This window comes from Tursiops truncatus, chromosome 2, assembly GCF_011762595.2.
Source record: "Tursiops truncatus isolate mTurTru1 chromosome 2, mTurTru1.mat.Y, whole genome shotgun sequence".
Classification (NCBI taxonomy): domain Eukaryota; kingdom Metazoa; phylum Chordata; class Mammalia; order Artiodactyla; family Delphinidae; genus Tursiops; species Tursiops truncatus.
Genome location: NC_047035.1, coordinates 57,112,147 through 57,184,235, shown reverse-complemented (window position 1 = coordinate 57,184,235; position 72,089 = coordinate 57,112,147). Strand labels below are relative to the sequence as shown.

General features: G+C 34.3%; 1 long non-coding RNA gene across 1 annotated transcript; it reads left to right on the top strand.

Annotated features, from left to right (window-relative positions):
* The first annotated feature begins 32,200 nt into the window (after positions 1–32,200).
* Positions 32,201–63,771, top strand: LOC141277837 (uncharacterized). Its single transcript, XR_012329695.1, has 3 exons — positions 32,201–32,277; positions 63,486–63,551; positions 63,635–63,771. It is a non-coding gene; the product is annotated as an uncharacterized lncRNA (long non-coding RNA).
* Positions 63,772–72,089: the final 8,318 nt, after the last annotated feature.

Sequence of the window (72,089 nt, the reverse complement as noted above, 5' to 3'; positions counted from 1 at the left end):
ATCTTTTATTTGGAGTAAAGAACACCTGTCACAAGTATATTTAGTGGCATGACATCAGCCATAAATACATAAAAAGTCAAATGAATGTGACTCATAGTTACCTATAGACCTGTGTCCAAGGAAGACTACACTAGAGATTTTTATATCAGCATATATTTGTAGCTGTAAAAAATAGAGAAAACTCCCGGGCTTCCCTGGTGGCACAGTGGTTGAGAGTCTGTCTGTCAATGCAGGGGACACGGGTTCGTGCCCTGGTCCGGGAAGATCCCACATGCCGCAGAGCGGCTGGGCCTGTGAGCCATGGCCACTGAGCCTGCACATCCGGAGCCTGTGCTCCGCAACGGGAGAGGCCACAACAGTGAGAGCCCTGCATACCACAAAAAAAAAAAAAAAAAAATAGAGAAAACTGACATATGATCACTAAATCTTAGGTCAATTTGAAAGTCATAGATTTGTATCAAAATTCATCAAAAGTACTACTCAAATATGAATAAATAAGAAATATTTTTATTCTTAAAAATCCACTCCTTAAAAAACCCTGAGGTTTGTTTCTGTTAAGTAGGGAGGAAATTAGCTTCAATTTAATGTTATTATTTGGTAATATTACCAGTACAGAAATTTTAAACTAATGTACTTATTAAAATTTCATTTGGCAACTACTCAGTGAAATGTATCCTTCTCTTATACTCTTATCTTTCACACTTCTAAGTGTTTTCTATTTTCCTGATTCCTCCTGACCCTTAACCCCCAAATGGATTCTTTCAATGAGGATAATAAAACAGTAAAAGAAACTTCTTAAGTACATGATGGCTCATGAGTAGAATAAGGATCTTGCATGGCTTTTCAAGGCCATTACTTTGCTTCTCCAACTGCTGGGGTGGTTACCTACCGTTTCCATGCTGATGATAATGGCTACAGAGATACATATCTTATCTTCTCTGTATATACTTAACATTGCTTTCTCAGGTGACTGCCTGGCAAGCCCTAAAACTCTTCCTTCTTGGCTAATGTCTTGTTCCCTGCCATTGAACTACCAGGAATTGTTTCTAATTTCTCTCTCTGAGCCATGGGGGACCAGAATGGTGGTGTTCCTTCAAACTTAGCAAGCCTCTTACATTCTGAAATATCTATAGGAAGAATGAGCAAGTGCTTGTTCATTACTCCTAAATTCCAGGGATATTTCTGTGAATCACTATTCTTATCACCAGACAGAAAAACACATTCAAGGAGAAACTATTTAAAAAACCCCAAAACTCTAATACCCAGAAATTTTACTGTATCTATTGTGATGGATAGCTTCAGAGGTGGTTCCCAAAATTCCTACCTCCTGGTGTTCATGTTCTTGTGAAATTCCCTAACCTTGAGCATCAAGAGGACCTGTGAATGGCTTTTAATAGAATACAGCAAAGGAGAGGGAATGTATGTGATGATGTGTACTTGATTACAGTACATGAAGTTGTCACCCATCTTACAAGGAAACTCCTTCTATCTCACCAGCTTTGAAGAAGCAAACTAACCTGCTGTCAGCATCCATATGGAGAAGGTCATATGGCAATAAACTGAGGGTAGCCTGTGACCAACAGCCAGGAAGAAAGAAAGATCTTTGCCCAGCAAGGAGTGGCTCTTTCCAAAATCATACCTCAGATGAGACTCTAGCCCTGGTGGACATGTTGATTGCAAGTTTGTGAGATCTTGAGGCAAAGGACTGAGGTAAGCAGTGCCCAGAATCCTGAACCACAGAAACTGATATAATAAATGTGAGTGTTTTTAAGCACCTAAACTTGTGACAATATTGTTACAAAGCAGTATATAACCAATATCTTGAGGAAAGATTAATCTCTTTTCTCTAGCAAGCTTTCCTTTTTTATTTTCTGGTGAATGAGAAATATAAATGGGGAAAAACTAGTTCTCTTGGTTTGTATTGACCTTGTTTATCTCACAGTGACAAGTTCTGCCCTGAGCCTTACCAAGAGTGATGAAGGTGGGTGGGGAAAGGAAGTAGAAATGATCCTGAGGGATGGAGAGAAATAAAAGGTGACTATGCTGCAGTTAGATGGAATAAAAGAGAGAGAAAGTTTCCATTTGAAACAGTAATATAGGAGGAAGTGTGGGAAAAAGGAAGAGAAAATGAAATGAAAAAATGCCTATTAACAGTGAAAGAATTAGTAAAATAAAAGTCATAAAAATAATTGTATGCTATAAAAAGTATGTCTTTTGTTGATCCATCAAAATAAATAATGAAGGAAAGGGCAAGAAAATGGGAAACCACAAGACATCAAATAAGATTTTTTAAATAGAGTTATGAGGAACAGAGGTTAGCCTGATGTTACTAGAGAAAAATTAAGGTCAGAAATTAATCAATTTTAGTTAGAAATAAGTTTCCTAAACATAGCTAAGCATTGAACGAGGAAAAATTTTTTTAAAGTTTACTCTTACAGTAAAACAAACCAGATTCAAGGGAGCTTTGAAAGATAAGCATGTCAAAATCAGTCCAGAAATTGGCAAATCCCATTAAATGTGTGTTTCTTAATTCAATCAGTGAAAATGGGAGGAAGCAGAGAATTAAAGTATGGAGAATTTTGTGGACATGATATGACTTCCTCCTATGTTATAACACTCACAGTTCTGAAAGCAATAATAAATCCTCAGGAAATAGAGAATGTTTTAAAAAGTTCCAAGGAAGAGGGAACTCTTCATTAAATTTAATATTTTTCTAGCTGTTTATGGTAATCATTGGCAAGTGTTTACAGTGTGATTGGAGAAAGGGAAAATCAAAATATAGGTGGAAACATTTGACAACTCTAAGCCACATAAAAATGCAAAACATTATTTTAAAAAGAAAAAGAGAAGGTACAAAATTTGAAGCTTTAAAAAATTAAACCTGTCAATTATATTTCAATTAAAAAAACTAAACTCAAAATCTCAGATATTTGCAGGAATTTACTGGAGTTTTGTTATTTCTGACAGAGTGATATATTTGATCTAAAATAAAAAGTAAGAAAACATCACAGAATGCTTCATTAATTTATGAGAAATAACTGTGTTTGGAGACAGAAGAAAATAGAGTACTTATGTCTGATTTCAGAGCAGCTATCTGACAATATATCTGGTATTATGTTTCACAAAATATCGTGTTACTAGTTTTCATCAAATTTGGTATTGAGCTAGATATTAGCAAATGGAATAGAAAAGAGAAAAAATAAATTTGTAAATACACAAGAATTTGTCTGTTACCTAAAGATTTTGATTCAGCTTTTAACCCTGAATATATACAATGTATAAAGGAAAGGAAAGCAGCAGGTTGAACCCAGTGCTAGTCTACAAGGATATGCTTTTGTATGGTGGTAGTTGTGAAGAAAATACGTTATGATTTCCAAATTTTCAGTCTGTGCATGGTCAGAGAGAGAGGATGATCAGGAAAAATAGATCATGAAGGCACTGTATATGCTGCTATCCTCTATTGTTGCATTTTAAAAAGTATGTGAAAGCCCAAAAGATAACAGGAAAAAATTAGTGAACAGCTTCCTTTGTAAGTGGAAGGTGGAGGGAATGATGCCTGAACTAGAATTTGGAGATAAACAAAAACCAATAGGTAGAGAAAAGAAGGGCATTCTAGAAAGCGAAACAACATATGCAAAGGAATGTTAATAGGAAATCGAAGTAGTTTCTTGTTGCTGATTTTGTCTGCTAATGAGAGGCAGGAAGAAGAATGATACAGTTTGGAGACTGAGACAAAACACAAATTAAAAAATGGTCTGAGCGATAGTTAAGTATCAAGAGAACTTGGTGACTAATTAAATATGGGTGTGAAAGAAAGAATGGAGTAGAGGATACTTAAACTTACAGATAAGGACAGCCAGGTAGATAATGGTGTCACCAACAGAGACAGCAGGTACAGGAAAGATCAGTTTTACAGTAGTGAGTGCAAATAGATGACAGAAATAACAAGAGAAGTTTAAGATAACTTGACTTTGGAGGATAGAAATGGGGATGCCATTTAAGTCACTTGATATAATGGTCTGAAATTAATTTATAATGTGAGTGATTTATAAATTTAAAAATGTTTTAAAATATCTTACATTTTTTTATTGAAGTAAAACTACCTGCAGAACAGTGCACCAATCTTAAATATTTATTTAGCTCAGTGAATTATCATAAACAAACACACATGTGTGAACATGCACACTCTTGTTAACGCCAGACAGATTGTGAAATGGAATAAAAAGACCACCTCAGAAGACCCCTTCATACTATTCCAAAGCACCATCCACTCTGCATCCTCAAAGTTCACCACTATGTGCATTTTTAATATCATGGGTTTGTTTTGCCTGGTTTTGAACTTTATATAATGGAATCATGAAGCATATTATTTTGTATATGACTTATTTTCCTCAACATTATGATTTTTAAATATCTTCACCTACACCTGCTATTGTCTAGCTTTTCACTGAGAAAGAGAATTTTTTAACTTATTTTTCTTTTCACTGCTTTTTCTCCTCTTGGTCACCTACATTACTGACTTAAACGACAACTTTTTTTTCACCCTTATAACTCTTTTATTTGTCGAAATCATTCTCTCTGCCCTCATCTAAATATGCAGCCACTATTTTCAGAATTTTATATATGCACATTTATTTAATTCTTATGACAATCTATTAGATAGATATTATTACTATTACCTGTATTATATATAAGTTACATGCATCATTATATTATTCCTATTATAACATATTTTATAATGTAATATTATAAAATAAGCTATGACTAATATAATATTATTGTACATAATAGTGGAATATGAGATGCAAAATGTTTAAATGACTTTCTTATTAACTAACTAATAAGTGGCATAGCCAGGATTTGAACTTATAAATGACTTGAATTTTTAAATTTTATTTAACATTAACATAATAGAAAAACCCACATGAGAGTTCTGTCCAGATACCTGAGAATCTAAAATTGTAGTCTCCAGAAAAGGAGCATCAGCATCAACTGGGAAATATTTAGGAAAGCACATTCTCAGGTTGTACCTAGATTCATTGAATCTGAAACTGTGGGCCTGGGGCTCCAATCTGTATTAACAAATATATCCTTATGCGTGCTAAAAATTTCAGAACCACTGCTCCAAAATATTCTTTGCTGTAAACTTTGTGTGAGGCTGAACTAAAATGAACTGATTTTATTAAGGGCAAAAGCCCTTAATAAATTATTACTTGGGCTTCCCTGGTGGTGCAGTGGTTGAGAGTCTGCCTGCCGATGCAGGAGACACGGGTTCGTGCCCCGGTCTGGGAAGATCCCACATGCCGCGGAGAGGCTGGGCCCATGAGCCATGGCCACTGAGCCTGCACGTCCGGAGCCTGTGCTCCACAATGGGAGAGGCCCACATACCACAAAAAATATATATATATATATTATTTTATTAATATTTGTTAATGGCTAAGTAATTTAAAAATATCTTCAGGAATATTAATGCAATGTTGTGTAAGAATAGAATATATAGAGACATGTTTAAAATATAAAAGGCTTCATTTAAATTTTAGTTAGTAAGGCAGGTAGAATAAAAATGATATTTCAGGGGATAGCTTCAAGATGGTGGAGGAGTAAGATGTGGAGATCACCTTCCTCCTCAAAAATACATCTATATGTGGAACAGCTCCTACAGAACACCTACTGAACGCTGGCAGAAGACCTCAGATTTCCCAAAAGGCAAGAAACTCCCCACATACCTGGGCAGGGCAAAAGAAAAAAGAAAAATGAAGAGACAAAAGGATAGAGATGAGACCTGCACCTCTGGGAGGGAGCTGTGAAGGAGGAAAGGTTTCCACACACTAGGAGCCCCTTTGCAGGAGGAGACTGAGGGTGGCAGAGGGGGGAAGCTTCAAAGCCACAGAGGAGACCACAGAAACAGGTGTGCAGAGGGCAAAGCGGAGAGATTCCCACAGAGAGGATCGGTGCCCACTGGCACTCACCAGCCCGAGAAGCTTGTCTGCTCACCTGCCAGGGCAGGTGGGGGCTGGGAGCTGATGCCCAGGCTTTGGAGGTAAGATCCCAGGGAGAGGACTGGGGTTGGCTGCGTGAACACAGACTGAAGGGGGCTAGTGTGCCAAGCAAACTTGGAGGGAGTCCAGGAAAAGGTCTGGAACTGCCTAAGAGTCAAGAGACCATTGTTTCGAGGTGCACAAGGAGAGGAGATTCAGAGCACCACCTAAATGAGCTTCAGAGATGAGCGTGTGCTGGAGCTGTCAGCACGGACACCAGAGACTGGCATGAAATGCTAAGGCTGCTGCTACAGCCACCAAGAATCCTGTGTGCAAGCACAGGTAACTATCAACACCTCTCTTCCCAGGAGCCTGTGCAGTCCACCACTGCCAGGGTCCCGTGATCCAGGGACAACTTCCCCGGGAGAACACATGGCATGCCTCAGGCTGTGGCAAAGTCATGCTGGCCTCTGCCGGCGCAGGAGCACCCCGCATTCCATATCCCTCCCTCCTCCCGGCCTGAGTGAGCCAGAGATTCCTAATCAGCTACTCCTTTAACACACTCCTGTCTGGGCAAAGAACAGATGCCATAGGGCGACCTACATGCCGAGGCCAGGCCAAATCCAAAGTTGAACCCCAGGAGCTGTGCAAACAAAGAAGAGAAAGGAACATTTCTCCATGCAACTTCAAGAGAAGTGGAGTAAATCTCCACAATCAACTTGATGTATGCTGCATGTGTGGAATACCTGAATAAACAAAGAATAATCCCAAAACTGAGGCAGTGGACTTTGGGAGCAACTGTAAACTTTGGGGTTTACTTTCTGCATCTAATTTGTTTCTAGTTTTATGTTTATCTTAGTATAGTATTTAGAGCATATTATCATTGTAGATTTGTTTATTGATTTGGTTGCTCTCTTTTAAAAATCTGTGTATATATGTTTTCCTTGTCCTTTTTTTGTGAGTGTGTATTTGTATGCTTCTTTGTGTGATTTTGTCTGTATAGGTTTGCTTTTGCCATTTGTCCTAGGGTTCTGTCTTTCCTTATTTTTTCTTAGTATAGTTTTTACTGCTTGTTATCACTGGTGAATTTGTTTATTGGTTTTGTTGCTCTCTTTTTTTTTTTGAATTACTTTATTTTTTTATTTTAATAACTTTATTTTACTATTATTTTCCTTCCTTTCTTTTTTGTTTTCTTTTCCTCTTCTTCTGAGCCATGTGGCTGACAAGGTCTTGGTGCACCATCCAGATGTCAGGCCTTGGCCTCTGAAGTGGCAGAGCTGAGTTCAGGACATTGGTCCACCAGAGACCTCCCAGCCCCTCATATTATCAGTCGGTGAGAGCTCCCCCAGAGATCTCTGTCTCAATGCTAAGACCCAGCTCCAGTGAATGACCAGCAACGTCGAGTGCTGGACACCCCATGCCAAAGCACTAGCAAGACAGGAACACAACCCCGTCCATTTGCAGAGACGCTGACTAAAATAATAGTAAGTTCACAGACACCCCAAAACACACCACCAGACATGGTCCTACCCACCAGCAAGACAAGATCCAGCCTCATCCACCAGAACACAGGCACCTGTCCTCTCCAACAGGAAGCCTACACAACCCACTAAACCAACCTTAACCAAGGGTGGCAGACACCAAAAACCATAGGAACTACGAACCTGCAGCCTGTGAAAAAGAGACCCCAAACACAGTTAGTTAAGCAAAATGAGAAGACAGAAAAATACACAGCAGAAGAAGTAGCAAGGTAAAAACCCACCAGACTAAACAAATGAAGAGGAAATAGACAATCTACATGAAAGACAATTCAGAGTAATGATAGTAAGGATGATTCAAAATCTTGGAAATAGAATGGAGAAAATACAAGAAACGTTTAACAAGGACCTAGAAGAACTAAAGAGTAAACAAACAATGCTGACCAACACAATAAATGAAGTAAAAAATTCTCTAGAAGGAATCAATAGCAGAATAACTGAGGCAGGAGAACAGATAAGTGACCTGGAAGATAAAATAGTGGAAATAACTACCACTGAGCAGAATAAAGCAAAAAGAATGAAAGGAATTGAGGACAGACTCAGAGACATCTGGGACAACATTAAACACACCAACATTCAACTTACAGTGGTCCCAGAAGAAGAAGAGAAAAATGAAAGGCATTGAGAAAATATTTGAAGAAATTATAGTTGAAAACTTCCCTAATATGGGAAAGGAAATAGTCAATCAACTCCAGGAAGCACAGAGAGTCACATACAGGATAAATCCAAGGAGAAAAGTGCCAAGACACATATTAATCAAACTATCAAAAATTAAATAAAAAGAAAACTATTAAAAGCAGCAAGGGAAAAGCAACAAATAACATACAAGGGAATCCCCATAAGGTTAACAGCTGATCTTGCAGCTGAAACTCTGCGAGCCAGAAGATTGTAGCAGGACATTTATAAAGTGATGAAAGGGAAAAACCTACAACCAAGATTACTCTACCCAGCCAGATTTGATGAAGAAATTAAAACCTTTACAGACAAGAAAAACTAAGAAAATTCAGCAACACCAAATCAGCTTTACAACAAATGCTAAAGAAACTTCTCTACACAGGAAGCACAAGAGAAGGAAAAGACCTACAAAAACAAACCCAAAACAAATAAGAAAATGGTAATAGGAACAAACATATTGATAAGTACCTAAATGTAAATGGATTAAATGCTCCAACCAAAAGACATAGACTGGCTGAATGGATTCAAATACAAGACCCGTACATATATGCAGTCTACCTGAGAACAACTTCAAACCTAGGGACACACACAGACTGAAAGTGAGGGGATTATTCCATGCAAATGGAAATCAAAAGAAAGCTGCGTATCAGACAAAATAGACTTTAAAATGAAGACCATAACAAGAGACAAAGAAGGACACTACATAATGATCAATGGATCAATCCAAGAAGAAGATATAACAATTGTAAATATTTATGCACCCAGCATAGGAGCACCTCAATATATAAGACAAATGCTAACAGCCATAAAAGGGGAAATCGACAGTAACACAATCTTAGTAGGGGACTTTAACACACCACTTTCACCAATGGACAGATCATCCAAAATGAAAATAAATAAGGAAACACAAGCTTTAAATGCCACATTAAACAAAATGGACTTAATTGATATTTATAGGACATTCCATCCAAAAACAACAGAATACACTTTCTTCTCAAGTGCTCATGGAACATTCTCCAGGCTAGGTCACATCTTGGGTCACAAATCAAGCCTGGTAAATTTAAGAAAACTGAAATTGTATCAGGTATCTTTTCCATCACAACTCTATAAGATCAATTACAGGAAAAGAACTGTAAAAAATACAAACACAAGAAGGCTAAACAATACACTACTAAATAACCAAGAGATCACTGAAGAAGTCAAAGAGGAAATCAAAAACTACCTAGAAACAAATGACAATGAAAACACGATGGCCCAAAACCTATGGGATGCAGCAAAAGCAGTTCTAAGAGGGAAGTTTATAGCAATACAATCCTACCTCAAGAAACAAGAAACATCTCAAATAAACAACCTAACCTTACACTTAAAGCAATTGGTGAAAGAAGATCAACAAAACCCCAAAGTTAGCAAAAGGAAAGAAATCATAAAGATCAGATTAGTAATAAATGAAAAAGAAATGAAGGAAACAATAGCAATGATCAGTAAAACTAAAAGCTGGTTCTTTGAAAAGATAAACATAATTGATAAACCATTAGCCAGATTCATCAAGAAAAAAAGGGAAAAGACTCAAATCAACAGAATTAGAAATGAAAAAGGAGAAGTAACAACTGACACTGCAGAAATACAAATGATCATGAGAGATTACTACAAGCAACTATATGACAAAAAAATGGACAACCTGGAAGAAATGGACAAATTCTTAGAAAAGCACAGCCTTCCTAGACTGAGCCAGGAAGAAATATAAACAGAGAAATCACAATCACTGAAATTGAAAGTCTGATTTTAAATCTTCCAACAAACAAAGGCCCAGGACAAGATGGCTTCAGAGGCAAATTCTGTCAAACATTTAAAGAAGATCTAACACCTATCCTTCTCAAACTCTTCCAAAATACAGCAGAGGGAGGAACACTACCAAACTCATTCTAGAACCAAAACCAGGCAAAGATGTCACAGAAAAAGCAAACCTCAACATAATAAAGGCCATATATGAGAAACCCACAGCCAACATCGTTCTCAATGGTATAAAACGGAAACCACTTCCACTAAGATCAGGAAAAAGACAAGGTTGTCCACTCTCACCACTATTATTAAACATAGTTTTGGAAGTTTTAGCCACAGCAATCAGAGAAGAAAAAGAAATAAAAGGAATCCAAATCAGAAAAGAAGAAGTAAACTGTCACTGTTTGCAGATGACATGATACTATACATAGAGAACCTTAGATATGCTACCAGTAAAGTACTAGAGCTAATCAATGAATTTGGTAAAGTAGCAGGATACAAAATTACTGCACATGGCAGCTTCCCTGGTGGCACAGTGGTTGAGAGTCCGCCTGCCGATGCAGGGGACATGGGTTCATGCCCCAGTCCGGGAAGATCCCACATCCTGCAGAGCAGCTGGGCCCATGAGCCATGGCCACTGAGCCTGCGCATCTGGAGCCTGTGCTCCACAATGGGAGAGGCCACAACAGTGAGAGACCCGCGTACCAAAAAACAAAAAAAATTATTGCACAGAAATCTGTTGCATTCCAATACACTGATGATGAAAAATCTGAAAGAGAAAGTAAGGAAACACTCTCAAAAAGAATAAAATAACTAGGAATAAACCTACCTAAGGAGACAAAAGACCTGTATGCAGAAAACTATAAGACACTGATGAAAGAAATTAAAGTTGATACAAACAGATGGAGAGATATACCATCTTCTTTTATTGGAAGAATCAACATTGTGAAAATGGCCATACTACCCAAAGCAGTCTATAGATTCAGTGCAATCTCTATCAGTCTACCAATGGCATTTTTCGCAGAACTAGAACAAAACATTTCACAATTTGTTTGGAAACACAAAAGACCCCGAATAGCCATAGCAATCTTGAGAAAGAAAAATGGAGCTGGAGGAATCAGACTCCCAGACTTCAGACTATACTACAAAGCTACAGCAATAAAGACAGTATGGTACTGGCCCCAAAACAGAAATATAGATCAATGGAACAGGATAGAAGCCCAGAGATAAATCCAAGCACATATGGTCACCTTTTCTTTGATAAAGGAGGCAAGCATATACAATGGAGAAAAGACAGCCTCTTCAATAAGTCTGCTGGGAGAAACTGGACCGCTACATGTAGAAGAATGAAATTAGAACACTTCCTAACACAGTATACAAAAATAAACTCAAAATGGATTAAAGACCTAAATGTAAGGCTAGACACTATAAAAGTCTTATAGGAAAACATAGGCAGAACACTCTATGACATAAATCACAGCAAGATCCTTTTTTCCCTACCTCCTAGAAAAATGGAAATAAAAACAAAAATAAACAAATGGGACTTAAGGAAACTTCAAAGCTTTTGCACAGCAAAGGAAACCATAAGCAAGACCAAAAGAGAACCCTCAGAATGGGAGAAAATATTTACAAATGAACCACCTGACAAAGGATTAATCTCCAATATATACAAGCAGCTCCTGCAGCTCAATATCAAAAAAACAAACAACCCAGTCCAAAAATGGGCAGAAGACCTAAATAGACCTTTCTCCAAAGAAGATATATGGATTGCCAACAAACACATGAAATGATGCTCAACATCATTAATCATTAGAGAAATGCAAATCAAAACTACATTGAGGCATCAGAATGGCCATCATCAAAAAATCTACAAACAATAATTGCTGGAGAGGGTGTGGAGAAAAGGGAACCCTCCTGCACTTTTGTGGGAATGTAAATTGATACCGCCACTATGGGAACAGTATGGAGGTTCCTTAAAAAATTAAAAATAGAATTACCATATGACCCAGCAATCCCACTACTGGACATATACCCTGGGAAAACCATAATTCAAAAAGAGTCATGTACCAAAATGTTCATTGCAGCATTATTTACAATAGCCAGGACATGGAAGCCACCTAAGTGTCCATTGATAGATGAATGGATACAGAAGATGTGGCACATATATACAATGGGATATTACTCAGCCATAAAAAGAAACGAAACTGAGTTATTTGTAGTGAGGTGGATGGACCTAGAGTCTGTCATACAGAGTGAAGTAAGTCAGAAAGAGATAAACAAATACCGTATGCTAACACATATATATGGAATCTAAAGAAAAATAAAAAAGTGGTTCTGAAGAACCTAGGGGCAGGAGAGGAATAAAGTCGCAGACGTAGAGAATGGACTTAAGGATACGGGAGAGGGAATGGTAAGCTGAGACGAAGTGAGAGAGTGGCATGGACATATATACACTACAAAATGTAAAATAGATATCTAGATCTAGTGGGAAACAGCTGCATAGCACAGGGAGATCAGCTCCGTGCACTGTGACCACCCAGAGGAGTGGAATAGGGAGGGTGGGGGGGAAGACATAAGAGGGAGGGGACATGGTATATATGTATACATATAGCTGACTCACTTTTTTATACAGCAGAAACTAACACACCATTGTAAAGCAATTATACTCCAATAAAGATGTTAAAAAAAATCTGTCCATCATATTTAAAATGAGTATATGGGAATTCAGTCTTGCAGTGGCCAAAGGATTTTTTTTTTTGAATGAATTAATGTTTTGTTGTAATATTCTTTTTTCAAAGATTTATTTATTGTTGTCTGCGTCAGGTCTTAATTGCTGCACGTAGGATCATTGTTGAGGCATGCGGGATCTTTCATTGTGGTGCGCGGTCTTCTCTTTAGTTGTGGCGTGCAGGTTTTCTCTTCTCTAGTTGTGGCGTGCAGTCTCCAGTGTGCATGGGCTCTGTAGTTTCCAGTACTTGCGCTCTAGATGAGGCACGCGATTTCGGTAATTGTGGCACTTGGGCTTAGCTGCCCCACAGCATGTGGGATCTTAATTCCCTGAACAGGGATCAAATCTGCATCCCCTGCATTGTAAGGCACATTCTTTACCACTGGACCACCAGGGAAGTCCCTCTTGGATTTCTTTGATAGTCCTCATCTCAAGCAAATAAATTACTGGCATTTATAGAATGGATATCATTCTAATAAAAATGATTTGAGATAGACAGGAGAAAAGATTGAGAAGAATAGAAGAGAAATACAAGAATTTATAGCACAGTCCCTTTCGCAGAACCTTCCTCCTCTTTTCTCTGCTGTCTCTGCTTCCTCTGCTTCTCCTGCATTTCTTTATCCCTTCCTGCGTCAGTCTGACTCCTGGGGAAGGGGAAGTGATCTTTTAGTTGGTGGTTCCCTTCATTCATGCATTTTCACATAAAGAGGAATGAGGACATAACTTCTTTAGCTGGTAATGAATTATGTGCTCCGTTTGAGGACACAGGCTTGTGTCCTGGTGGCTTAACCCTGAGTCCACTTCATATCTTAGTCCAGATTCCACCTCCAAGAGTCCCTTCTCATCCACACACCAGGTAGCTAGGAAAGCAGATATGGTAAAGAGACCTGATCAGGGACTAAGGAGAACTTAGATAAAGGACTATGCCCCTTACGAAGGCAACAGGATGGAGAGTTGTGACTCTACTTAGGCAATCAAACAAGGCATTAATCTGATAAATGTAAACACAGAGAGAATAGCGTGCCATATAATTTAATTATTCTTGTCACAACGCAAGGAAAACCAGCCTTATTTGGATCACCAGGAAAACTATTGCCATTGAGAAGCTACCCAGGACTGAAGGTACCTCTACTTACTATCTATGTGAATTTAATTTAATTGAGCCTAATATGAAACATTGAAATAATAATATCTGCTTTAGCATTGTTGAGAGTTAATAATGTATGCAAATCTCCTGATATATTTTTGGCACTTAACAGACATTTATTTAATGATAGATCTTATTAGGGTTATAATTATCATAATCATAATTAGCCAATGAATCACTTATAATAGGAGCATCAGGCTCAACATTTAATAAGTGAGCTGCTTTAATATTCCAAGAAACATATACATCACTGCCATAAATAATTAAGTTATCTTTTATTGTGGAAATAAAATACTAATAAATCAAGTCTACAATCCAGCTAAAATTAAAATATACCACAATGGTATTTTTCTTTATTTCAAGGATGCAAGTGGGGCAGGATAATTTATTGAGATATTAATTTGAGTTTTATTCTCCCTTGTACTCTCCTTCCCTCATTCAATTTGGTAGTTAGACTGTTGGTTTCCTTGCCCCAGAAGAGATTTGTGTTGCTAGGCTAAATATGAGAAGCATGTAAACAACTGTGTTCCTGGTGTTTTAATTCCAGATACTTGATATTCCTGAGTATTTTGCTATTAGAGAGGAGAAATAGGTGGATGGCTTTTAAACTTGTGAGAAAGGGAGGGGGGATTCCCTAAGACTCCAAATAGATGCCAATGTGAAAAGCATACCGTGACTGACATTCTTGAGACACACCAGGATGAAAGTGAATAAATACCTAGGGCAGTGTTTGAGTGTGGACCTTAAGGAAACTGGAGCTTGTATGCCATGGCTCCAACTCTTAGTAAAGATTTCCAGGCCCGAGTTTGACTCATGCAGAAGAACTGAAAAATTCAAGAGTCCTTATATTCTGGAAAATTAGATTACAGAAAATCATGATGAGATAAAGAAAAACTACACTTTCTGCCATTTCAAATCATTGCTTAAGACTCCTTGATTCTTCTGTAAAGAGCCTCGGTAATGATTGAGAGTGATTTTCCTAACAGGCTGTCAGCACAAGTTCTGAGCTATATTTAATCTGAGCATAAAAAAATAATATGGATTTTTCTGATGTGTTATCTCTTGCATGATAAGTGTTAGGTATAAAGTTCATATAAAAAGAGAATTTAATATTTTATTTTATATTTTTTCTGGCAATCCACTCTTTTTTAAATTTATTGAAGTATAGTTGATTTACACTGTTGTATTAATATCTACTGTACAGCAAAGTGATTCAGTTATACACACACACATATTTATTTATTTTTCATATTCTTTTCCATTATGGTTTACCACAGGGTATTGAATATAGTTCCCTGTGCTATATAGTAGGACCTTGTTGTTTATCCATTCTCTGTATAATAGCTTGCATCTGACAATCCACTCTTTTTTTTTAACTTTTTATTTTATATTGGGGTATAGTTGATTAACAATGTTGTATTAGTTTCAGGTGTACAGAAGAGTGATTCAGTTATACATATACATGTATCTATTCTTTTTCAAATTCTTTTCCCATTTAGGTTGTTACATAATATTGAGCAGAGTACCCTGCTCTATACAGTAGGCCCTTGTTCGTTATCCATTTTAAATAGAGCAGTGTGAACATGTGAATCCCAAACTCCCTCCCCCCACCCTTCCCCCTGGTAGAGAGTTTAATATTTTAATATAACAATCTAGCATCTAAATATATCAAAGTACAAAAATAACCTAAAATGGTGCATAAAACAAATTTGACAATATTTGACATTTCTTCTTGCTACTCATGATATTTCATCTATCTTAGTTGGAAAAATCATGGCACTTCATCTTAATCCTCTTGTTTTAACTGGACAGTAAGGATAAGGAGTCCGACAGCTCAGGCAGGTTCCAGGAAGAGCCCTCACTCTGTGCTACATGAGTCCATCTGGGCCTGTGATGGTAACTTTTCCTGAGTCCAAGATGGGGGATAACATGGACTTTGTCCTTTGATGCCACTCCCTTCTTTTCTACAACATCTATAAAAGCCTACTTTTAAAGTATTTGGTTTAAAAACTGATTCAATTGAATTAAACATCAAGGGGGAGAAAGAAGAAAGAAACTAGGTGAAGTATAAAATCCTCAAACTAACCTGAAATATATTCTGCAACAAAGATGTCATGGTGAAGGGCTGGTTGATTAGAGCAGACGTTTTGAATTCAGTGATCCAGCAGCCCTTAGGAGCGTTGGGAGAGAGCTGCCAATTTTGAGAAACACACTTTCTGTTTGGCTTTACTGATTATTTGAAACAGTATTGCCAAGGCCCTAATTTCAGCCCCATCTTTATTGTTGCTTTGCCTCTATGATGCTCATAAGGTGTGGCTCTTCCTAGTCTTCCCACTGATGCCTGGTGTCGTATGAGAAAGGAGCCACAGGAGTACCAGCTTTCTACTTGGTTTAGGCACTAAGAAAATCCTGGGGCTTCCAGCACAGCTGCTTCTCAAAGCTGTTTATTTGCACTATAAAAATTGATCCAAGTGGTTTGTCCTCTATCTATCCCATGGCTTGCTCTTGCCCCTTCAGTTAGGAGGTGTTAATGAGATCCTGCTTGTATCTCTTCTCTGGCTGTTTCTTCAGTAAGTGGAATTGTGTGTTGAAGGTATTGCCTCCAATCAGTCTAGCCCCTCTGCACTTGACTAGGGGAAAACATCATCATCAACAACAATAATAGTATAAATTTCTCATCTATACAATGTACTTATCCTTATTCCCTTATTTTTTTTTGTGCATAAGAAGGGTATGTATAGCTTTTTAGTAATTTCAGTGCACATATGGATGGAGCATAAAATGGATCCCTGAGCGATCCTTGCACAAAAGTAAATATGTATTATGTCTATTCCTATCAACATATATAATTGTTTAAAACAATATTTTAACAAGGTGATCCCTGATCACTTTAGTCAAGAGTATGTCATTCTTGGGGCTTCCCTGGTGGTGCAGTGGTTGAGAGTCCGCCTGCCGATGCAGGGGACACGGGTTCGTGCCCCAGTCCGGGAGGATCCCACATGCCGCGGAGCAGCTGGGCCTGTGATCCATGGCCGCTGAGCCTGCGCGTCCGCAACGGGAGAGGCCACAACAGTGAGAGGCCCGCGTAACGCAAAAAAAAAGAGTATGTCATTCTTCCGATAAATATCAGCTCTGAAACAGTTTTTCAAAAAGGCTTATATTTCTATCTGTTTTCTATGGTTCACATTCATTCCATAAACAATGAATGTTGAATTGCTGAATGAATTGGTCAATTAATCAATTCACTAATAATGTATAGAGTGAGAAAATGATAAATAGGATGAAAAGATCTTGTGGAAAGGAAACCATTGCATTTTATGCCACCAGAAGGCTCATTTAAGTAATGAAGGAAATAAAATGTAGGGACAGGCAACAAAAATATTTTTTAAGTACCCTTGTGGCATAAACTAATTTTTCCATATAATAAATGGTCATGCCTCATATATCATTGATTTTATATTAAGTTACAGGTTTTAGGATATGAGGTGGAAAAACTGCATGAACAATATTCAAGATCAACTGTTTGCAACCCTAAAGTATTCCTGAAAGCATCTGGAAAGGATTAATTCTGGTGTCTATATATAACTGCATTCTAAGAAACAGTGGCTATTGTACTGTAGGTACAAACCTGAGTCAGCATCTTCCAGTTCTGACTGATAATTTTTTTGTCCTGTCTGTGTTTATCTTCTCCCTTTAGAGCAGCCAAGGGATACATACATTTTCTATTAGGTAGAAAAGAAGTAATGGCTTTCTTAGTGTCTGAGCTCAGCAGCAAAGAAGTCTGCAATTACAGCAAAAAGAAAAAGAAGAAAAAGAAAAAAAACCAAGAAGCTTGCCCCAGTTTTACTTAGAAGCCTGTGACTTATGTTCATTTTTCCATGAAAAGAGGCAGGTGAAGTGTATCCTCTACAGGCAGTCTCTTGAGAAGGAATGATAAATCTGGCAGATAAGACAGACCAGCAGAAAAGTCAGAGTTAGAGACTGGGAATTATGAGTACTTAGTTAATTATGAGTATCCACTAGTTGTTGTCATTAAACCAGGTTTTAATTTCATGGAACCTCTTTTAAAAGAAGTAAGCTATTATAGAATTATATCTCATCAAGCTTAATTTTTGTCTTTATTCATGAAATTTTTTGTTCTACAGAATAGTTGAGTCAGTGATACACAAAAACAAAGATACAAACACTGATACATATATTTTTCTTCTACTTAGAATGTTTGGCTTATAAAATAATGTAGCATGGCTATTCTCAAAAGATTGGATTTTAGCACAATTTTATCAGTAGAACTATGTATAGTAAACAGTGATGGTTTTACTTATTATATAACATTATTTTACTTAAATTTAGGAATGTAAAATATACAAAGCTCTGACTTATTAGATTATTTGCAAGTAATTTTTTTTTGCGGTACGCAGGCCTCTCACTGCTGTGGCCTCTCCTGTTGCGGAGCACAGGCTCCGGATGCGCAGGCTCAGCGGCCATGGCTCACAGGCCCAGCCGCTCCGTGGCATGTGGGATCCTCCTGAACCGGGGCGTGAACCTGTGTCCCCTGCATCGGCAGGTGGACTCTCAACCACTGCGCCACCAGGGAAGCCCGCAAGTAATTTTTTATAATAAAATTTGGCCTTGAGATTTTGGATTCAGCGAGTTCAACCCTGAGGTTCATTCTTATAATTTCTATCCACATGGTTTCTCAGATAGTGATTTCCACTGTCAGTCCTGGCGTGGTAGCCCAGCCTACAAGATGGCCTCTGGTAATTCTGCCTCCTGGTATTCACACCCTTCTATAGTCCCTCCAAATTTGCTAGGATGTTGGACTCAGTGAATAGTAGACTATGACGGAAAGGATGGATGCCACTTTAAAGAATAGGTTCTAAAAGACAGTATGATACTGTTTTGCTTGTTCTCTCATGCACTTTCTCTGAGATCACTTGCTCTGGGGAAAGCCAATCTTGCCACCTCTTCAGACAGAAATATATATGCATATATATATGTATATATATATATTCTTTTTCAGATCCTTTTCCCTTATAGGTTATTACAAAATATTGAGTATAGGTCCCTGTGCACAGTAGGTCCTTGTTGGTTATCTAGCCTGCTGCCTGTTTCTGTAAATAAAATTTTATTTGAAAACAGCCCCATCCATTTATTTAGATCCTATGTATGGCTGCTTTTACTGTATAACAAAGACATTGGGTAATTGAGACCTCATGGTCTGCAGAGTCTAAATATTTAGTATCTAGCTCTTTTCAGAAGAGTAGTTTATAGATCCTTGTTCTAAGCCAAGTCTAATAAATCTGTAATGAATTTAGTTCTCTTCATGTTGAAATCATACAAATAAAACAATGTATAAGGAATTCCACTGAAAACTATTTTCATAAAATTAAAGTATGTGCTATGTTCTTTTTTCCTCCCACCTAAAATTAATTTCAAAGAGTAATAAAAATCATCATGACTCTAGGGATTCCAAACTATTAATTTTTTTTGTAACTTTGGTAAAATTTTATTCTTGTTTTTATTTTGTTTCATTTTGGAATACATGAAGGCCCAAGTTATAATAAAACTTTCTACAACACTGAAATGGCCCCAAAAGACATTATTTAAACAGTTGGCTATTTTCTCTCTGAAAAGTCATTCCTCCAAACATTTTAATGTTGCCTTCATAGGTAACTAGAATAAAGCTTGTTTAAATGTTTGATGTGTAGCATGAATAATAGATTAAAAAATATTTTTAGCAAAAAGTTAGGGTTTGAACCTTACAAATATCATCTTTCTGAGGCAAAACTCACATGTATATATTTATTCTATAAGAGTTAAATGGCAATACTTCTTGGAACTCTAGAACAGGTTGGATGAAGACACAAGTTTTATGAACTTGGGATATTTATATGGGGTGAGCATACTACATACCTAAAGTGATCATATATATATATATATATATATATATATATATATATGTATATATATGTCATATATATATATATATGTATATATATGTCAGCCTCTAAATAACATAAATGTCTGACAAATAAGATGTTGGATTCTGAAATATTTAACTTTTTTTTTAGTATTTAATGCTGTTTCATTTTTAAAGTAGAAGTTAATTACATTTATTTTAGGTTGTTTATATTTCATACTTCGTTTCAGTGTTTTAATGAATATATACCCATAATATTGGTCTAGTATACTCTCAAATATTGCAATTCTACCCAATGTTTCAAAATTAATTATATTGATAATAAGCATATAAAGATTTTTTTTTTTTTTTTTTTTTTTGCGGTACGCGGGCCTCTCACTGCTGTGTCCTTTCCCGTTGCGGAGCACAGGCTCCGGACGCACAGGCTCAGCGGCCATGGCTCACAGGCCCAGCCGCTCTGCGGCATGTGGGATCTTCAGTGAAATATAAGATTACAAAAGATTACAAAAAATATAAGATTACAAAACTGAGGCTGACATTTATAGTAATTGAGTATTCTAAAATATTTTTATTTATTTATTTACTTATTTAGTGATTTGATATTTTTATAGATTATACTCCATTTAAAGTTATTACAAAATAATGGCTATATTTCCCTGTGCTACAATATATACTTGTTGCTTATCTGTTATATACATAATGTGTTGTGTCTCTTAATCCCATACCCCTATCTTCCCCTCCCCTTCTTCCCACTTGTATCCACTAGTTTGTTCTCTATATCTGTGAATCTGTTTCTCTTTTGTTGTATACATTCGTTTCATTTTTAGATTCCATGTCTTTATCTGACTTATTTTGCTAAGCATAATACTCTCTACATCCATCCATATTGTTGCAAATGACAAAATTTAATTCTTTTTTTATGGCTGAGTAACATTCCATTGTATGTGTGTGTGTGTGTGTGTGTGTGTGTGTGTGTATATGTATCTCACATCTTCTTTATCCATTCATCAGTTCATGGAAGCTTGGGTTGCTTCCATATCTTGCCTACTGTAAATAATGCTGCTATGAACATTGAGGTGCATGTATCTTTTCAAGTTAGTGTTTTCATTTTTTTCTGTATATACACCTGGAAGTGGAATTGCTAGATCATATGGTAGTTCTTTTTTTAGCTTTTTTGAGGAGCCTCCATACTGTTTTCCAGAGTGACTGCACCAATTTACATTCCTACCAACAGTGTACAAGGGCTCTCTTTCCTCCTTGTTCTCCTCAACATTTGTTATTTGTAGACTTTTTGATGATTGCCATCCCTACAGGTGTGAGGTGATGTCTCATTGTGGTTATGATTTGCATTTCTCTAATAATTAGCGATATTGAGTATTTTTTCATGTGCCTCCTGGCTATCTGTATGTCTTCTTTGAGAAAATGTCTATTTAGGTCTCCTGCTCATTTTCTAATCAGGGTTTGTTTTTTATTTTAATTGAGCTGTATGAGATGTTTATATATTTTGGATATTAATCCCTTATTGGTCATATCATTTGCAAACGTTTTACCCATTTAGTAGGTTGTCTTTTCATTTTAAGACATTATATTTTATAGTACTCCACACACTTTCCTTCAAGTTCGTTAATGGATTATAATATTGATACATAGAACACACATCATTCCTCAGTTCTTATTTTAGAAAGCAAATATCTTTTTTTTTTTTTTTTTTTTTTTTTTTGTGGTACATGGGCCTCTCACTGCTGTGTCCTCTCCCATTGCGGAGCACAGGCTCCGGACGCGCAGGCTCAGTGGCCATGGCTCACGGGCCCAGCCACTCCGCGGCATGTGGGATCTTCCCGGACCGGGGCACGAACCCGTGTCCCCTGCATCGGCAGGCGGACTCAACCACTGCGCCACCAGGGAAGCCCAAAAGCAAATATCTTTTTAAGCTAATACTTTTTCAAATTCTTGACTAAAAGAAAAAAGCTGGCTACATTTCTATTAAAATTTACTTAACTCTTAACTATGATTTTGTATAATAAATGTGTAATTTAAAGTCAGTTGAGAGAGGTTCAGTCCTGATTTATTTAAAACTATTCTTTCTGTTGATAAATGCATTTAATCAGTAATACTGTCTGTGCTGGTAGATAAAATAATGAATATTTCATTCAAATATAATGTTGAAATTTTCAGTGGCTTTCCAATAGCACCAAATTTTGGCTTAAAGCCCAGATATTTCTTAAGATTCTAGCCAATAAAATCTGTCTGAATTTGTGAGGAAGGATGGAGGGTAAGGGAGTAATCAAAATGCTTTGATATTATAAACTTTGTAATTTGGCTGATAAATACATTACCTGTAGTTATGTATAGTACTATAATGGCTTTCAAATTATTTAATTATGACTATGAATAATAAAAAATACATAATCTCTGAGGGAAAATAGTTTAAACCCAGGTTAGATGAAGTTGGTAAGAAAATAATTCGCTAAATCTTGAGTAAGTCCTTCATCCCAGAGTCTCATTAATAATCACAGAAAGGCCTTCAGTAAATAATAGATTCTTGAGATGTTGAGGCTCTTTACTTCAGGACAATAAGGCACCATTAGGGTTACTCTTCCAAGCCTTGTTTTGTATTTGGATTTGGTTATATCTAATAATTTAGAGTCTCCCTTGGGATCAGGAGCATAAGCTTAACAGATAGTGGATAAAACTCAGAGGCACAAATTATAGCTGTAGAATAGGGATAAGTGGTCCTAATAGGGATAGAACTACACAAAGGTTTTACTACACATTATACTATATATGTGGGCCCTGAAGCTTCTGCCTATGGCTGAGTAATGGGACTCAATAAAAGCATTTCCTTTTGCATTTTTATGCCCCTAAATTTCCCTACAAGTGTGTTCAAGGAAAAAGAGCATTATGTAAATAACTCTTAGGAAGTTATCATGAAATACAGAACATCATCAAAGGGTATAAAAGAAAACATAAGAAGGTTTACAAGGTGAATCAAAGCTACAAATAATAGAATCTTTCCTTCTGGCCCATCTATGTCACATTTCTCACTCTATATACCTCTTGTCTATCCTAGTAAAATAAGAGAATCTTAATATGAATTTACATGAAAATATGAGAATTAATGTTTTCTTTTAAACAAAGTTAAATAAGTCAAACTTGAGGTACAGTGTCATGGAAGTGTTAAAACCCATTCCCTTCCCTGTGAGAATGAAAGCTTCCATCAAAATGTGTGGACCAGATAAAATGAACTTCCTCCAGAAGTAATATGTGACTAATAGTTCACATAAATGACCTTTATGGATGGAATTGTCAGTTGAAAACAATTCTTTTAAATTTTTATCCAGAATTGAAGGCTATCAGGTTTTCTTCTCCACTAGTAAAGTGTAAGTCATTTGAGTCACTGTATTGATCAGGGTCAAGTCAGGAGACAGAAACCATGTCAGTTATTTTAACAGAGAGAATTTAAGAGAAAGAATTATTAAAATATATGTTACAACAGGGATGAATCTTGAAGATGTTATGCTACATGAAATAAGCCATATACAAAAGAACAAATATTGGATGACTCCACTCATATTTTGGATTTAGAATAGGCAAATTCATAGGCACAGAAAGTAAAATGGTGGTCTTAGGCACTGGAGGAGGAGGAAGACGGGGAAGCATTGTTTTTAGGAATACAGAGTTTCAGTTTGGGATGAAAAGTTTTGGAGATGGACAGTGGGCATGGTTGCACAACTGTGTATGTATTTAATGCAGCTTGAACTGTACATTTAAAATGATTAAATTAGTAACTCTTATGTATCTTTTGCCACAATAAAAAAGTAAATTTAAAAAAACCTGTTAACTAGGAAGTGAGGAAGGAAATAAAAAGTAAGGTATCATACAGATGATAATTGCAGGAAACACCAGTCAATCTGAGGGTGGAGGAATAAAGGAAAAAGTTTGGAAAAATGAAAACTTAGTATCTTAAAATAAGCGGCACATGGAACTGATATCAAGATCTCTGAGGAAGGATACTTCTCAGCTAGGACTGATCCTCAGGAATTTGGAGGAAGGATTTCATATAGCTGAGATCCAGGAATCTGGAAACTTTATTCCATAAAGCAGGTACTAATATCTCTGAGGGTACAAGATAATGCTGATTTTTAAGTTACTGGACAAACTACAATCTGAAACCTAATGTCGCTATTAGAACAAAATGTTATTGTTTGTATGAATGAACATTGTTGGGGTAACTCTAGTAAGAACAGTAGGAAAAGAGAAAAGATCCAGTTCCTTTCTGCTTGAGCCCAACAGGGAGCCATTTGGCCAAAGAGAAATACAGTTTGCAGAGTCTTGGCCCCAGTAATCAAAAAGAGTATACACAGGGATGCACAGGGACATGAGAGACCATACGTTAATAACTGTTGCAGTCATCTTTGAGTTACTATAGATTCTAGCACAGTATCATGGATATTAAATATTTGGTGAATAAATAAATACTTATTTTATGCTCTTACTCTTTTCATGGCCTTTTGTTAACACTATAGAAGAAACATTATGAGCCCTGAAGTCTGTGATCTTCAAGATCTTGTGATCATATGAGAAGTATAGACTTTAAAAGTTGCTTTTATTTATAAATTTTAAGTACCACATGATTTGTATAATTAAAAATATTTTCTAAAATACCGTACATAGTCTTAGAAAGTGAGCTATTCTTTCTACTTTATTTCTGACCATGAATATTCCAGCATCTCTAAATCCTGCACAAACACTGTCACCAGCTCATTATCATGACATTAAAGATACCTATGAGCAATTTGCAGAGTGTCTGGGCAACAAATGATCTTTTTAACTGGATACTCTTTAATGGAGAGTGTACTGCTGATTAAAACTACCTTTAAAACATCCTGCAAATTATAAGAAAAATTCACGGAAATGCAATGAAGCCAAAGTTAAAAGAGAACTAAGATTCTTTTCAATTATGTCAGTTCTGTGGTTAAAATGCATAAAACTAATGAGGCATTCATGCACTATGCGTTTATATCCTGTTCACTGATGCAGCTATTCTTAGTCTTCCAACGATATGCTATATTGAAAATAATTAAAAGATAGTTTTGGAGAAGAAAATAACAGCAAACAGGTAGCTTTTGTTATGTAGCCCAGAATCATAAGTGTGAGGAAAAACAGTCTACTTAGGAACCTGGGCATTCTCTTCTGTCTGGTTCCTGCTTTTATTCACCTGAACAATTATAAATACTACTATTATTTTTCATAAAGACTATTTATTTCTACATTTACAGTTTAGACAGTAATTGCTGTGTAGTTATCAGAATTGAACAAATACAAAATACCTCTAAAAGATATTAAAATACAAAAAATACATTAATACTGTTGAAAGATTCAAAACACAGACATAACTACATGTTGCAGAACACATATTAGACCCCACATCAGAGACTAAGATATCTGATCTTCAAATCCCAACTAAGTCCTCTGAGTCAGTAGCACAACTTAGTCAATGCCAGATTCCATAATTTCCTTCAATAACCTCTTTTAATTATCCTTACAGAAGCATTTATTTCTTCTGGGCACTCTTGTCTCCTTCCCATCAGGTTCCACTGATTGGTAACAAACTTATGCATCAGGAATTGCTGACTGCACATATGGATCAATCAAAGGTCAAATTCACAGGGCTAATTTTCTTAGTGTAACACTCCTCTAATAGCTTGGTTCCAGACTTGGATGGGTTCTATTCCTGTAACTACACCATTAGGTCCTTTGCAGTTCACCAGAATCATGGAGGCTGGCCAGAAATATATTATAACTTAAGTAAATTCAGGATCTGGGAGTTTGTAGCTTACTTAAGTTCACTGAATTTATTGCAATAATATAAGTAATAATGCTTTGCTGCTTGTATAAGCAGCAGGCAGTTATTAAGCCCTTAATATATCCAGGTGCTCAGATTCTATATGGAATATCTTATTTAATATTTATAATGATCCAATGATGAAACTACATTATTCCCAGTTTAGATGAAAAACTAAAGGTTAAAGAGCCAAAGGGTGGAATATTATTCAGCCTTAAAAAAGAAGAAAATACCAGGGCTTCCCTGGTGGCTCAGTGGTTGAGAGTCCGCCTGCCAATGCAGGGGACACGGGTTCATGCCCCGGTCCAGGAAGATCCCACATGCTGCAGAGCGGCTAGGCCCATGAGCCATGGCTGCTGAGCCTGTGCGTCCGGAGCCTGTGCTCTGCAACGGGAGAGGCCACAACAGTGAGAAGCCCACATACTGCAAAAAAAAAAAAAAAAAAGAAGAAAATTCTGGATAAAGAAGATGTGGTACATATATACAATGGAATGCCACTCAGCCATAAAAAAGAACAAAATAATGCCATTTGCAGCAATATGGATGCAACTAGATATTATCATACCAAATGAAGTAAGTCAGAAAGAGAAAGACAAATACCATATGATATAACTTATATGTGGAATCTATTAATAAATATGACACAAATGAACTTATCTACAAAACAGAAATAGACACATGGACATAGAGAACAGACTTGTGGTTGCCAAGGGAGAGGGGATTGAGGGAGGGATGGAGTGGGAAGTTGGGGTTAGCAGATACAAGCTATTAGACATAGAATGGGTAACCAACAAGGTCCTACTGTACAGGACAGGGAATTATCTTATGATAAACCATATTCAATATCAATAATTATTCAATATCTTATGATAAACCATAATGGAAAAGAATATTTTAAAAATGTGCATATATGTATAACTCAATCACTTTGAGGTACAGCAGAAATTAACACAACATTGTAAATCAACTATACTTCAATAAAAAAATAAATTTTAAAAAAATCTAAAAAAATTCTGCCATATGCAGCAATATGGATAGCACTGGGATAGTGCTAAGTGAAATTAGCCAGTTATCTAGGGGTAAATATTTCATTATTACACTTATATGAAGTACACTCTAATCAAAAAGCAAAGATTGTCAAACTGGACAAAAAGTTAAAAATAACTTGAAACTTAAAAGATAGACAAAATATGTAAGTAGCACTCATAACTGAGCTGGAATAACTGTAGTAAAATCAAATAAAAATACTTAAAGAAAAAATTATGCTAGAAATAATATTGGATATTTTATAAAAATAAACATCAAATTTTCATGAAAATGTAACAATTATACATATATACACCCAAAACTAGAACCCCTATACACAAGAATCAAACACTAACAGAATTAAAGAGAGAAATAGATGACTTAAAAATAATAGTTGGAGACTTCAATACTCCAATCAATAATGTATAGAAAACTTAGGCAGGAAAATTGGCTATTATATAGAAGACATGAAGAAAGCTAAAAATTAACTGGATAGAATAAAGAATCTATAGAACACTTTATCCCAAAACAGCAGAATACATATTTTTATCAGATGCACATGAAAAATCCTCCATGATAGTATGTATGGTGGATGGTAAAACAAGCCTCAATAAACTTATTATTTGCTTTTTTTTTTTTTTTTTTTTTTTTAGTGTTATGCAGGCCTCTCACTGTTGTGGCCTTTCCTGTTGCGGAGCACAGGCTTCGGACGCGCAGGGTCAGCGGCCATGGCTCATGGGCCTAGCCGCTCCGCAGCATGTGGGAGCACGAACCCATGTCCCCTGCATCGGCAGGCGGACTCTCAACCACTGAGCCACCAGGGAAGCCCGCCTCAATAAATTTAAAAGGAATGAACTCATACAAAGTATGTTGTCCAACTACAATGAATTAAATTCCAAATCAACAACAGAAGGAAATTTGGGAAATTCACAAATGTATAGCAATTAAAAATACACACCTAAATAACAAATAGATCAAGAAAGAAATCACAAGGGAAACTAGGAAATATTTTGTAATGAATTAAAATGAAAGCATACAGCAAAATTGAATGGCTTCAGCTAAAACAAGCTTAGAGGAAATTTAAGTTGTAAGGTCTATACAAGAAATTTAAGCTGTAAGGCCTATTTCAAGAAATGAAACATCTCAAAATAATAACTTTATCTTCTACCTAAAGGAAATAGAAAAATAACAAACTGCCAGCCAAGAATTGTATACCCAGCAAACTACATGTTAAAAATGAAATCCAAATATAGACATTCCTAGATTACGAAAGACTGAATTAAAATATAAATAAAGACTGATTTCTAAAATATACTAAAAAACTGCTTCAAGCTGAAAGGAAGTGACAGCAGATAATAACTTGAATCTTCTAAAACATATCAGAAAAAAGTTATGTAGGTAATTATTAGAGAAAATGTAATTTTTCTTATTCTTTTTTAAAAGTGATTTAGAAGACAATTTAAAAAACAACCAGTTTAATAACAATGTATTATGTGCTTGGATGTATATATCAATTTTATAAATTCTAACAATTTTCATTGCCATGTATTTGTGAATTTCACTCCCCCCCCAAAAAAAAATATATATATGCATATATATAATATTTATATATTATATATATATTATATATATAATATATAATATTTGCATATATATAATATTTATATATACATATATATGCATATATGCATATATATATAATATATATATATATATATAAAATATATATATATATAAGGAAGAGGGAGGGAATGGATATATATGGGAACAAGGAACTGACACCAGACACTGAAATCCAAAACAATATTTCCTATTCTATGAATCTGTGTTAATAAGAACCATCCAAAAGACATAATGACCATGTAATTTCACATATTTGTTGCAATATTAGGGTGCACGTCAAAATGACAAAGATGCTTTGAAATATGGAATGTGATTAGATATAATTTCCTCATTAGAAAATAAATATGAATGGTATATAACATTACACAAATGCTTATAAATTGTGACCTGTAAAAAAATAATACTACAAATTCAAATAAACACTGGAAAGTAAAATAAAAACATTACCACACTTCAGTTTGTTCAGGATGCAGTTGAGTGTGGTTATGTATGGTAAGGAGGGTCTATATTCAACTTCTGGTCCTGCCATTACTAAACATCTGCCATTTATGAAACTTACCTCTCAGTTTTCTCATCTGTAAAATGGACATAGTAATATCCCCAACCTCATAAAGATGTTGTAAGGATAAAATAGTTAATATATTTAAAATGCTTAGAGGATTACCTGAACTATTCTAAACACTAATATTTGATTTTCATTATTACTTAGAGTTATATCAATTTTTTTGAGTAATTAAAATAACTTTGAATATAATAAATACAATTTTATTGAATTTTATTTAAAAGAAAACTCCCAAACATGTCTTTCAGCTTTATGTATTGATCTCAGCTGCAAAAACAAATAATTCAAAGCAGTTCAGAGAGGAGAAACAAGACAGTTCTAGATGATGTTCTGTTACTCAGAGAGGTCACAAATAGTGCCCACATACAGGTATTGGGTTGGCCAAAAATTCGTTTGGGTTTTTCCATAACATCTTAATGGAAAAACCCGAATTAACTTTCTGGCTAACCCAATGTAAGCCTGTTCTCTTCTTGTGGAAACAACTTCATCTCTTGTATACTGCCTTGCATTATACTAATTAGTATATATTTTCTCTGCTATTTATCATTTAAAATAACTTGGCTAGGGCTTCCCTGGTAGCACAGTGGTTAAGAATCTGCCTGCCAGTGCAGGGGACATGGGTTCGAGCCCTGGTCCGGGAAGATCCCACATGCCACAGAGCAACTAAGCCTGTGCGCCACAACTACTGAGCCTGCACTCTAGAGCCCACGTGCCATAGCTACTGAGCACATGCGCCACAACTACTGAAGCCCACATGCTTAGAGCCCATGTTCCACAACAAGAGAAGCCACTGCAATGATAAGCCCGTACACCGCAACCAAGAGTAGCCCCTGCTCACCACAACTAGAGAAAGCCCACACACAGCAACGAAGACCCAACACAGCCAAAAATAAATAAATAAATAAATTTATTTTAAAAAAATAATAATAAAATAAAATAACGGCTATATATTACAGAGAAAAAGAACTAAGTAAAATGATTCAGCCTTCTTTCTCTGCCTTCTAGTAAAATTATTTTCATGTCCTTGCTTTTGTTTAAGACTTACAAATTATCTCTTTCTTTAAGATAATTAATTTTGAAGTTATATCAATCAGAAAATTTTAGGTTTAAACCACCTCTCTCTTCAGTGACATCACCAATAAGCTCTAACTTCATGCAGTTGTAGTTATTAGGGACCTAGAAAAAGGAGCACTTCTGTATTTGCTGGTCCTTTCTATCTCAGTTAGGAAGAACCACAAGCTTTGCCTACTCTCTTCAATTTATTTCTTGATTAGCACAATTAACTCCACCATCTATTGGTGATTTATGCTAAGATGGAAAATGCCCAGAAAGAACTACATATATTGGCATGACTAACTTCCATCCTTTCTAAGATATGCTTTTCATTGCCAATTCAGAAAAGGATTTATTGGATCTATATTTGTGTAGCACTCAGGTGATGTCTGTCTTCAGCTATCTGTTTACTTGTTCGGCAAGAAATCTTAAGTGATGAGATACCCCTCTATTTCATAGATTCCAAGATGTACCTGGTAACACATTTTAACATTTGAAGAAAGGAGATGGTTCATAAACAATGGCATCTTATAAGTACCATCAGCAAGGTGGCCAGAGTAGATAGTTGTTACTGGCTGGGCAGCATCACCTTGGTCACAGGTGTTCATATAATTACATTTTCATTTAATCTATGTGCAGTTTAGTGCATTTTGTTACTAAGCATTTTGGGTTTGTTTGACTATTTAAATTGTCTTCAAAAGGATGGAACTAAAGTAATCAGGAGAAAAACAGTTAAATTCATTAGGAGATATTCTACAGGTTACTTGTTCATTATGCCTCAGAACTGTCAAGGTCATAAAGACCAAAGAAAGAGTAAAGCAGTGTCAGAGACCAGAGGATGCAGAGGAGCCATGACAACTAAATAAAATGTAGTACCATGATTGGATCTTGGAATACAAAGATGAAAGATGATATCAGAAAAACTGGTGAAATCTAAATAAAGGCCTGAGTTTAACTGATAGTAATGTAATGTATCAGTGTTTTCTTAGTTTTGACAAATGTTATGATGGTAATGTAAGTTAACAATAGGGGAAACTGGGTGACAGATATGTGGAAATCTCTGTACTATTTTTGCAACTTTAATCTAAATTTATTCAAAAATAAAATGTTTACTAAAAAGGTTACATTCTGATTGATAATTGAAATGGAAATATTGAGTGCACAGAAAGGCACAAAAACAGAGAAGTGGAGCATGAATTTGATGCTATCAAGCAAACACTCATTACTGGAGAAGTTATGGCAATTCCCTATCTTCTTCCAAAGCAACAACTGTTATAATGAGACCTAAGAATGGCCAATGGGTAGATAAAGATATGTTAATGCTTTACTAGTGAGTTAAGTGCAGATGAAGTGCCTGTCTCTCAAAGTAATACAACAGAGGCTGAAAAATTGACCTTTCCCTCCCAATGGGCAAGAGGAATGTCAAAGCCCCAGGAGAGCTGGTGAACCAATTCATGCTCTGCATGAACAGAATAATTGAATGTCTTTTTCTCTGAAGTTCATTGTTAAATTTTTGAGAATCTGCTTATATGCTAGAAACAATCAACAAAAGAAAAAAAGAAATTTTGCCAGATGAGAGAACTTCAACATTTTTAGAATGACTATCACATTTTGAATTTTAAGTAAAATCCTGAGTCACTAAAACTCTTTGAACACAAAGAAAAATGTTTTCAAACACATGGATATCAACAGTTCTGAGTAAAACATTATTCAGAACTGTAAATTTTTAAATTTATAGACATTTTAGGAATTTATTAAAAATTCCATTCACTATTTTATTTTTATGAATATATGGCAATGATATATGACTAAGTTTAAATAAGTAAAAATAAGCTCTTTCAATGAGTATAAAAAATTCTAACTAGTAAAAAAGCATTGTACAATAGCTTAATCAACACTGTATTAACTTTGTGGTATATAATGTCATAATTTATAATCTTTTTTATAGGCACAGTATGTATATATATACACATACATATATTCATATATGTACAAATATATACATATACACATAAGTTCATATATATCTATATACACACATAAATACAACATGAATGTTTTTTAAAGGAACAATATTTATGGATTCTTGGTTACCTATTGGAGCAGTTTCTACTTTTTTTTTCCTAGTATATAATATATAAATACACTTTAAAATTTTGTATTCAGAAATGTTACTACAATCTCTTATATATTAATTTTATAATTATTAATAGTGATATTTTAGATAAGTTATTAGATAATATTTTTCTAATAATTCTAATTTTTAAAATGACATAATTTTTTTCTTTGTAAGTTTTATACATTTTGTTTTTTATATTTTTACTTCAGTGACTGGTACCTGAAATAAAATGCTGAACAGAAATGGTTCTCAAACACAAAGAGAAAACTTTTAAACTTTCAGCAGTAAGTAATTATTTCAACAATCAATAGTTTATGATTTTTATCAAACATATTCTATATTACTATATAATTTTTTTCTATTTTAATTGTTAATATTCTGCATTAATTAATTGATTTTCTAATGTTAAATTAGTTTGCATTCCTCAAAATGCAAAACTCAGTCTGATCATGGTATACTATTCTAGTTATATGTTGCTGTCACTACCTTATTTAAGATTTACATTTTTAAATAATATTGGCTTGCAATTTTCTTTTCTCATGATCTCCTTACTTGGTTTTTCTAGCTCCTTATTTGGTTGTGCATCATTTTATAGATGGCTTACATGAGGCCTAATTTGTATATTAGATTAAGCCTTTTATTTCTAGAAGTTATCTCTTTGTCTCTATGAATGTGTTTTACTATAAATGTTTTATTTTATATTAAGAAAGCAACCTCCATATTTCTTTTAATTAGTTATTGCATGGCATATTTTTCATTCTTTTTCTTTTACTTTTTAAAAAATTCTTGCATTTCATACATCTTTTGTAAAGACCTTATTATTTGTTTGTTTATTTTATGCATTCTAAATATTTCTTCTTTATCTGGAGCATTCAGTCTATTTATATTTATCTTAGTTGCTCTTTTATTGGGTCATATTTATTTAAGTGCTTTCTACATTTGCAGCCTGTTCTTTGTTAATTTTCTCTTTCCTTTTTTCCTTTATTTGGAGGGATGAAGTGTGCTTTTTTTATCATCACCCTCATATAAGAGTCTGAAAGTTATTTTGTCTATTTCTGTTCTTTTAGTGTTTATTCCTTTCTTGTAGCCAATAGACATTTCAAAGCATGGCCAGAGACATATCAGATGGTATCTATTCTGTCAGATTGGGTTCTGAAGCAGGGCATGTAATTTAGAGCACCCAGCCTACTTACAATGATTGTATTGTGTGTGAGAAAAACTTGGTTATTATAAGCCACTAAGAATTTTGTTTATTGTTACTGCAATATAACTTAATATATCCTGTCTAATGCATAAATTATTATCAGTGGTAAATATCATACAAAAATTGAAGTTGTGTGTGTGTATGTGTATTCTGTAATTAAATTATTATAGTAGGCTGGAAAGATGATGATCCTATTTATATAGTGGCATATTATTTGGTCAACCTGTGTCTGTGGAAACATGGAAGCATATCAAGTATGTAATGCACTTGTAGCTCTAGGGGAAAAATTTGGAAGTAAAATGCTAGTACTATGACTTGATTTCTGGGGACATATTTAGTAAAGTAATACAAGGTAAGAAAAGAAATAAATATATCAGAAAAGAATTGGCTAGTTTGAAAGCAAAACTGAAAAAGACTAGAAAAAGCCCACAAATTTGGCAATTTGCAGGTTTGGAATTGCCATTGCTTCTAATTCCAAAAAGTAAAAGTCAAATTTGAGAAATACTTTCAGCAATAATTGCCAGTTAAACTCAGTGTTGTATCAAGGATCAAGTGAAGTATACAATGGTCACACCCAATAGTCATAATCACTAAACCTATAAAAATTTCTGACTTAGCGTCCAATTAATGATGTGTCATGAAATAAAATTACTCCACTTAGAACAAAGGACTTAATGGAAAGGAATGTCTTTCCTACTAAAGCCTGATAATCATATTTAATCTAAGAGATAGTCATATGGGAAGATTCATGGAAATATGAAAAAATATAACTATATTTGACACTTACTTAAGTATACCTAATTATAAAATTCTAAGGAAAAAAAAGCAGGGTCTTTGGTTATGCAAGTTACTTGCATATGATACCAATAGCACAAGTAACAAAAACAAAACAACATAATACTTATGAGTTTTAAAAATTAAAATTTCTTACACTTCAAAGCATACCATTCAGTAAAAAAGATTGTTAATAGACTGGAAGAAAATAGTGGCAAATAATATATCTGATAAAGGTCTTATGTCCAAAACATATAAAGAATTTTTACTACTCAATAACAAAAAGACAAATGACCCACCTAAAACAATGGATAAAAGATTAGGGTAGGCATATCTGCAAAGAAGATATAGGATTGAACAATAAGCATATCAAAAGATGCACAGCATCATTGGTGATTAGGTAAATGTAAATCAAAACCACAACGAGATATCACTTCCCACACACTAGCATGGCTATCGTCAAAAGATAATACAGAGTGATGTTGACAAGAATGTGGAAGAATTTAAAACCTCACATATTGTGACTGGGAATGTAAAATGGTGCAGTGACTTTGGGTAAGTTTTTGTGCACAATAATCAAAAAGTAGAAACAGTCCAAATGTCCATCAGTTGGTGAATCAGTAATAAACGTGGTTATACATACAGTGAAATATTACTTGGCCATAAGAAAAAATAAATTGATGATACATGCTACTACATGGATGAACCTCAAAAACATGTTAAGTAAAAGAAGCCAGACAGAAAAGAATTCATTTTATGATCCCATTTATATAAAATATCCAGAAAAGGCAAATATCTGGAGGCAAATGTAGGTTTGTGGTTGCATAGTACTGGGAGTGGGGATAGAGAATGATTGTAAATAGGCATAAGGTTTCTCTTTGAGGTGATAGAGACGTTCTAAGTTTATATTGTGATAGTTGAACATTTTTATTAATATGCTAAAAATTATTGATAAGCTTAACACCAATGTTTATTGAGATACATACATATTAATTTAATGAAACAAAGTATACTGATAGTAACTCTGGGTGCAGCTATGAGTACATGTACCTAGATCAAACAGACACGAAACTAGGTATTTTAGATTTATACTGACAAAATAATAATCAGCTTGGACTAAAAGATATTGTGATTGTGGCTTAAAACTTTTGAGAGGCAATTTTCCATAGGTTTGTCATGTTTCTTCATGTTTGGTGAAGTGTGGTTCCAATTGCCCTTTTTTCAGAATATCTTTTCAAGGATTTCTGTATGGAAAATAGCTTTGAAAAACACAATGACTCGCTCTGTACCAAAGGGGAAGATAGTGATAGTGTCTCCTTACAGAGCAAACGGTGAGCATGCTTACTTACCTTTTAAGAGAGATGGAGCACACTAAACTTAGGAGTTCTCATCTGAACCACAATATGATTAATATGCAATGTCACCTGGCCTTTGCCATGTCACCATGTGAGAATTGGGGCTCAGTCAACTGGAACAAAACAGGCTGAAACTCTATTGCTAATGCTATAGATAATAAACTATCCTTCATCTCTGACTCAGGCATCTCATGTCTTCTACCAGCAACCATGATGTTTCTTGCATGTAAGATAAAATCTCACTTTTCATATTTCATGACAAAAACAGCCCTTACACATGAAATAGATTGAGAAAACTCCCACCAATCAGGTACCTAGTATCATGGGGACCAAAATGTTATTAAAGAACAAACCATTATACCCACCAAATTTTGTATAAGAGTATAAGAAATACCCTGGAAGATGTCTCTGTTATGGAGTAGGAACAAAATACACAAGAAAACCACCTTGAGCAATGGAGTGGAAAATGCATATTCCAGTTGTTCAGTTCTTTCACAAGAAACTTTGTTTGATTCAGAGATTACACAGCCCAGCAGAGGAGAGCATTAAATGATAGAATATCAGGAACAATGGGGAATGTATAACATTTTGCTTCAAATGATAAAGTTTTCAGAAAGTAGTGTTGCAATGAGTAACATTGGCTTTGAAATTCAATCATTCATTTATCTAACAAAGTCTGAGGCAGGTCCGTCTATAAATGTTTTGTAATCTCCATCTGTGGATGTTTTGTAAATAATGATTTAGAATATAACTTGTGGGAGAAAGGTTTACTATGACCAGCTACTCAGTCTTTGGGAAGAACTCACCACCTACATTCATAAATACATGTCAGTGTATATACACACAGATGCACAGATTCACAGTTGATTAAATTTATCAGATAAACAAGAATTGGACTGAAAATAAAATAATTTAATCTGGCAATTTTGTAGAATCATGGATAAAATAAATGATTGCTTTTTTAAATACAATGTTGATATGCTACACTTTTTATTCTTTTTTATCACTTAAGTATATAATAGTGATTTTTGTCAAGTGACAAAGTATGTAATTGAAGTGAATAAGAAACCCTTTTACTTCTAGTTAAAAGGAAATATTTTATGTAACATAAACACTTATTTTTAATGACTCATATTTGCATTGAATGAACAGTGTTCAATCTCATATCTGAGAGTGGTATTTGGTAAAGCTTATTTGGACAAAACAGAATTATGATGCTGAGTGATATATAGTACTGGTGATTTTTCTGGCTTGTGAATCATTTTCCAGGGTTTAGAATGGCAGTTTTTTTTCTAACAATGTTATGAATTCAACCCAATGCCAATTATCTACCATATTCTTCTCTATGAATTGCTTTTATGCACCCAAAGAACATTCAAAAAGGACAAACATTGTATATTAATAATTCAGATTTGTAAGTTTATTTGAGCATTTTATAGGACACAAAAGTTCTAATCTGATTTTCATATGCTTTCTTTAATCTGAAGTATTGCTTAGCTTCATTCAGCAGCTTAATATATTAAGCTGTGATATAACTCAGAGTAATAAGTTTCATAATTATGATTAATGATGAAATTTTTAAGCCCATGCACAATATAAAAAATTCTATGTACAAGTTCTGAATTAATAAAATACAATATTACAAAATGAATCAGTGATTACTTCTTTAAAATATCTGTGGGTGTGGGAACTCAAATACATAAATTCCTTTCTGTAAGAAACAAAAGCAGAGGAATTGAGAAAAATATGGGTCGCAGTTCCACAGAATTTTTAGTTTTGCAATGTTATGCCCTTTGATATCATTTTATGATATTACAGAAAACATCTTAATATTACAATTTAGCTAAGTATGACTTCAGATCATATCAATATAGGGTCTATTCAGAGTGCTTATGTATCTATCTAGAACTTCCACTTCTTTTGGTATTTGCTTTATGTCCATCTAGAGTATTATAATATTTATTATTTTCATGATATAGTGTATGAAATAATGTTACTTATATATGCCATAAGTAGACAGTAGACAATATATATGTCATGAATATAAAGGATATCCAATATATATGTAATTCATTTAAATAAAGACACTAAATGATGATTTTTTTTCTAAGAATTACAAATGTCACAAAGTTATAATTGTATTAGAAACACATTTTTTGAAAATTTAGAAGGAAAAACCTATTTGAGTTAATATATAAAAATATCTAGGCTAGAACTAGGCTAGCCTAGTCTAGGCTACTCATTCTGCAGGAAGAAATGTTGTATATAATACAAATATTCATATAATTTTAATATCTACTACAAGAGAGTCAGCATTCTAAATATAACTAATTTTTGGATTTTGCTTTATTTTCATAGCTATAATTAAAAATGGAAATATTATATAAATTATATTTTAAATATATATTTCATATTCTATTATATCCTATAATAGACACATCAACTTATTCTAATTAAAACCTTTTGGAGAAAATACATCCTAGCCTTAGAGCAATTTGTGATACCTGATTCTCTATATTATTTTTTAAATTGTTGAATTTTCAAAACACTGTTCATGTCTTCCATTATTTAAAATAAGTGTGTAGTTTCCAATTATTTCTATTTTTTTACAATGAGAATGCATATAATTGCTTTACTAAATTCCAAAAGCTTGAAATTTGTGAAACGTACGTTTACTTATTATCTTTTACAAACACTGCAGAAATGACAAAAAGTAATTTTTTAAAAAAATTATAAGTACTAAAATAGAAAAGTAAAGAAAAAGGAAGCATGTCTTTAATGGAAATAATTTGGCTGAATTTCTCAAGGAGAGAAAACAAAATGAATACAATGATTAGAAGGGAATGCTTTAGAGATTGAGGTCTTTATAGGGCTGCCCCAACCTCAGAGGTCCAAGAAACAATAAGTAGGAAAGCATGCTAGGGTATTATGTAAGTGATTAATTCATGTACCAGATTTGAAGAAATGGGGATATGTAATGGACACAGGAAACATATATACCATTGAGTACAAATATTGAGGCACAAAGAAATTCAGTACCTCCAGGTAGACATGGAGCCCAAAAGTAGTGTTTACCTACCAGGAAAACAAGTTATTGGAATAACATATTGGTATTATGAATTGTTCCTCCCAACCAAAGCTTCTGAGGCAGACCATAGTACACAAAAGTAGCTTCCATAATCTAGGGCTTGTCTTTCAACTTTTTTAATCTGGTGAATTTTCTAAACAAATATTTTCATCTTGTGTTTTAAAATATATTACTCCTTTCCTTAAGAGTTTCTGGGTGCTGAGTCATAATTAAGAAAATCTTTATCTCCCCTTGAACTACTGAAACAAATATAGTACTTGTGCTACTAAATAACCAAGAGATTACTGAAGAAATCAAAGAAAAAATTAAAAAAATACGTAGAAACAAATGACAATGAAAACACGATGATCCAAAACCTGTTGGATGCAGCAAAAGCAGTTCTAAGAGGGAAGTTAATAACAATTCAATGTCACCTCAAGAAACAAGAAAAATCTCAAATAAACAATCTAACCCTACATTTAAAACAACTAGAGAAAGAAGAACAGAGACAATGCAAAGTCAGTAGAAAAAAGAACTCATAAAGATCAGCGCAAATGAAATAGAAATGAAGAAAACAATAGCAAAGATCAATAAAACTAAAAGCTGGTTCTTTGAGAAGATAAACAAAATTCATAAACCCTTAGGCAGATTCACCAAGAAAAAAAGGGAGAGGATGCAAATCAATAAAATTGGAAATGAAAAAGGAGAAATCACAACTCACACTGCAGAAATACAAAGGATTATAAGAGGCTACTACAAAAAAAACTATATGCCAATAAAATGGACAACCACAAAGAAATGGACACATTCTTGGAAAGGTACAATTTTCCAAGCCTGAACCAGGAAGAATTAGAAAATATAAACAGACCTATCACAAGTAATGAAATTGAAACTGTAATTAAAAACCTTCCAACAAACAAAAGTCCAGGATCAGATGGCTTCACAGGCAAATTCTATCAAACATTTAGAGAAGAGCTAACACCAATCCTTCTCAAACTCTTCCAAAAATGGGCAGAGGGAGAAACACTCCCAAATTCATTCTACAAAGCCACCATCACCCTGATACCAAAACCAGACAAAGATGTCACAAAAAAAGAAAATTATAGACAGTATCACAGATGAACATTGATGCAAAAATCCTGAACAAAATACTAGCAAACAGATTCCAACAACACATTAAAAGGATCATACACCATGATCAAGTGGGATTTATCCCAGGAATGCAAAGATTCTTCAATATACACAAATCAATCAATGTGATACACCACATTATCAAATTAAGGAATAAAAACTATATGATCATCTCAATAGATGCAGAAAAAGCTTTTGATAAAATTCAACACCAATTTATGATAAAAACTCTCCAGAAAATGGGCATAGAGGGAACCTACCTCAACATAATAAAGGCCATATATGACAAACCCACAGCAAACATCATACTCAATGGTGAAAAACTGAAAACATTTCCTCTAAGATCAGGAACAAAACAAGGATATCCACTCTCACCACTATTATTCAACATACTTTTGGAAGTCCTAGTCACAGCAATCAGGGTAGAAAAAGAAATAAAAGGAATACAAATTGGAAAAGAAGAAGTAAAACTGTCACTGTTTGCAAATGACATGATACTATACATAGAGAATCCTAAAGATGCCACCAGAAAGCTACTAGAGCTAATCATTGAATTTGGTAAAGTAGCAGGATACAAAATTAATGCACAGAAATCTCTTGCATTCCTGTACACTAATGATGAAAAATCTGAAAGAGAAGTTAAGGAAACACTCCCATTTACCATTGCAACAGAAAGAATAAAATACCTAGGAATAAATCTGCCTAAGGACGTGAAAGACTTGTACTCAGAAAAGTATAAAACACTGATGAAAGAAATCAAAGATGACATAAACAGATGGAGAGATATACCATGTTCTTGGAGTGGAAGAATCAACATTGTGAAAATGACTATACTACCAAAAGTAATCTACAGATTCAATGCAATCCCTATCAAACTACCAATGGCATTCTTCACAGAATAAGAATAAAAAACCTTACAGCTCCTATGGAAACATAAAAGACCCTGAGTAGCCAAAGCAATCTTGAGAAAGAAAAATAGAGTTGGATGAATCAGGCTCTCTGACTTCAAACTATACCACAAATCTACAGAAATCAAGACAGTATGGTACCGGCACAAAAACAGAAACATAGATCAACGATACAGGATAGAATGCCCAGAGATTAAACCCATGCACATATGGTCACCTAACTTATGACAAAGGAGGCGAGGACATACAATGAAGAAAAGACAGCCTTTTCAATAACTGGTGCTGGGAACACTGGACAGCTACATGTAAAAGAATGAAATTAGAACACTCCCTAATACCATATACAAAAATAAACTCCAAATGGATTACAGACCTAAATGTAAAACCAGACACTATAAAACTCTTAGAGGAAAACATAGGAAAAAAATCTTTGACATAAACCACAGCAATATCTTTTTTAACCCATCTCCTAGAGTAACGTAAATAAAAACAAAAATAAACAAATGAGACTTAATGAAACTTAAAAGCTTTTGCACGGCAAAGGAAACCATAAACAAGACAAAAAGACAACCCACAGAATGGGAAGTAAATAATTGCAAATAAAACAGAGAAAGGATTAATCTCCAAAATATACAAACAGCTCATGGAGCGCGATATCAGAAAAACAAACAATCCAAATAAAAAATGGGCAGAAGACCTAAATAGACATCTCACCAAGGAAGACATACAGATTGCCTAGAGGCACATGAAAAGATGCTCAACATCACTAATTATTAGAGAAATGCAAATCAAAACTACAATGAGGTGTTACTTCATACCAGTCAGAATGGCCATTATCATAAAATATAGAAACAGTAAATGCTAGAAAGGGTGTGGTGAAAAGGGAACCCTTTTGCACTGTTGGTGGGAATGTAAACTGATACAGCCACTATGGAAACAGTATGGGGGTTCCTTAAAAAACTACAAATAGAACTACCATACGACCCAGCAATCCCACTACTGGGCATATACCCTGAGAAAACCATAATTCAAAAAGAGACATGTACCACAATGTTCACTGCAGCACTATTTACAATAGCCAGGACGTGGAACCAACCTATTGACTTTTTAAACATTTTGTTTTCAGCAGTTACAGTGTGAACTTTTCAAGGACATGATTACAGCTTAATCTTCTTCATATTCTCAAGGTTTATAATAGGGACAGCCACACAGTAGATGTTAGACTAAAATGTGTTGATTTTCCTATTGCAATAATTTAAATAACAAGTTTTACTGCTTCAATTAGAGTACTTTGTAATAAACTTTAGAAGAATTATCTACATATTTGTGTTAGTCTCGTTTATCCAGTAATTACTTCTTATAATATTTTTATTTTATTTGTAAATCTCTATATTAATATACCCCAAAATTAATTTTTGTAAAGTTGTACCATTGTGAAACCATAAGATAGACTCAAGCTTCACAAAATTCAAAATATATAATTAGTGTAATTGTATTGTTTTCTTTCATACATTTCATCATTTCTTTAGTATTTGCTTTTCTGTCACTAGAAAAAAATCAAATTGATCTTTGAAATGGGTGCATCCCTGAAATATGTTTAATTATCACTGCCATAGGTAACTGTGCCTACAATGTAGTTTATTGCTACTAAATGCATATTATACTCAGATAAGTATACCAAAGTGATAAAATCTATAGTGATAAATAATAGAGTGAAAGCAGAGGTGTTAATTTGTATAGAAAAGATGTCTCCTGATAAATATGTAACAATTTTTATGGAGTGGCTAGTATGTGCCAATCAGCATAAGAAAATAGCTTATGTGATTTTAGCTTCATAAAATGAATATGGAATAATGAAAAAATGACAAAATTGAGAACTTAAATTCAACTTAATGAAAAATTTAACTAAATGTTTAAGCTTAAATGTAACTTAATGTTAAAAAAATAGATATTACTTAAAGGAATTATAATCTCTCAGCGATAGAGATGTTCAAACTTTAGATACTAGCATTCCAAGGCTTTGATTCATGAAAGAGGCCATCTAAGAAAAGGTAGCATGATGACCCTAATTTTTTTTTTACTGCTATTTTGTGAATGTAAGAGCTGTACTTAAAGATTATGTTAATTATATTAAATGCCAGAAAATGCTCTGTTAAAAAAAAAAGAGAAAAATACAAATAGGGGCCTGTACATCTTAAGAGATACAGACTTTTTAGTTAAGTGATGTGGGTGATGAAAAAAGAATGTGGATAAACTGTAATGCCCCATCAACTACATTCATACATAGATAATTAGGCAAAGGTAGTGGGGAAAAGTTGCAATGCCATATATATTGAGGCGTACAATTTTCTGACAGAAACCACAAACTGGAAATGACATGGTAGAACTTTAGATGTAGAATTGAGGCAGAACTGAACCAAAAGAAATTTAACTAACTTGTCTATTAACAAAATAAGTCTAGAAATGATGTAGTTTGTTTCAGATTGAAGAATGGGGGAAAATAACTTAGGTAAAATATTTTGTAGTAAAAAGGAAAATTAAGAACATCCTGGAGATTTAAGAGATAATATTTCTTAAAATTAGGTACTATGGGATTCTAGTGTCATAAAACTGGAATATTTAGCATATATTCTTTAAAAAAAGCAATTACACAAAGCCAAAAGTATTATAAAGAGAGGAAACACATACAAAATGAAAGCTAGACATATGAGCTATAGAAAGGAATGCAAGAAAATTATCATAAGAAAAATTTTCATCAGAATTATTAAAATATTAAAGTGATGGCACAGAAAATGGGTTCAATGAAATAAAGAATGTCAAGACAGAAGAAGACAAAAATGTAAATAAGGTAAGAAATTAGAAAGCATTCTGCTAAATGTTGTTTTCCAAGGAATATAATTTTTAAAATGTGAAAATCAATAATCTATAACACAGTAGGAGAAAATATTTATGTGTCAAGTAGAGAATTTTGTGTGTGAATTCTATAGAATTCAGGTTTCTATAGAAAGTGAATGAAAATATAACCACAACAACCTAAATATAGTGTGGGGTTTAAATATAAATAAAAATATTTATGGTAGATTTACTTTTAGTTTTTTAAGGAACCTCCATACTGTTCTCCATAGTGGCTGCACCAATTTACATTTCCATGCCTCCCTTTTCTCCACACCCTCTCCATCATTTATTGTTTGTGGATTTTTTGATGATGGCCATTCTGACAGGTTTGAGGTGATATCTCATTGTAGTTTTGCTTTGCATTTCTCTAATATTTAGTGATGTTGAACATCTTTTCATGTGCCTCTTGGCCATCTGTATGATGTCTTCTTTGGAGAAATGTCTATTTAGGTCTTCTGCCCATTTTTTGATTGCATTGTTTGTTTTGATGATATTAAGCTGCATGAGCTGTTTGTAAATTTTGGAGACTAATCCCTTGTTGGTCACATCATTTGCAAATATTTTCTCCCATTCTGTGGGTTGTTGTTTTGTTTTGTTTACAGTTTCCTTTGTTGTGCAAAAGCTTTTGAGTTTTATTAGGTCCCATTTGTTTATTTTTGTTTTTATTTCCATTATTCTGGGAGATGAATCAAAAAAGATATTGCTGCAATTTATGTCAGAGTGTGTTCTGCCTATGTTTTCCTCTAAGAGTTTTATAGTGTCTGGCCTTACATTTAAGTCTTTAATCCATTTTGCATTTATTTTTGTGTAGGGGTTAAAAAATGTTCTAATTTCATTTTTTTACATGTAGCTGTCTGGTGTTCCCAGCACCATTTGTTTAAAAGACTGTCTTTTCTCCATTGCATAATCTTGCCTCCTTTGTCATAGATTAATTGACCATAGGTGCCTGGGTTTATTTCTGGGCTTTCTATTCTGTTCCATTGATCTATATTTCTATTTTTGTGCCAGTACCATACTGTTTTGATGACTGTAGCTTTGTAGTATAGTCTGAAGTCAGGGAGCCTGATTCCTCCAGCTCCGTTTTTCTTTCTCAAGTTTGCTTTGGCTATTTGGGGTCTTTTGTATCTGCATACAAATTTTAAGATTTTTTTTTGTTCTAGTTCTGTGAAAAATGCCATTGGTAATTTGATAGGGATTACATTGAATCTGTAGAGTGCCTTGGGTATAGTCATTTTGACAATAGTGATTCTTCCAATCCAAGAACATGGTATATCTCTCCATCTGTTTGTGTCATCTTTGATTTCTTTCATCAGCATCTTATAGTTCCCGGAGTACAGGTCTTTTGTCTCCTTATGTAGGTTTATTCCTAGATATTTTATTCTTTTTGATGAAATGGTAAATGGGATCAGTTCTTCAATTTCTATTTCTGATCTTTTGTTGTTAGTGTATAGAAATGCAATAGATTTCTGTGTATTAAGTTTTTATCCTGTAACTCTATCGAATTCATTGATGAGCTCTAGCAGTTTTCAGGTAGCATCTTTAGGATTTTCTATGTATAATATCATGCCATCTGCAAACAGTGATAGTTTAACTTCTTTTCCAATTTGGATTCCTTTTGTTTCTTTTTATTTCACCTTCTTATTAAATTTATTTTTGAGTAGTTTTGTTGTTCATGTACCATAATGTGCAATATTTATCTGAGAGTCAGAAAAATTATGTTGTCAGAGAAGTGCACCTCAGATAGCTTAAGCCCAGGTAAATCATAGCCTGGATTCTGGAAGTGAAACCCAGGTGTCAATAGAACATAATGTTTCTGACATTTTTCCACTAGGTTTTCTATTTTATCTTTCTTCCAATTGTGTGTTTTCATTTTGTTCCTCCTTTGTTTACAATCAATGTTTTTCCCCACTAGTGGCAAAGATGACTGGGTATTTAGTTTTGTGGTCTGACCATTTGATGATCTCTGTAGATTAATAATAAATGTCTCTTCTCTTTTTGTAGAAAATCTGGTTTGTTAGTCTTTTTCTGTTGATTTATTTGTCTATATTTTTAGCTTATATCAATTAAGAATGTATGCTCCCAGTGAAGGAGAATCACTTTCTGATACCTAAAAATGTGAATTTTTGTTTTTTTCTTTACTCTTTACCTGTGTCTGAAGTTACAGATATGAAGTCATAAGTACTCTGTGTCTATAATTCAGAAAACCTTTACCTCTCATTTGGTAAATCTGTAATGTTTTTCTATCTTTAGAGAGTATCAGTATATTATAAACTTTCCAAAATAGATGTTGTCTGATGGCTTGAAGATATGAATAAGCACACATATGTTTATCAGTATTAAGTATTATACAAGCATACATTTATTCTACTTTTTTTTTTCCTTTCCTGAGCTTATATAGGACGACTAGTCAAATAAGTTAACATTATTTCTGAGTAATTTTAAAGATTATTTTAGCAGTACACATATTTTGTAGTATGCCTGCTTGATGTTAATTTCCAGGATATTCAGGTAACTTAAAATCTTGGATTGATATAAAAAATTGATTTTAGGGGCTTCCCTGGTGGCGCAGTGGTTGAGAGTCCGCCTGCTGATGCAGGGGACACGGGTTTGTGCCCTGGTCCGGGAAGATCCTACATGCTGCAGAGCGGCTGGGCCCATGGGCCATGACCGCTGAGCCTGCTCGTCCGGAGCCTGTGCTCCACAGCAGGAGAGGCCACAACAGTGAGAGGCCCACGTACCACAAAAAAAAAAAAAAATTGATTTTAATTAATGTATAATCACTAGATTTCTAAATAATTTCTAATGGGGAAAGAATTCTGAAACATTCATTATAAAGCATAAATTTAAGCTTATATACTTTTACTTCTTATTTTTATGTTATATATATATATATATATATAGATTATGTCTTTTGGTAATATTACTGATTTTGTTTGTTCCTGCTACTTTAAGAAGATGAATAAGGGATGTGTGACTGTAGAGTTTTTTACCTTTGCTCACAGTTTTGATAGTCTGCCAAATGCAAGAGTATACCAGACAGTTTTCAATTGTTCATTCCTAGTCCCCAGTTGTCTCTGTGAAATAGAAGTTAGTTAACTGGCTAAAGTTAATTAATATGAGTAGTTGAATCTATACTCGGAGCAGTAGTGACAGGAATACAGTTATGCAGATGCTTTTGTTTTACAAGGAAATAAGCAGCTTGATCTACAGCACTGAATCTCAGACTGTTTTGGTTTCCAGCCCTCTTTATACTTTTGGGCTTACTGAAGTCTCTGAGGAGCTTTTGTTTATGTGGGTTATAACCATCAATGTTTACCATGTTGAAAATGTGAAGCTTAAAAGTCATTAAGTACATATTTTCAATTCATCTGAAGATAGCAATGATGAACATAGTGCATTTTAACAAAAATAAGGTCTTGGTATATTGTGAAAATAGCTTTGACTTCATAAATCCCCTGAGGGAGAACTGCTGACATAAAGTATTAGTTTTTCTCAGAACATGAAATAATAATGGATAAAACTTGTAAAGTGAATTTCATTTGCTTTGTTTAGAAAAACTGAGTTTGTAAAAAAAATACAATAAAATGTGTTAAAATCAAGAAAATTTCACTCAAACTTGATGGGTTTGCTTCTTTGGTTTATTGATGAATAATTTGGCTGCAATATGATAGATTTTTTTATCTTACATATAATCTGTCTTGTTAGAAATGATTTTATTTCTTAGAGTAATTTTTTGTGCTTTTTGTTGAATCTATTTCTCTTTCATATTAAAATCTTGGTACCCCACAACAAACTAGTAAACTAAAGTTGTGTAAACTAAAAGTGTTTTAAGTCATATTTTATTCTTACTGACTTCCAAATATTAAGAAATTTACTAGATTTCTTCCTTTTCATGGAAATGCACTGATTTGCAGATGTTCAGTAAGCGTTCATCCACATATTGCTAGGATATATTTAGGGTTTATTTAGTCAAATCAATTGTATAACTGAGATCTTACCTTGAGAATGTTGTTTATTTAATCAGATAGAAGAGACCACATTTAAGAAATAAATGTTGGCTATATTTGTAGAGCTAGTACATACAGAACCTCCTCAGAGACGGTGAAATTCCCAGTTTTATAATGAGGGCTATTGTTATGATGGTGGATACTGTTGGATTAAAATTTTTTGTGATTGTCATTGACTGGAATATATTACACTAATAATAACACTATTATAAGAAATATTGATGTAATGTTTTGTGTTAAAAATATTTAGTGGATGCTTCTATGGCTCCTGGGTTAAATATGTTAAGGCAGGCATAATAGCTAGTCTATTTATTTTGAAGCTGATTTTAATTATTAATCAGTGTGAGCTTATTACTATAATTATTGTTCCTGAGATGATGGTTACTAGGATGGTAGTAAAAATAAGGGGAATTATTAGTATGGAAAGGATATAAATCAACATTTTCAGGATATAGCCTGGCTGGTGTATGGGTTACAGGGTTCCATCTTGACAGGTAGTAAGGGAGAACATGTCTTGGTAGGCCAGGAACCTTAATAAACTTTAGGCATATTGAAAATAGAAGAAGTCACCTAATTTTATAGATATTGAAGGAGAAACCTGGTAGAGTGTCTTAAGATTAGTTTCCTAGCAAATTCTAAAGGCTTTTAAAAGTTCAATCCAACTTTCCTTATGAAATCTTTTAGTTAATAGTTTAGTAGTGACATTTACGGCGTTAGGGGTTGGTTATTCAATAGTACGTGGCTCTAGATTTGCAAAGCAAATTAGAAAAACAAATGTATGCTTAATTGACATTCTCCTTGCACTTATATAAATAATCAGAACAACATAATGGTGGCAGGTTTTGGTGATTTGTTTTTGCATCAAGAATAATCTTGCTTTGTGATCATTATGATCACAGGTGAGGAGTACTAGGAAAAATGGTACAGTATTGAAATGGGCAAAAACAATTACTGGATGTCCTCTAGAGCACACTTTGGGGTTATCTCCTGAGCTATTTAAAACTAGGTACATTGTTAAAAAATTGAATCATGTGGATGATAATATACATGATTTTTGTCCATAGGAATCCAAATGAACTTTATGAGATACTTCTGATTATTGTACTGTGAATACTGACAAGTTTTACTTCTATTTGGAAATTTATTTCAGTATTCCTTTTTGCCTAATTGTAATATCTTAATGGTACCGTCATTGACTAATTACATACATTTTTGACGTGTATTTTTTTTTACCAAAAATAGTTGGCATTAGATTTTTCCTCTGATACATTAAATATCAAAATATACTAATCATATCATCATTGTTTTAAGATAATAAGAGAGTGACCTATCAGAGAAACTTATTCATCTGTATAAGGAGCAAAAACACATGCTCAGATTTTCAAGAAATGAGAAAATGTATTCCCAGTGAACACTTCAAAAATTAGTTTTGTTTGATACAATATTACTCTCAGGGAACAAGAAATTACATAAAATACTGGAAAATCTAAATAATACTTCTAAATCCAAAAAGTGATAATAATTTCCAAAATCTAAGATGTTATATATAATAATGAGAATTTAATAATATTAATATATCCTAAGATTATAGCCATAGTTAACAAATATTAGAAGAGGGATAATAAAAATATATTGTGATTTATAGAGGATCAAATGACATTATGGGTTTTGACAATAAAAGTGAACTAATATATTAATAATCTTAATGGGAATATTAAGTTGATCAGAAATTTGTATGTATACATTACTATTAATACTGTATAATACAAGAAAATAAAACATCCAAATAACTAAAAACAGAAAGTTTTACACAAAGCCTAAAAACCAAAAGGATAGAATAAAATTGTTGCATAAGGTAAGGGTCTTTATAATTAGTGAGTAAAGTCTTCATTTTGCAATAAATATTATTTAGAGCACTAGCTAAAGATTTTGGGAACAATAATTATGGTCTCCACTTTGAATTTCCTTGAGAACACTCTTAAAATTGTTTTTTGGCATCTCCTTGGAAGTTGAAACCTGTGCAGTCTGCACAACTGTAGGAGGCAATCCTGAGTACCTACCATAACCTTATTCCAAAAGGATAGGTTAAGCATTGAAAATTAAAGCTCCAACCACAGAAGAATTGGAAAATGTGAAAGAATATAGACTTTCACAAGTTTGAAGGCAAATGAATGAATGGAGAATTTTCAATTATATGATAAAAGTTGTAATCCTTAATATACAAGTGTACCTCTGAATAGTGTCAATATACAATTAAAACTTATTTGTGTATATTTTTTAATTGCTCTCCCAATACTGTAAATTTTATATAGGAGATCTTAGTAAGTTTGTTTAATTTTACAGTACACAAATAGAAAAATACATACCTCAGTAGAAAAACAGGTGAAGTATATTAACATCTATTTTACAAAGAATAATTTAAAAATGCCAATAAACAAGTATTACTAGTGATCTAGGAAATGCAGAGTAATAGAGTTTTTTTCCTTTACCCAGCTTGCAATGATTACAGATTAAAATTCACATGCTACTTAGATTTTATGTTAATAGTTATAGTGTACAGATGTTAAAAGAGAACATGAAGTTTCTGAAATACAAAGTTGTAATAGGCACCAGATTAAACAAAACATGGTATCAATGACCCAGGAATTACATCACCAATAAATTATGTTAAAATGCCATAAGTTGGGCTTCCCTGGTGGCGCAGTGGTTGAGAGTCCGCCTGCCGATGCAGGGGACACGGGTTCATGTCCCAGTCCGGGAAGATGCCACATGCCGCGGAGCGGCTGGACCCGTGAGCCATGGCCGCTGAGCCTGCACGTCCGGAGCTTGTGCTCCGCAACAGGAGAGGCCACGACAGTGAGAGGCCCGCGTACCGCAAAAAAAAAAAGTGCAATAAGTGTGCAAATTTATATATGTAAGTATATTCTAGACAGTAACACAATATTGTAAACCACAGAACTGACTGTAAATATAGGTATATTTAAATCTATTATAACATATCTGCACAATGGAATTGTATTTAGTTTTAAAAGAAAAATATAAATGTGTATATAAAACTAAAAATATTATAATGATGTAGTAATAAATGAAAATACTAAGATTAGTAAGACAGTGTATGTACATAGATAATTATAAAATAAAAAAGATTGTGTTATTAAAATTTTTCTAAACACACCCATAGGATTAAGAATAGTAAACAATCTTTTCAACAAGAATGTGAAAAAGGGGAAATAAACCTATTGATTGGATATTCTTTTCAGAGAAGTATATGACATCTGTCTTTCCACTGACTCCCTTTGTTCCATAACGAGATACTTTCATGGCCTAGGCATTTTTCTTTTTGGAATAGATGTAGGTGATGGCAACTAAATTGTCATTAGCTCCTTCTGAGTCCTAAGTCTATTCTCTTATCTTTCCCTCAAGTGCCTGTTTGGAGTGGGAAAAGGTTTCACTGAGCATTCTTAAAACACATTAACTGCAATAATTTACAGTGTTCCTAGAGCCTACTCCCTATTTTCAAGCAGGGCTGACCTGTTCAGCTATTTCCCTAAAGGAAAATTTTCTACTCTTCAAGTAGAACCATATCTTTCAGTAATGTGTATTGAATCTCATCAGGTGCTTTTATCTGAATGTATTGAGTTCCTCACAAGGTTTTCTTCCTCTCATCTTTTAGAATTGTGAATTATTTAAATAGATATTTCTAATATTAACCAACTTTAAATCCCAAATAAATCTTTCTACGTCATTATGATCTATTTTTACTTTTTATTTTATTTATTTTTTTTGCGGTACGCGGGCCTCTCACAGTTGTGGCCTCTCCCGTTGCGGAGCACAGGCTCCGGACGCACAGGCTCAGCGGCCATGGCTCACGGACCTAGCCGCTCCGCGGCATGTGGAATCCTCCCAGACCGGGGCATGAACCCGCGTCCCCTGCATCAGCAGGCGGACCCTCAACCACTGCGCCACCAGGGAAGCCCTATTTTTACTTTTTACACACTGATGGATTCAATTTGTTAATATTAAATTAAGAATTTGCAGTATATAAAAGTGAGAATTGCCTAAATGTTTCTTCTCTTGTACTGATTTTGTGTAGTTTGGGTATTAAGTTGAAACATCCTTCATTAACTGATTGAATGGGATTTCTACATTTTCTTGTTAGATTTTTATACTCTGACCTAGTCAGGATAGGGAGGAATGAGGCTCCAACTACCTTCTTACTAAGAATGACAGTTTTCACTAATCAAGTGTTCTTCTGATCTGATCTCAAAGAGTTATATACAGTTACTTTAGATTCAGACTGCATTTTAAAACAAAATATGATCAGTGTTTGAACTATAATCTGTGTTTTTTTACCCCCCTCCTTCTCAAGGGCTGATGACATATTAACAAATCCCACTTTTCCCTATAATCTAATTGTTATAATTTTTTGAAAATATGTCTTTTTAAAATAATGTATGTTAATATTTGTCCTAATACTTTCTCCAAGTACTTTGCCTTTAAAAGGGTAGTATCATCAACAAAAATTTGAAAGGTATTTTATATTTTCATATTTAATTCTTCCATCTACTAACAGCATATGTATTTTGAAAGATATGTACTTCACATTTAATAAGAGTAAACAGAGGCAGTCACATCTTAATATTATGTATTTTTCATATCACAAAATGTAATCTGCCTATTTAAATGTGTAATATTCTAGAAATCCAAATGATATGAAAATTATCTATGAGGTGATTTTAATACAAAAAACTATAATACCTTGGTATAAATATCACATGGACTGATTGTTCATTTTCTCTCTTGCCCAAAGGGATTCATGAAAATACATTGCCAAAAAGCCAAAGGATACTTAAATTTTACAATGCCTGTGTGATTTTTATATTTTTGTAGCAACATGTAGAGTTGGAAAGACAACTCAAATTATTACAGAATCAAATAAAAATTATAGCATATGAAAATATTTGTTTTGCATACAATTCCTAACTGAACCTTATGCACAAATGCAGATGACAGTTACTTTTTTTTTGTTTTTAAAGACTGAGGGATTTTAGTAGCAAGCATACCTTGATATTTATTTTCCCCAAAGGTGAAAAATCATGGAAAAAATTACCTAGCATATAATTTAAGTTTAAATCTCAGTTGGTGAAATGCATTACATTGTCTCCCTCACATAAAAAGTATGTGTTTTATTTGACAAAAGCTTTCAAAAATATGCTTTTAGGTGTTTTTATTTTTTTTTAATTTGGTGTTTTTAAATAAATTTCCAAAGTAGCTAATTTTTAAATATTCATGTCTATTTTATGTTGCTTATTGTCATATACACATTAAGTATTTGATTTATAAAATCAATTTTATTATAATAAATGTAGAAATCATAAATAGAATGACTAACTTGATTCAATTATTTTCATTTGGTCTGATATTCTAATTATATTTTGATGAATAATTTTGAATTTCTCTAAATTATAATTATCTCTGGTCTTTCTAAAGCATTATTCATTTTAAAGCTCTCTGACTAATGAATTAAGTGGCTAATTAAGAAAAAAGGAAATTGAACTTAATCATACTGCTTCTGGAAAGAGTGGAAAGTTACTACATGTTTCGTTTGATAGAAATGATTTACTATAAACCTTGATTATATTAGGCCTATTATCAATGAAAGGAATGTGATAGCATTTCTTTTTTTAGTATTTTGCTTAAGGTAAATATAGAAATATTATAAATATTCAGGGGATTCATTCTTTTTTTCAAAATTATGTACTGATTACCTATACTTTTCCAGGAACTCAAAAAATATTTGAATATTTGCAAAATGGTGACACACAGGGGTGACAAAACAGACAAGAGCCCTGTCAAATAAAGGGCCAATTGGGGAAATGCTGGTGATAAGACAAATAAATAAATGATAAAATTGTGGGAAAATAAAACAAAATAGAGCATGACTTGGTGGTGGGGAGAGGATAGTATTTAGATAGTATCATCTGGGAAGCTCTCTGAGGAAGCGACATGTGACCAGCAGTCCTAATTACAAAGACAAGCCAGCCATGTGACAGTCTGGAGGAAGAGTGTTACTGGCTATAAGAAGAGAAGGTATAACAGTCTTGAGTTTGAATGATCCTGTTATTTTCTAGGGACAGTCAGATTCTTTATCTGGAGTGAAGGAAGATTTGTAGAGGAAGTCCACAAGACAGGGAGGAGCCAGATGATGTGTGACCAAATGAGCCATATTAAGTGTTTGGATATTATTATATATACAATGGAAAACCATTGGAATGATTTAAAGCAATAGAATAATATAACCAGCCTTTTTTTTTTTTTAAATACAAGCAACCTGATTAGTATAGGAGGTATAATCCTCTTTGTCAGAGACAAAAATCAAAACAGTAAGATTCTTATGTAAACCAGAGAGAGTTTGATTAGTAGATGGTGTTGGAGAAAGTGAAAAATGGATAGATTTGGTATATACTTTGGAGTCAGAACTTGCTGATGGATTGGCTGATGGAGGAAGGAAAATATTACAAAATGAGATCAAAGTTAATTTTATTTGAGCTGTTATAAAGACTGTCATCAATCTTATCAGAGTAAAATATTCTACTCAGAGCAAATAGTCTTACGGTGAAAACATTTCCACAAAAAGGAGCCCTGACCATTTAAGAAACTGTAAAGTGCCCAAGTATGTCTGTAGTGCTGGTGGAGAAACAAAAGAGGAGAAAAATTCAGAGACAGATAAAGGCTAAATTTACAGAGTTGTAATTCACGTTTATAGTGTAGACATAGCAAAAACAACAGAAAGGTCTTGGCTTAAGACTTTATTAAAATGTCCTAAGGCCAGAAGGGCTCAAGATCACTTGTTGGGGTGAGAGGGCAAGAAGAAAGATTTAATGGGTGTATTGCAGGAGGCAAGTCAAAGTTCAGCTCTGTTCCAAGAATTATCTGTTCAAATTCTCAGAAAGATTGAGAAAACTGAGGTTTTGTTAATCATGAGACAACCCTTTGTTTACTCTTTATATAGCCAAAATTGCTAGAAAATTTTTTTTCCAGTACTTAAACATGCCAGCATGTTCCTCTTTCTTGTAAATCTTAAGACAATGCAGAAGGAAAGTGAAAGTAATGTATGATGTTCTTGGTGAGAGGGAATAAGTAGCTTCTTTTTTACTTTTTAATTTATATAATTATAGATTATTAGAACAGAAAGAATTTTTTGATAATGTCTAATAAATATCACTAATTTACAGATGAAAAATAAGGTTTGGAGAATATATTATATGTGAACTTAGTGACAAGCTAGATGTAGAGTTTAGAATTAAACATCTGAATTCTAGGTGGTGAGTGTTCCTGAAGGCTTGAAAATTTAGTGATATTCTCATTTCAATTTTTAAGGAATGGTAAGAGAAAATAATGTGATAGTCTGTTCTTTCCAACAATGATCTTTTATTTTATAAGTGACATACAAGTATTCCTAATTCCACTCATACTACACTAAGAATAATTATCCCTATTTCAGAGCATCTGAGTTGGAACTCGAATAATATTTTACTTCATTTTATTTTATTTATTTATTTATTTTTTGTGGTATGCAGGCCTCTCACTGTTGTGGCCTCTCCTGTTGCAGAGCACAGGCTCAGCGGCCATGGCTCACAGGCCCAGCCGCTCCATGGCATGTGGGATCTTCCCGGACCAGGGCACGATCCCGTGTCCCCTGCATCGGCAGGCGGACTCTCAACCACTGCGCGACCAGGGAAGCCCTCAAATAGCATTTTATGACTCAATCCTGTAATTAAGTCAAAACCTTTCAATATATTGTAAAATAATACACATATGCTCTGGATCAAATAAAAATCTCTCATGGAAGTTAGTGTAAATGACATATATATATTTTTATAGAGAAATGATAATGAATTTTTTCAAACATATTTTTAATGGAAGAAAATGGTAGCTTTTACATTAAATTTATCTATTTCCATGGGGAATGATGTTCTAAGATGTGCAGTGGTATAGGAACCAGTACAATAGAAGGACCTAAGGGAAAATTAATGTTTTAGCAAGATAATGGTGAAGAACATGTAAATGCACCCATTTATTTGCACATTTTTATGTTGATTCTGATGATATAAAAATACATTAAAGTAAATTTTACATTCCTTTTAGCTATGGAACTTTAGCTATATAATTGGCAAAAGTTTAAGGAATTTTATTAACAATGATTTGGCATCTGTAAAGTAAAACATAACTTATTGTATAAAAATTTATTAATAATTATCAAAAGCTGTGACACTGTTAATACATGTTGAACTAAATATGCATCTTATAACAACTGAAACAAAAAAAATAAGTGTACACAGTTAGAGGTATGAATTCATCAAAACAATAAGAAATCCCCTTTAGTCGATTAACACTTACTATGTCACAGGCATTTTCCTAAATGCGTTAACATTTCTGATTATTATTTGACTGAATAAACAGATAGAATTGACCTGATTTTGTAATATTCTGTGCCATATTATAGTTTTCCTTCTCATACTACTTCACCTAATTAAAAACCTATGGCTAGGAATCTTTCCTGGGGATGATGGGTAAGCACCATTGAATGACTGAAATATACACAAAATCTGTGTGTACATGCAAATGGAATCTACTCACAGAGATTTGTGACACCAAGATTTAAAATTCTCACATTATTTAAATTAGCAATACTTTGTGTTAAGAGTAATCAAAAATGTAATTATTTTGTATTCCCTCCAATAGGTAATATATCGTTAGACTAATTTTAAAACAACTGTTATCACTGGTAAAACACCTCATGAAAAATGTCAAGAATTCTCAGTAATAAGGGGGGATTTTCTGGGCAGCATTTCAGCCTCAGAGGACAGATAATAATACATAATTTTTCCCAATAAATAAGATTTTATTAAACATCTCTGAGGACATGCCATATAGAATTCATGGAATACATTCACAGATATTTTATTAAAAAAACATTTGCATGATCAGGAAAACATGGTTTCAGCATTTCACAAATATTTAAATCACAAAGAAATACAGTTCAGGGAATTTTTTATTATCATTGAATTTTGGACAATAAGGAATGAGACCCAGCTACCTAGCTACAATAAAGCATGGGTCTGATAGATGTCAGCAATGAACCAACTGATGAATATAAATCAAAATAGGATGCAGAATTGGATCAGGGTATGACACAATCCAAAGAGTAAAAAAGAAAAGAAAAACAGGTCATGGAAAAAATATGTGTGTTTATATTCTATCCAAGAACATGAGATATCTTTCCATTTATTTTTGTCTCCTTCAGGTTCTTTCATCAATGTCATAGTTTTCAGTACAGGTCTTTCATCTCCTTGGTTAAATTTATTATTATTAAGTATTTTATTGTTTTGGATGTTATTGTAAATGGAATTGCTTTCTTAATTTTCCTTATAGAGAATATCTTGTTAGTGTATAGAAATACAACTGATTTTTGTGTGATTTTCTATCCTGCAATTTAATTAATTCATTTATTCTAACAATTTTTTTTGTGAAATCTTTAGGGATATGTGTGTGTGTGTATGTGTGTCTGTGTGTTTGTGTATACATATATATGTTTGTGTGTGTGTGTGTATATATATATATATATATATATATATATATTCACAATATTTGCAAACAGAGACAAATTTACTTCTTCCTTTCCGATTTGGATGCCTTTTGTTTCACTTTCTTAACTAATTGCTATGGCTAGGACTTCCATTACTATGTTGATTAGAAATTATGAAAGTGGGGCTCCTTGTCTTCTTCCTGTTCATAGGGGAAAAGCTTTCAGCTTTTCACTGTTGAGTGTGATGTTAGCTTTGGGCTTCTCATACATGGCCTTTATTATGCTGAGGTAGAGTCCTATACCAAACTTGTTGAGAGTTTTTATCATGAAAGGATGTTGAAATTTTTCAAATTCTATGTCTATTGAAATGATTATGTAATTTTTATCCTTTGTTTTGTTAATATGGTGTATCACATTTATTGATTTGGGTATGTTGAATCCTCCTTGTGTCCAGAGATGAATCCCTCTTGATCGTGGTGTATGATTCTTCTAATGCACTCTTGAATTTGATTTGCTAGTATTTTGTTGGGGATTTTTGAATTGATGTTCATCAATGACATTGACCTGTAATTTTCTTTTCTTGTAGTAGTGTCCTTATCTGACAACAATATCAGAACAATGCTGGATTTACAAAATCAGTTTGATAGTGAACCTTCTTGTTCAATTTTTTGGAAGAGTTTGAGAAGGATTGGTATTCATTCTTCTTTAAATGTTTGGTATAATTACCTGTGAAGCATCTAGTCCTGGGCTTATCTTTCTTAGGAGATTTTCTATTACTGATTCAATCTCATTGCTTGTTATTGGTCTGTTCATATTTTCTGTTGGTTCATGATTTAGTCTTAGAAAGTTGTATGTTTCTAGGAATTTATGCATTTCTTCTAAGTCACCTAATTTTTTGACATATAATTGTTCATAGTAGTCTCATGATCTTTTGCATTTCTGCAATATCACTTGTAATATCTCCTCTTTCATTGACAAATTTATTAATGAGTCATTTCTTTTTTCTAATTAGTTAGTCTAGCAAAAGGTTTGTCAATTTTGTTAACTTTTAGAATAACCAGCTCTTAGTTTTGGTTGCTCTTTCTATTTCCTTTCTAATCTCTATTTTGTTTATTTTTGCTTATATTTATTATTTCCTTTTCTCTGTTAACTTTGGGTTTAGTTATTACTTTTCTAGTTCCTTAAGTTGTAAGGTTAGTTTGTCATGTTATTTATTTACCTATCCACAGAATCTGAAACCAATAAACGAAAAGAAAGACCAAAATGCATCAACCATTTACAGTTCAACCTGCTATTGATTTTGTAATTGTGGATACAAATGACAAAACTTAACTATCCACTAATCATATTACTAATATGAATTAGTAAAACTCAGGTTGGTATTTTATTGTAAATTCAATCACAATATTATTATAAATTGATATCCATGGTTCTTTAAATGCCTCTTGAAGGAGTAATCTGAGTATGAATTTATTATTTTCAATAGAGAATTTTCTGAGAGATTTTGAAAAATTATTTTGTTCACTAAAATAATGCCACTTCTTGTGAAACTGAGTCATCAGGTGCAAAGAAAATTATGCATTTTCCCATTTTCTTTGGGTGTATTTTCTCCATTACTCAAGTCATGATGTGTATAACTTTAATATTAAATAAGAAGCTTTCGATTAATTTTTGGATACACTAAGTCAAGAAAACATTGTCTGATATTTTAACTAAAAGATTCACCATTGGAGGCTTCACTGGTGGCACAGTCGTTGAGAATCTGCCTGCGAATGCAGGGGACACGGGTTCAAGCCCTGGTCTGGGAAGATCCCACATGCCACAGAGCAACTGGGCCAGTGAGCCAAAATTGCTGAGCCTGCGCGTCTGGAGCCTGTGCTCCGCAACAAGCGAGGCCGCGATAGTGAGAGGCCCGTGCACCGCGATGAAGAGTGGCCCCTGCTTGCCACAACTAGAGAAAGCCCTCGCACAGAAACGAAGACCCAACACAGCCATAAATAAATTAATTAATTAATTAAAAAAAAAAGATTCACCATTGAGTTTTATATTACTCTCCAGTATTTTGTATGTGATAGAAACATATGTCAGTACAAGGATTTTCACATATTTCCATCTATAACTGAATCTTTCTAATGGATGTTTTGTATTTCTGAATCACATTCAAAATATTTTTGGCTCAATTTGAGCCCTATAAAACTTTTTGTAAACTAAATTCAATCAATAGTTCTTTTGGATATGTTAGTATTGATACTACTAAATTCCATTTCAATAGCTAATTATTTCATTTGATTTGAAAAATACATAAATTGAAAATTATCTGAGACATTCTATCCTGGATAATAACCTAAACTCTTGTGAGAAGAGTCAAAAATTTCTGCTTTTTTCCCCCATTACATAATAATTGGACCGTATGATAAAGGAGATTGTATAGAGCAGAAAGTCACATTGAATTTATTTATTAGTACCTTTTAAGCATACTGTTGGAGGAAAATTACCTGCAAATATGATGGCTAACAATTCCTTTCATCCCTGTCTGGATATGCCTCTCCTTTCTTCAAAAGGTGGAGGCCATTTCCTTATCTTTTGAATCTTGACTGGGTTTTTGATATGCTTTTTCCAATAGAAAGTGACAGAAGTGACTTGCCTAGATTTCTGAGCTTATCTATGTTTTAAGAAAACTTTCAGGTCACATTTTCATCCTCTTAGAACCCTGTGCCACTATGTAAAAATTCTGACCTCTCTGCTGCATAGAGTTCCAGCTGGCTCTCAGAATTTCCAGGTATCCCAGATGAGGCTCCAGAGAGAAAAATAAAGTCATCTTGAATATATAAGCCCCAGCCCATCTCCCAACTAAATTTAGGCACATAAATAACCTCAAATGACACCATGTAGAGCAAAATAGCTGTATACTTGAGCCTGGTCATGCAGTAAAGGATTAACCTTACCCAAGAAATGTTTTGTATTTTCCCAGCTTCCTGAGAGGTAACCCCTAGACCTTTGGAATCTGCCTGATAATAATATTTACTTTCCAGGGGGACTTTGATCATGCTAAATAGTCTATTTTAACAATGTGATTTATGATGGGGGCCATGGGGTACCAGGTCAGCTTCTGGAGGGGCTGGAGACTAAGGCCATGTCTACACAACACTCCCCAATAAAATCTCTAGACACCAAGGGTCAGGAAAGCTTCCCTGGTTGTCAGTGCTCCATTTATATTGTCACACATTTTTTCTTGGGAAAATTAGACATTGTGGAGAGCACAACTGGAAGTTCTGTGCTTGAAAGTCTCCTAGACCCTGCCTTGTGTGCTTCTTCCCTTGGATGGCTCAAATCTGCATCCTTTCATTATAATAAATCACAACCGTGAGAATACATTTGTACTGATTTTGGTGGGTCCTTTTAATGAAACATTGAAACTGAGGATGGTCTTGCCCACCCCCCACCCCACAATTGCATTTATGTCAGAAGCAAGAGTGATATTGGAGACCACTGAACTTGCAGTTGGTGTCAAAAGTGAGGGTGGACTTGGAGACTCCTGAAATTTGCACAAGCCAACCCACAGGTTTGTGAGAAATAATAAGGTGAAGTTGCTTTAAGACATTCAGTTTTGTTGCAACTTGTTATATACCAATATATAAGATGGGCGTTACCAAAACAACAAACCAAAATATAATAAATTATGAATTTTTAATTTCATATAATTCAAAAGAAAATGGTATCTGCTTATAGATGGAAGATAAATTTATTTTGGAGACTGAGAAGGAAATTGTGTTTATCAGTAACAACATATTTAGTAAATGTACTGTCTACAATAACTTGAAAAGCAAATCAAGTGACTACTTAGCCTGTAGCTCCAGGAGATAAGATTGCAAAAAGTTGGTACATTATTGAATACTGACTGTTGCTTGTTGTGTTTAGCAAGATATAAGAAAGAGATTAGCTCAGGCAATAATTACCCAGTTTTTAAGCAGACATGAAAGTAAGTTATATCTATAAATGTAAGACTTTCAGAGTGAGAGAAACAAACTACTTCTGGATCTAAACAACAGGAAATATAATGAAAAAGTTTATGAACAATGAAGATCCATTAGAAGTTCTCTGTAAACAAGGGGTCTTGGCCTTGAGGCAAAGCTCTGATTAAGTATGTTGACCTCCCACATAGGCTATTATTTTCACCTGGCTCTAAGTTTTCTATTAAATTAAGAAAGATGACAATAAAGCAAAGAATAAATAAGGAAAAAAGAAAGCAAAGAACGAAAGTTGACTTGATACCCTAAGTCTCAGAAAAAAAATGTTATTTTTATTAACAATACATTAAATCGAAGGCAAAAATAACAAAAACATGATGTTATTTTACTTCTAAAATATTTCACTTTGAAATAATTTAGATTTATAGGAGAATTGTAAAGATAGTTTGGACAGCTTCTCTTTATTCTTCAAATAGCTTATCCTAATGTCAACACCTAATATACCATGGTACATTTATCAAAAAAAATTAATATTGGTACAACACTTTGAACTATAGATTTTATTTGACTTTATCTAGTTTTCTTTATACTAATTTCCTTTTTCCTGTTCCAAGATCCAATCAGGATAACAATTTTTCAGTTTTTCCTTGTCTTCCATTATTTTTACATTTGAAAACTACTGGTCAGGTATTTTTAGACTGTCCGTCCTTGTGGGATGGTCTGACATTTTCTCATGATTAGATTGGGGTTATGGCTATGTGGGAAAGTATCACACAGGTGAATGTCCTTCTCTTGGTATCATACAAGTGGGAACACAATAGCAACATGAATTATCACTGGTGATATGAACCTTCCCTTGGAGTGAAGGTGGCATCTGCCAAGTTTCTCTACTCTAAAGGCACTCCTCTTTTTCATACTCTAATTATCAGAAGAAAGTGATTTAGTCCAGGCTACTCTCCAGGAAAGAGAACTTAAGGTTCATCTCCTGGAGGGAAGATTATCAAATAATTTGTGGGCGTATGTTAGAGCTATCATGGTAATTAATGAATATTTTGGAAGAGGCAATGTGAGGTATGCAAATATCCTGTTCCCCAAAGTCTCACAGATTAATTTTGCCATTCATCAGTGGATCTTGCCTAAGAAGAATGATTGCTCTCATGTTCTAATACCGATTTTCCATTTCCTTCATTCTTTCTTACTGATATGATTTGGACTTTTTTAAGAAGGAAGATTTGTTCCTTCCTCCCACTTATTTTACATATCCAATCACGTATTTATACTAGTATGGATTCATATGTATATATTATTCTTTGAGTTCTTGTACAATACTATAGATATTTATTTACTCAAATTGTGGCAGTTTGTCCATTGAGAGGTCTTTCACTTAGCTCCTGTGTCTTTCTCATGTGTCCCATCCTTTTGTTGCTGTTGTTGTTGTTTTTAGCATCACAAGGTACTTCAGGTTTATCTTGTATTTATGCTGTCCTAGCTTTAGAATCAGTCATTTCTCAAGGGAGGCCTATTTCCTTTTACAGGAGAAAAGTATTTAAAATCTAAGATGTCAGCATTTAGTATGGTTATTGCTACTGGTTGTCACCACTTTTGACCCTTTCAGTGAATGGTGTTAGAAAGTATATGTATGTAATATATGTACAGTTTCAGACTATCTAGCTATCTAGCTATCCATCTATCATCTATTTATCTATCATCTATGTATCTATCTCTTAAAATGAGTTCATTCTGATATCTCCAACTCTAATTCAGTTACACAGGGTTCATTCTAGCCTTACCCTTGGCCTATTGTAACTTTTTTGACATGAGAAACCTGACTCCCAATATCTATATATCTATATAATTTTAAAATTATTTGTTCAACCTAGTATACACCTAGATTCAGAATCGCTAATTGATATCATTCTGAGCAACAAGTTTAACTAGAGTACAGTTTTGATGTACAGTTCTATTTTGACTTTATATTTAGAGTATCCATTAAAAATATGGCTCTTCAAAATTACTTATACAGCTCCTTTTTCTGCCTACCCTTTTCAGTGAGGTTATAGCATACATTTGTAATATAGTTAGATTCATTTCTGACAGTCTCTATTCCATCCCTGCATCCCCCGACACCCTAGTTGGTTGTTTTTTTTAAGTGCATACAGTAAAAATCTCTTTTTGATGTATACTTCCATGGTTTCTGACAGATGCAGACAGATGCACCAACACAATGCTGTACAGAACAATTCCACCACCCAAACAATAGACTTGTGCTGTCCCCATCTCATCAACCACTCTGCTCTCCCTCAAATCCTGACAAGCATTAATCCATTTTCTTTTCCTGTAGTTTTGCATTTTCCAGAATGAAATAAATGAAATTATGCAAAACGTAGTCTTTTGAGTCGGACTTCTTTTACTTAGCAAAATACATGTGTCATCCATGTTTTAAAAGGATCTATAGCTAATATTTTTAAATGGTTGAGCAATATTTCACTCTATGTATGTACCAGAGTTTGTTTATTCATTCACCTGTTGAAATACAACTTGTTTTATTTCCAGTTTTTGGTGATTGTAATAAAAGTTGTTATAAACCTTCACAGGCAGCTTTATGTGAACATAACATTGTAGTGCACTTGGGAAAATACCTAGAAGAAGGCTGTCATGTGGTAAGTGTATTTTTTTTTTTTTTTTTTTTTTTTGCGGTACGCGGGCCTCCCACTGTTGTGGCCTCTCCCGTTGCGGAGCACAGGCTCCGAACGCGCAGGCTCAGCGGCCATGGCTCACTGGCCCAAACGCTCCGCGGCGTGTGGGATCTTCCCAGACCGGGGCACCAACCCGTTTCTCCTGCATCGGCAGGCGGACTCCCAACCACTGCGCCACCAGGGAAGCCCGGTAAGTGTATTTTTAAGTTTATAAGAAGTCACCAAACTTTTCAAAAGTGGCTGTGCCGTTTTACATTCCCACCAGCAATGTGTGAGTGTTTCAGTTCCTCTACATCCCAATCTAAACTTAATATTGTCTCCCTATTTGATTACAGCCCTTTAGTGAGTGTGAACTGGTATCTCATGGTATTATTTGCATTTCCCTAATGAGTAGTGATATTGAGTATATTTCATGTGCTTATTTGCTATCCATTTATATTCTGTGGTGAAAGTTCTCAGATATTTTTCCCATTTTTCAAATATTTTTAAACTTTATTTTGAACTAATTCCAGGTAACTGGAAGTTGCAAAGATAGTACATAGAGTTCTCGTGTACCCTTCATCAAACGTTACCAGTGGTTACATCTGTTATAAGTATAGTATCAAAACCAAAGAATTAACACTGGGAAAATGTGAGTGTATGATTCTATGTCATTTTATGAGATGTAGATATTTGTGGAGTCTACCACTGCAATTAAGATACAGAACAATTCTATCACCACAAAGATCTCTCAGGCTACTCATTTATAGTTTCCCCCAAACACCCTGCTCCTCACTATTTCTAGCCCCATCTACCCACTCATCTATTCTCCTTTTTTATAATTTTGTCATTTTAAGACTTTTTTATAAAAGGAATTACACAATACGGGACCTTTAGAGATTGGCGTTTTCACTTACCATAATGGACTTACGATACATCCAAGTTGTTGCATGTATCAAGAATCCATTCCTTTTAATTGTTTAATTTAATTTTCATTGTTAAGCAGTATTCTATGATATAGATATATCAGTTTGTTTAACCATTCACTCACTGAAAGGCATTTGGATTGTTTCCAGTTGCTGACTATTAGAAACAAAGCTGCTATGAATAGTTGAGTGTGAATTTGAAACCGTGTGTAATCATTAGTCAAATCCATTTCACCTGCCTTCACTAATCAAGGTAGTTTTAAGACTTGTGTGTCCTCCAAGCAGCAAGTAGCTTAAACAGTAAGATGTTTGCTGGAGTTGTTTTTCAGCAACTTGGAGTCAGCTGTGTCTAGTTATAGTTGAAGTTGGAGTCAGCTGTGTCTAGTAAGACTGGATAGGACCAGAGACCCTCCTATTTGGCCTGAAGGAGTGTCCGCCCAGTGACCTTTTGACATCAGAAGACCCAAAACTCCACCTTCAGAACATGCTAATCACCTCCATTTTTAAACGTGCAGAGGCCTGCAGCTTAATTACACCTGAGAAGATTACTGCACCTTTTTCCAATCACCTTTCCCCACCCTCCCCAAGCTCCCCATACCTCAGAATGCCCTGCTTCTTTATTCTTTATCCCACAAACCTCCTAAGGTCCTTGCCCTCGAGGTGGAGGTTCAGAGATTTGTTCTCCCTTCTCATTTGGTTGCATTGGGAATAAATCCTCTCTGCTGCACACCTCAGCTTCTCAGCGGTTTGGCTTGCTGTGCATCAGGTAAAAGGAACGGGGTTTGCTAACAATTTTTTCTTTGTTTGTGCCTGTATGTGCATGTTAATATAACTTTTAAATTTCTCTGGAATAAATGCCCCAAAGTACAATTGCTGGGTTATATGGTAAGTAAATGTTTAGTTTTGTAAAAAGACTGTTGTAGTCTTTTCAGTGTGGCTGTATCATTCTAGATGCCCACCTGCAATGTATGAGTAATCTAGTTCTCTCCATCCTTGTCAGCATATAGTATTATCAGTATTGTGCATTTTAGTCATTCTGACAGAGAGAAGTGGTATCTCATTGTGGTTTTAATTTGCATTTCTCTAAAGGCTAATGATGTTGGACATGTTTTCATGCTTATTGATGGGTCCTCTTAGGTGAAATATATTTTCATGCGGTACACGGGCCTCTCACTGTTGTGGCCTCTCCCTTTGCGGAGCACAGGCTCCGGACGCACAGGCTCAGCGACCATGGCTCACGGGCCCAGCCGCTCCGCAGCATGTGGGATCTTCCCGGACCGGGGCACGAACCCATGTCCCCTAGCATCGGCAGGCGGACTCTCAACCACTGTGCCACCAGGGAAGCCCCCCTGAGAGTTCTTTACGTCTTCTAGATACAAAGCTTTTGTAGGATATATAGTTTGCAAATATGTTCTCCCAGTCTGCAGCTAGTTTTTTATGCTCTTGACTGAGTCATTTGCAGAGAAAAGTTTTTAATAACATCCATTTTTTATAAAGGTTTCCTTTTGTGGGTTGTGCTCTTGGTTTGAGTCTAAAAATTATTTACCAACCCTTAAGTCCTGAGTTTTTCTTCTATTTTTTTTCTAAAAGCTTAGATTTTTCTGAGTTTTTTTTCCTAGAAGTTCTCCAAAAGTGATTCATTTTAGTTAATTTTTGTATAAAGTTTGAAATTTAGTTCAAAGTTCCTTTTTTCCCTACAAATGTCCGATTGTTCCACATTGTTTGTTTAATAGGCTATTCTTCCTCCACTGAATTGCTTTTGTATTTATCAATTAGACATATTGGTGTGGATCTATTTATGAGTTTCCATTCTATTACATTAATCTGTGTGTCTATTCTCCACTAATACCACACTGCCTTGATTACTATGAGTATAAAGTAGCTGTTAATGTCAATTGGGTGATTCCTTCTACTTTATTCTTCTTTTACAAAATTGTTTTAGCTATTCTAAGTCCACTGTCATTCCATGCAAGTTTTAGTATGTCTGTCTATATATGCAAAAAAGAAAATCTTTCTGGAATTTTTGTAAGAATTGTGTTAAACTACACATATATTTGGGAAGATATCTTTAGTATGTCAAGTCTTTCACTCCATGGACTCAGTATACCTTTACTTGTTTAGATATTTTTTGAATATTTATCATTAATTTTAAAAAGTACTCAGCTTAAAAGTCCAGTACAAGTTTTGTTAGATTAATGCAAAAGTGTTTCATTTTTATGAATTATTGGAAACAGTACTATTATATTTAACTTTGGTTTCTACATGCTATTATGTAGAAATGTGATTGATTTTCCTGTTGTTGACCTTGTATCCTGTGAACTTTCTGAACGAAAAAGTCTATTCACAGAGACTTTTGGAGATTAATTGAGATTTTCTATGTAGACCATAATGTCACCTGCAAAAAAAAAAAAAAAAAATTCAGTCTGCAGGCCCTTAATTTCTTTGTCTTGCCTTATTGTGCTGGCTAAAACATACACTATATGTTCTCGTGTTCTTTTTGTTCTAATGGCTGGAACATCACTACTGTTTAGAGTGGTGACAATGGATATGCTTTCTTTGTTCTCAAAATTAGAAGGCAGGCTTTCGGTCTTACATCATTAAGTACAATGTTAGTTGTAGGTTTATTTTTTTTTACTAGGTGATCTTACCAAGTTGATAAAAAATATCCTCTACAATGTCCTGATAGTTTTTTTTAATCATAAATTGATGTTGGATTTTGTCAGATGCTCTTTCTGAATTAACTGATGTGATCACATGCTTTTTCTTCCTTAGCCTGTTGATATGGTGGATTATTTTGGTTGGTTTTCAAATATTAAATCAACTTTGTATACTTAGAATGAATTCTATTTAGTCATGGTATACAATTTCCATACAACTCTAGATTATTCAGTTTGCTAATATTTTCTTGAAGACATTTACATATAATTTTATGATAGAGAAACTTCTTTAATTGTTATGCTTTGTTCTGATTTTGTTACCAGAGTAATGCTGGCCTCAAACATTGATTTGAGAAATGTTTCATCCTCTTCTATATGCTGGAAGAGATTTGCTAAATTAGTATTACTTCTTCTTTACATATTTGGAAGATTTCTCCAGTGAAGTTTTCTGAGATTTGTTTTACAAAAAAATTTTAATTAAAAATTTATTTAATATGATTACAGTACTATTCAGTTTATCTATTTCATTTTGATTTATTTTTGCTAGCTTGTAGTTTTGAAGGAGTTGATCCATTTCTTCTAAATTATTGCATTTATGAGTAAATAGTTGTTCATACTATTACCTTGATGTCCTTTTAATAGCTACAGTGTCTGTAGTTCTGTACAAATGATGCTCTGTCATTTCTAACATTCATGATTTATTTCTTTTTATTTTTGCTAGAGGTTTATCAATTTAATGATTTCTCTTTCACTTTTGAAACATTCTTGCAAGGTAAGAATTCTGTTTGAACATTTTTCTTTCAGCAGCTTGCAGATATCACTTTATTTATGGGTGAGTTATTTACTTAAACCATTTATTTATGCTTTATGATGGGAAGTCTGATATAATTCTCCCCCTTTTTCTTTTAGAGGTAGTGTGCTCTTTTTCTCTATCTGCCTTCAAGATTTTGCTTTGCTTTTCATATGAATTCTGCTTGGTGCTCTCTGAGCTTGATAGGTCTGTTTTAGTGTCTGTCACTGTTTTGGAAAATTCTTATACATTATTTCTTCAAATATCTTCAACCTCTATTTTCTCATTCTAGGCTTCTAATTACATATGTTAGACCATTTGGTATTGTCCCAGAGCTCTTGGATATTCTATTCTGTTTTTTATTCAATATTTGTTTCTCTTTCCATTTTAGTCAGGTAGTTCTGATTATACAAGTTCTTCTTCAAGCTTATTGATTCTTTCCTTGGCAGTGTCTAATCTGATGAATCTGTCAAAGATAGTCAATCTCTGTCACTATAGTTTTATTTCTAGCATTTCTGCTTGCTTCTTTCCTCTACGTTTTATTATCTTTGAGGGAATTATTTATCTAATATTTATGTTTTATAACTTTTCAATTATAGCCTTTATCATATTCATCATAATTATTTTAAATTTACTGTTTGATAGTTCCAACATCTGTGTCATATCTGATTCTTATCTCAATATTTGCTTTGTCTCTTTAGACTGTGTTCCTTCTTGTCTTTTGGTGTGCCACATTACTTTTTGTTAAAATCTAGGTGTGCTATATAGCACAATAATATTGATATAAACATTTTTTTCTGTTTGGAGATGAGTACACCTTTTTTTCTGGCTAGGCTTTTAGAGTGTAGGTCCCTGTTATTCTAATCTGACGTTGAGCCCAGTTTAAACTTTTCTCTATGCCTGGTAAGACTTTTTAAAAAATTATTTATTTTTGCTGCTCTCCAGAAAGAATCTTTCTCTTGCAGTTCTTTTGGCTGTTCCTATTATTTTCATTTGATGCTTGTTTGCTTGGTGGTAGGGGCTGGGAAATGGGGTGTTTTCTGATTATTGTGACAAAGATTCAGTCTTAAGTAGATACTCTGAACCCTTTTCTTGGTGGTGTGACTTTCAGAAGGGATCTTGTGAAATCTACTATAGCTGCTATCTACTATAGCAGCTATAGGAAGTTACCACAAAATCAGTGGCTTAAAACACCACAAAGTAAAATCATTATCGTATCATCCTGAAGGTCAAAAATCTATAATCAAGGCATTGTCAGGGCTGTGTTCCTTTGGGAGGATTCAGGGGAGAATCTGTTTTATTGACTTTTCCAGTTTCTAGGGGAATTCTTTGGCCGAGGGCTGCTTCTTCCATCCTCAATGACCATTGCTCTAACCTCCGGTTTTTTCATCACATCTCATTCTAACTTTTGCAGTTGAAGAATTCGATTAAAAATGCATAGCAATAGCAGTTGTATGGTATGGCAGATTTACTAGAGGAATTGTTCACAAAATTTGATTTTGGCAATAAATGGTTGATAATTCTGTATTTGTTTCCTATTGCTACTGTAACAAATTGCCATAAATTTAATGGCTTAAAACAACATAAATTTATGATGGTACAGTTTTGCAGATCATACTTCCAAAATGTGTCTTGTGGGCTAAAAATCGCGGTGTCAGCAGAGCTATGTTACTTTGGAAGCTTACAGGGGAGAATCTTTGCCATTAGAGGCTTCCTGCATTCCTTAGCTTGTGGACCCTTCCTCCATCTTTATAACACAGTATTTTATCCTTTTTTTCTCCCCCCAGGAGTGGTTTATATTTATTTCTTTTAAAAATCATTTTAAAATTTTATATTCAAATAATGAATGGACATGATTTTATTTATTTATTTATTTTAAGATCTTTATTGAAGTATAATTGCTTTACAATGGTGTGTTAGTTTCTGTATAGAACCAACTATACATATACATATATCCCCATATTTCCTCCCTCTTGCATCTCCCTCCCACCCTCCTTGTCCCACCCCTCTAGGTGGTCACAAAGCACCGAGCTGATCTCCCTGTGCTATGCGGCTGCTTCCCACTAACTATCTATTTCAGTAGTATATATAAGTCCATGCCACTCTCTCACTTCGTCCCAGCTTACCCTTTCTCCTCCCCGTGTCCTCAAGTCTATTCTCTACATCTGTATCTTTATTCCTGTCTTGCCCCCTAGGTTCTTCATAACCCTTTTTTTCCCCTTTAGATTCCATATATATGTGTTAGCATACAGTATTTGTTTTTCTCTTTCTGACTTACTTCACTCTTTATGACAGACTCTAGGTCCATCTACCTCACTACAAATAACTCAATTTCATTTCTTTTTATGGCTGAGTAATATTCCTTGTGTATATGTGCCACATCTTCTTTATCCATTCATCTGTCGATGGACACTTAGGTTGCTTCCCTGTTCTGGCTATTGTAAATAGAGCGGCAATGAACATTGTGGCACATGACTCTTTTTGAATTATGGTTTTCTCAGGGTATGTGTCCAGTAGTGGGATTGCTGGGTCGTATGGTAGTTCTATTTTTAGTTTTTTAAGGAACATCCATACTGTTCCCATAGTGGCTGTATCAATTTACATTCCCACCAACAGTGCAAGAAGGTTCCCTTTTCTCCACACCCTCTCCAGCATTTATTGTTTGAAGTCTTTTTTTTTTTTTTGCGGTATGCGGGCCTCTCACTGTTGCGGCCTCTCCCGTTGCGGAGCACAGGCTCCGGACGCGCAGGCTCAGCGGCCATGGCTCACGGGCCCAGCTGCTCCGCAGCATGTGGGATCTTCCCGGACCGGGGCATGAACCCGTGTCCGCTGCATCAGCAGGCGGACTCTCAACCACTGCGCCACCAGGGAAGCCCTGTTTGAAGATTTTTTGATGATGCTATTCTGACTGGTGTGAGGTGATACCTCATTGTAGTTTTGATTTGCATTTGTCTAATGATTAATGATGTTGAGCATCCTTTTATGTGTCTGTTGGCAATCTGTATATCTTCTTTGGAGAGATGTCTATTTAGGTCTTGTGCCTATTTTTCAGTTGGGTTGTTTTTTTGATATTGAGCTGCATGAGCTGCTGGTAAATTTTGGAGATTAATCCTCTGTCAGTTGCTTCATTTGCAAATATTTTCTCCCATTCTGAGGGTTGTCTTTTTGTCTTGTTTATGCTTTCCTCTTTTATCCTTTAGTTACGTCATTATGTCAGCTTTATCTGACTCTCATCCTCCTGCTTTCCTCTTAAAAGGACCCTTGTTATTACATCTGGCCCACCAGAGAGTCCAGGATAATCTCATCACTGAAAGACTCTTCATCATGTTCTCAAATTCCCTTATACAATGTAAGCTAACAACATATCACAGGTTCTGGGACTAGGATGTGAACAGTTTTGGGGGGTTGTTATTCAGCCTACTGTGTTGCTCTTCCTCCAGATACAATGCCAGAACTAGTACACATTCCTGCTCTTCCACAGGCTAAAGCTGTTTTTTTCCCATTCCCTTCTGACAGCTGCAGTGGATTTCCAACAGTGTATTCAGACTATAATTCCATTGCTCCTGACTATGTATATTAAGGATTTGTTATTTAGGGGAGATAGGTGACATAAATTTGGGTGAAGTTTTGGTTGTTGTGGCTCTGCCCCAAGCTGCTGTAGATAATCTCTTATACCCTCTGGAAACCATTTCCACTTCCTTTTCCCTCTGGAGACTTAAGTTTTGATTCTATAAATGGTATAGGGGGTGCTGTTTGGGATGGAATATCATCAATAGCTGCTATTCTCTTCCCTCAGCCAATATCATGGGGACTATTTCTCAAAATTCTCCTCAACCTTCACTGTGAGCACTCACTAGTGTTCCTTGATGGAAAAGCCTGGAATAAGGTACAAATCCCCCTATGTTCATGCTGCATAGGGGTTTCCCACTTTCACTTTAGTCCTCATCAATTTATTAAAATTGTCTAGCTAAGTCTTCTCATGGGGTTATACAGTGTCCTACAATGCTTGGCTCAGGTAAGCAAGTGATTCAATTCTAGTATGTGCCTGTCTCCCTTCAGTTTTCATTTGTTTGCCCCATGACTGCAGTTCTCCATTGGCTTCAAAAAAATCCTTAATTTGAAATTTTTCTAGGCTTTATATGTTAGTTTA